A 72,089-nucleotide genomic window follows, 5' to 3' on the forward strand; every position below is an offset into this window, starting at 1 on the left:
TGTTCCCTAATTCTTAGATTACAAGACTAAAAGGGGCATATTCGGTTTCGATCATTCAACCATATAATGTAGTTTCGATTACTTGTGTCTATTTCGTCAAACATTTATAAAAGCGCATGTATTCTCAGTCCCAAAAATATATATTGCAAAGGCATTTAAAAAGGGAGCAAAAAAAACTCACGATACTGTATTTTGTAGTAAAAATACATATGACGGCATTGAACAAGTGTAGGGTTGGCCTCGGATTCACGAACCTTCCAAACGCTTTTATAAAAAGATTTGTCAGGAACCGGACTCGAACCCTCGACCTCTCGAATACCCGAACAAAATTTTAACCATCCCTCTGTCTCGCTTCTTCTGTCAAAACTCAAACCCGTAAATATTTAAACCTTCTTTTCTGTTTTTCCTAGTTCCTTCTTCTTCTTCATTATCACTAATCGACTATGGATTCTTAATTATTCAAAATCACGATTTATATAACACAGAATAATAATAACTTATCAATATCCAAAGTTTGTATTATTAGAAAACAAAAAAAAAAATAAATTAACAGACCTGCTGTTCGACGGTTTGAAGGAAGAAAAAAAAATGATTTTGATATTAACAACGTTTTAGACAGAAATTATAGAACGAAATAGGTTTCAATTCACCCTTTGAAACTATTGGACTCGTTAATTTAACTTAATTCATCCCAGAAAATTCGAATTTAATTGATGAACACAGGTTTGACTTTTAAAAACTAAAACTTTGACTCAACAATTTGTACTCGATATTATGAATTGAGTTTTGAAACTTTGCAGAAAGTTTCACTAGAGGATTCCTAACGTAATTTCACTTTTAGATTTTGAAAAACGACTCGAATTCAAGGTATGGTGTTTTGAGTTCATAACAGAGGTATCGAACAGAAATAAAAAAAAATATCTATTTACTATTTGAGTTTTGTTTAGAATAATTGCATTTGTTATTGAGGATGGAAGTCGATGACATTGTTAACAATGTGTGATTGATAGTTTGATTTATAGCGAGAATTTTGGGTGTCGACTAATACTCGCACAGATGAAAGAACAGGAAATAAGAAAGAAAAAAAAAAGCAGATTCCATTCTCTAACAGAATTTGTTTGTTACTAAGACTTTTGGGATCGATCGTACCAATTTGTAGACAGAAACAAAAGTGAATTTTGGATCGATGGGGATGTGTAATCGGATTCCCTGTTTATATATATAATTTGTATAATTAAATAAATAAGTATATTAATAATAATATTAATACGAATAATAATTATATAAATAATAGTAATAATAATAATATTAATAATTCTAAGATAATAAATAATAATTATGCTAATGACCATAAAATGATAATTTTTATTGAGTTTATTAATAATTATATAGTAATGATAATAAAAATGATAATAATAATATTAATGATACTAATAATAATATTAGTAATATCAATACTATTAATAATAATAATATTACATCTTATGCATATCTAATCTCATATATATATATATATATATATATATATATATATATATATATATATATATATATATATATATATATATATATATTTGTATCTATATATAATGTAATAACATTCATAATACTGATATTAATATAAATATTAATATAATGAAAATAATAATAACAATATTATAATACTATATTTTAACTTGTAATTACATATATTATTACTACAATTTATTAATCATGTAATATTTAATGATTATATATAACAACATATATTGAATATTTAATATCTGTACATGTTATATATATAATATACATAAAATCAATAATTATGTATATCAATCATGTATATATGTGTATATATATATACATTTCCATTAACGATTAAAGGTTCGTGAATCGTCGGAAATAGTCTAAGGTTAAAACAGTTCAAAATTTTTGAGACTTCACATTATAGACTTTGCTTATCGTGTCGAAATCATATAAAGATTAAGTTTAAATTTGATCGAAAATTTTCGGGTCGTCACAAGAACCACTTCACCCGATCCGCACCCATCCTACACATACATATGCACATAGGATATTAACACTCACCTTGTCGTCTCGATGAATGCAACCGAACAAATCCGCAATACGTCAACGGAAAGTACCTATTCCATTATCACAATACAAACAACACGCTTAGAGTGGATTTACAAACCAACTCAAATCGACACTTAGTGCAATTTTGACCAATTGCACTTCCAAGCACAAACCGCGCCCAAACTAACCAATAATCACTAACACAAGTGAAAATGGTCCTAATACGCCAATTAAACCCAAACACAAGTGTTAAACACTTATTATTCTTAAAATCACCCATAAACCCTAATTTTAACTCATTTCAAAATTAGTCTTTCAAATACACTAAAATGGGTTCCAACACTTCCATAATCACTAAATCTAGTGATTAAACCCAAATACAAGTCCTAATCATGGCCAAGTCGGTTTCCAACCCAAAACCCACCACCAACAACAATAAACCCGATTACTAGCATCAATGAACTCACTTCGAGAGTTTAAATGGGTTTCTCTACAATTTAAGTTCAAACCCTAACTTTGAATATCAAATCAAACATTGAAATTCGGAGTTAGAACTTATCACAACAACCAAAACATAGCTAGGAACGAGGTGAACAACTTTAACACTCGAGCTTTTGATTAATTCAAGCTTCTTCTTCTCCAAAACCCTAATTCTCTCTCTAGAACTCTCCCTCTCTCTCTAAGATAGTTGAGAGTGTTTGTGGATGTGAAAGTGATCCAAAGTTGGATCCAAACCAGCTGATATGACTTCAGATCCGACCCCAAGTGAAAAGACCAAAAATCCCCTCATTTAACTCTAATTAGAAAAAGACAGAAATCTGTCGCAGGCCACGTGCGCGGCGCGCTCCCTTAAGTATGCGCGGCGCGCACACACGTCTGGGCAGATTCTGAGCTTTTAATTTTACACCACGCCCCACCCACTATACGTACATCATTCTTAAGCTATGTGGGTCTTACAAATTTTTTAGCTTTAGGATTATATTAGATATCTAATTCATTATAAAAGGTAATATGCTATGAATGTTGATATAAATCTATCTTTAAGTCTATATATTTAAATATATTTATCAAAATGGGTAGATTAGTTTTAAAACTTTTTTACTATGAAAATATAAATTTACCTATAAGTCTATAGATTTATTAGTATCGGCAGATTATATTTTTAACTTATTTACTTTTACTATGATGATAAATGCAAGAGGTAATTCATACTTAATGAGCTAGGACTCAATATTTATAGAAACATAACAAATTTAACTTATGTCAGAGATAATACTATTATTTCATTCTTTACATTTTCGTTATGTTAACAGCTCAATAATGAAAGATGATCAACCACAATAGTCACCTATATAAATTCTTTAGCTTTAGAATTATATTAGATATTAGATATCTACTTCATTATAAAAGGTAATATGCCATGAATATTGATATAAATCTATCTTTAAGTCTATATATTTAAATATATTTATCAAAATGGGTAGATTAGTTTTAAAACTTTTTTATTATGATAATATAAATTTATCTATAAGTCTATAAATTTATTAGTATCGATAGATTATATATATATATATATATATATATATATATATATATATATATATATATATATATATATATATATATATATATATATATATTTTGCTATGATGATGAATGCAAGAGGTAATTCATGTTTAATGAGCTAGGACTCAATATTTATAAGAATATATATATATATATATATAAGATAATTAATCTAACTTTTTAACAACCTTTTACATTCAATCAATTACTTTATATTATGTAAGTAACTTTTAATTTAATATAATTAAAACAATTAATTTAAGAATACATTCATTTCTATGTCTTAATCTACATAATTCATTAAAAAAATGTAGTTTTTTTTTTTTTGTGGGTGGGTGGGTGTGTCGTACCCAACGTGAAACTATACTTTTGTAGATTATAAATTTGTAAGGTATATATATATATATATATATATATATATATATATATATATATATATATATATATATATATATATATATATATATATATATAATGGTAGGATCAAGAGGGAAGTAACCAATCGGGGGGAAGCGGGGGGAAGCAAAAACTTTTTTTTTCGTTTTTTGAAAAAACTTTATTCACGAACATTATAGATGAGATGAAAATATGAACATTTAGTAGAGACACTTTGTGATAAATGTTTTTATTTTGGCGGGAAAACGCTCGAAGAAGTAATATATAACAATTATCTTGTTTTTCGAGCGTATATTGAGGTTTTTGCTATTGGGGTTTAGATATTAGGGTTTATAAGGTTTAGATATTAGGGTTTAGAAATTTAGGGTTTAGGGTTTAGATTTAGGGTTTAGATTTAGGATTTAGATTGAGTTTTTAACGCGAACGGTTTAGAGTTTAGGGTTTAGGGTTTGGTGTTTTGGGTTTATGGAATAAACCCTAAACCCTAAACTCTAAATCGGGCTAAATTTTACTTCACAAAACATGAAGAAAAAAACGTTCATATTCTTCACGAACAATATTATCTTGAATATTATCTTTGTCGATCGTTTTCCCGCCTAAATAAAAACATTCATCACGAAGTGTCTCTTCTAAATGTTCATATTTTCGTGTGATCTTGATGCCGGAAAAAAAAAATTCCAAAAAAAACGAAAAAAAAAATATTTTGCTTCCCCCCGCTTCCCCCCGATTGGTTACTTCCCCATTGATCCTGCCCCTATATATATATATATATATATATATATATATATATATATATATATATATATATATATATATATATATATATATATATATATATATATATATATATATATATATATATATATATATATATATATATATATAAATGGAGAGAAGATCCAGAGCTAAACACTCCTTTTGTGGATACGGGATAGGTAAATTGTTATTTTTATAACAATAAAATTAGAGTTTAGATTTAAAAAAAAAAATCTGAGGTTAGTATTCATTGTGTAGATTCAGGAAAAAAAATAAGCGAATTTTTTTTTTATAGTACGTTAATAATCGTATCACTTAAAGATGCTTTTTATTCATTGAACCATATCACTAAAACATTATTGTTTATTAATAATAATTGATTAATTATTAATAAACAATTATAAGAAGGATTTTTCGAGCTTTTTTCTTTTTCTTTTCCTTTCCTAATCATGTATCCCCTACCCACATCCCCTTACACCCCACCACCCCACACCAATCGTCAAACCTACCGCCGTAAACCTGCAATTCTTAGCACCAGTCGCCGTTCACCTGTAGCCATTAACCATCCACAAATTTGGATCGAAATCGACCGTAAAAACCGGAAAACACCTTTAAAACCAAACGGTCAACAAGATCCTCCCACAGTGGCCCCGAACTTGTCGTTTAATTTACCAACATCACCTTTCACCCCGGCCACCAATGGCCGCCGTTTTATCCATCGTTTTGGTAACCCAAACATTCATAAGCAAAAATGGGTGCCATCCACAGCGAACAACCCTAACCCTAATCACCCTAATAAAACTTCAAACCCTAATACCACAAAACCTAATCAGGCTCCTAATTCTTCAAACCCTAAATGTGCTGCTACTTTCCCTAACAGCATCCCGTTAAAACAGCGTCCCATACCTCGAGAAAATGAATCGCATAACCATAACACTGATCCGGGGTTGGCCTCTATTACTTCAATCATGGTATTTGGCTTCCCTGATTCCTGGAGCAAGCTAGATCTTCGTTACTTTATTAGCAGGTATGGTACGATTCATGATATCTTTATACCTTTCACGAAAAGGCTTAGGAACGGCAATAAATTCGCCTTTGTTAAATTTATCGATGTTACCGACCTAAATTTTCTGCTTAAAAGATTGAACACTATTAATCTCGGTAACGGATGGCTTAAAGCTTACAAGGCCCACGACCGTAAAAAACCTGATCCTGTTGTGTTATCGAAACAACCTGCTGCTGCTAAGCCTGCTTCGTCCATCCCTACTCACCACACCATTCCGAATAATGGTTTCACGGATGGACGCACGTTTAATAAAGTTGTTGGTAATATGGATGGATATACTAGTGATGTCAAGAAAGAATTGACTAGCATCGGGTGGTTCAATCGTTAGGATTGTAATGGTAAATACAGGTGTATCTCGGTTACAGACAAACATAACGACACTGATCTCCTAAGTAAAGCTATTATTGGTACCATTCTTAAACTTGAATATCTTGAGCACATCCTTTTTTTATGTGAAATGGAGAACTTAGACAATGTTCAAGTAAAATACTTAGGAGGGATGGATGTCATGTTCATTTTTGAGTCCGAGGATCAAGCCTCCGCTATCCTTAATGCGAAACACCACTGCATTCACAAATGGATGACAGATATCCGTAAATGGGATGAACATCACTCTTACCAAGGTCGTATTACATGGCTAAATATCACGGGTATCCCTGTCCAGTTTTGGAATGAAAACACTTTCAGTGCCATTGCAAGATGGTGGGGTGAACCTCTCGAATTCTCAAACTGCTCATTAAAAGGCAACCAAAACCTTGTGGTGGCAAAAGTGTTAGTTAAGTTACGAGATGCACACTTGGTGCACGACATTGTGCGTGTCACTTTCGATTACTCCATCTTTTTTGCCTATGTAATAGAAGAAACCAACGGGATTTTTGAAGTTAACGTTAACCCAAAACTTGAGGAAAGTGATGGTAGTGAGGGGATTTCGGAGTCAGAGCTACCGGGTAATGATGGTAATGTTAGTATGGACGACGAAAACAAGAGTGAGTTCTCCGATGATTTATTTGGTTATAACCTGATGCTTGATAATAATTCCAAGTGTTTGGTACCAGAAAGCTCATTTGCAGAACCCAATCATGATAACACAGGTGACTCTTCCACTGTTAATAAGACTGTACCATGCGAAAATGAGTCTAGCTGTGTAAATGCTATTGAAGTTGACCAAAATGTTTGTGATACTGGACCGGTCCATATAGATAACAATGTGGGTGGTCTGGCCCAACAGGGGGCTTTGAATGCCAAGGTTAGGAACAGCGTTGATGGGGGTAGTAATTTTGTAATTGAGCAAATAGTGTTTCCAGATAATAATTGCGCTGCCAAAGTTCCAAATGGACCTGATGAACTTGATAAGGCCCAACATAATGCTCCTAAAGGGCCCTCTCTTCAAGACGGGCCTCCTCCCATACCATTCTTCACATCGGACATACCCTATGTTCCTTACGTCCCTGATGATAATAAAAATGACACGTCCATTCCTATGCCTACCGAAAATATTGATACCACTCAAGGCAATTTTGACGGGCAATTTGACGTTGATTGCCCTCCAGGTTTTTTACCAACTCCGAGATATGCGCACGAAATACACAATTGGCACCTGGCACACCGAGACAAAGATGGTAATAAAGAGTCCCTGGGGTTAATAATAATAATACAGCTGATAATGGGGTTCTAAAAATTTCTGATGCTTCAGGTGACCATAGCAAACCTACCTCTATCAATGAACAATCGTTATCTACTTGTAGCTCGGGATTGAAAGAATTCGGCTCAGATATTGGGCTTGAGTGGATCGGGCCTCCAGAAGGGAAGTAACTCTTATTCTCATTCGTTTTCTTTTAAAAAAATTGTTTAAAATGAAGATAATTTCGTTAAATGTACGTGGGCTCGGGAAATTAGAAAAAGAAAATTTTAATTGGGTTAAAAGTTTAATTCGTTTTCATAATCCGGACATTTTTACTATTCAAGAATCCAAAAGGAAACGTGTCACCGATTTTATGATTGAGTTGCTATGGGGTAATAAAGATTTTGAATACATCTTTAAACCTTCGGTGGGACAATCGGGTGGGTTAATTTTAATTTGGGATCCTTCTAGATTTTGTGTCTCTGGGGCAGTTGAAAAAGACTTCTTTTTGGGTATACGTGGGTGTTGGGTGGGCAAAACGGGAGTTTCTGTTATTCTAAACGTATATGGACCGCATAATGACCATTTGAAACATAATTTTTGGGAAAGTCTTGAAAATATTATGCAGGTGGATATTGATGATTGGGTTATTTGTGGTGATTTTAACGAAGTAAGGCGTAGATCAGAACGGCAAAATTGTGAATTCATTGAAAGTAGAGCTAAGATGTTCAACGATTTCATTAATAAGGCAAACCTCATTGAAATTCCATTAGGCGGGAGAAAGTTTACTAGAATCAGCGATGACGGTTTGAAATACAGTAAACTTGATAGGTTCTTGGTCTCAGAAACATGTTATGCATCTTGGGAAGGTATATCCGCTTGTACTCTAGATAGAGACTACTCAGACCATTGCCCTATTGTTTTGAAAGATTCGAATAATAATTTTGGGCCGAAACCGACTAGAGTATTTAATAATTGGTTTGAGGACGGAAAAAGTATTGATTTGATAAAAGATGTGTGGAATGTCACCATTCGTACTCCTAGGGTTGATTGTATATTTCGTGACAAGCTAAAGAATGTCAAAACAGTGCTGAAAGAAAAGTGTAATCCCAAATACAACGCTCTAAATGCCGAAATTGACTTACTCCACAAAGAAATCTCCGATTGGGAAAATATCATTGGTACTCGTGATCTTACGGACGCTGAAATCACCTCTTGGCTAGACTCGAAAAAAAAGTGGTTCCAAAAAAGATAAGGAGAAAGCCGATATTTTGAAACAAAAAGCTAGGATCAAATGGGTAACGGATGGGGATGAAAATAGTAAGTTCTTTCATTCGTGCATTAAAAGAAGACAAAACAAAAACAACATAAGGGGTGTTAATTTGAATGGTTTATGGATCGAGAACCCGGATGAGATTAAATTGGCGGCCTTTACTTACTTCAAAAATCATTTTACCGAAACCAACTCTCGTACCTTCAAAATTCGTGGCCCCTTAGATAACCGGCTTGGTGAGAACGAGGCATCTGGCATTGAGACCCCGTTCACACTTTCCGAAATTCATGATGCTATACTAGATTGTGGGGGCGAAAAGGCCCCGGGTCCGGTGTAGTGACCCGAACTTTTCCATGTTTATATATATTAATTGAGATTGATATTTACATGATTAAATGTTTCCAACATGTTAAGCAATCAAACTTGTTAAGACTTGATTAATTGAAATATGTTTCATATAGACAATTGACCCCCCAAGTTGACCGGTGATTCACGAACGTTAAAACTTGTAAAAACTATATGATGACATATATATGGATATATATATATAGTTAAAATGATACTATGATAAGTAAACATATCATTAAGTATATTAACAATGAACTACATATGTAAAAACAAGACTACTAACTTAATGATTTTTAAACGAGACATATATGTAACGATTATCATTGTAAAGACATTTAATGTATATATATCATATTAAGAGATATTCATACATGATAATATCATGATAATATAATAATTTAAAATCTCATTTGATATTATAAACATTGGGTTAACAACATTTAACAAGATCGTTAACCTAAAGGTTTCAAAACAACACTTACATGTAACGACTAACGATGACTTAACGACTCAGTTAAAATGTATATACATGTAGTGTTTTAATATGTATTTATACACTTTTAAAAGACTTCAATACACTTATCAAAATACTTCTACTTAACAAAAATGCTTACAATTACATCCTCGTTCAGTTTCATCAACAATTCTACTCGTATGCACCCGTATTCGTACTCGTACAATACACAGCTTTTAGATGTATGTACTATTGGTATATACACTCCAATGATCAGCTCTTAGCAGCCCATTTGAGTCACCTAAAACATGTGGGAACCATCATTTGGCAACTAGCATGAAATATCTCATAAAATTACAAAAATATGAGTAATCATTCATGACTTATTTACATGAAAACAAAATTACATATCCTTTATATCTAATCCATACACCAACGACCAAAAACACCTACAAACACTTTCATTCTTCAATTTTCTTCATCTAATTGATCTCTCTCAAGTTCTATCTTCAAGTTCTAAGTGTTCTTCATATATTTTACAAGTTCTAGTTACATAAAATTAAGAATACTTTCAAGTTTGCTAGCTCACTTCCAATCTTGTAAGGTGATCATCCAACCTCAAGAAATCTTTGTTTATTACAGTAGGTTATCATTCTAATACAAGGTAATAATCATATTCAAACTTTGGTTCAATTTCTATAACTATAACAATCTTATTTCAAGTGATGATCTTACTTGAACTTGTTTTCGTGTCATGATTCTGCTTCAAGAACTTCGAGCCATCCAAGGATCCGTTGAAGCTAGATTCATTTTTATCTTTTCCAGTAGGTTTATCCAAGGAACTTAAGGTAGTAATGATGTTCATAACATCATTCGATTCATAAATATAAAGCTATCTTATTCGAAGGTTTAAACTTGTAATCACTAGAACATAGTTTAGTTAATTCTAAACTTGTTCGCAAACAAAAGTTAATCCTTCTAACTTGACTTTTAAAATCAACTAAACACATGTTCTATATCTATATTATATGCTAACTTAATGATTTAAAACCTGGAAACACGAAAAACACCGTAAAACCGGATTTACGCCGTCGTAGTAACACCGCGGGCTGTTTTGGGTTAGTTAATTAAAAACTATGATAAACTTTGATTTAAAAGTTGTTATTCTGAGAAAATGATTTTTATTATGAACATGAAACTATATCCAAAAATTATGGTTAAACTCAAAGTGGAAGTATGTTTTCTAAAATGGTCATCTAGATGTCGTTCTTTCGACTGAAATGACTACCTTTACAAAAACGACTTGTAACTTATTTTTCCGACTATAAACCTATACTTTTTCTGTTTAGATTCATAAAATAGAGTTCAATATGAAACCATAGCAATTTGATTCACTCAAAACGGATTTAAAATGAAGAAGTTATGGGTAAAACAAAATTGGATAATTTTTCTCATTTTAGCTACGTGAAAATTGGTAACAAATCTATTCCAACCATAACTTAATCAACTTGTATTGTATATTATGTAATCTTGAGATACCATAGACACGTATACAATGTTTCGACCTATCATGTCGACACATCTATATATATTTCGGAACAACCATAGACACTCTATATGTGAATGTTGGAGTTAGCTATACAGGGTTGAGGTTGATTCCAAAATATATATAGTTTGAGTTGTGATCAATACTGAGATACGTATACACTGGGTCGTGGATTGATTCAAGATAATATTTATTGATTTATTTCTGTACATCTAACTGTGGACAACTAGTTGTAGGTTACTAACGAGGACAGCTGACTTAATAAACTTAAAACATCAAAATATATTAAATGTGTTGTAAATATATTTTGAACATACTTTGATATATATGTATATATTGTTATAGGTTCGTGAATCAACCAGTGGCCAAGTCTTACTTCCCGACGAAGTAAAAATCTGTGAAAGTGAGTTATAGTCCCACTTTTAAAATCTAATATTTTTGGGATGAGAATACATGCAGGTTTTATAAATGATTTACAAAATAGACACAAGTACGTGAAACTACATTCTATGGTTGAATTATCGAAATCGAATATGCCCCTTTTTATTAAGTCTGGTAATCTAAGAATTAGGGAACACACACCCTAATTGACGCGAATCCTAAAGATAGATCTATTGGGCCTAACAAACCCCATCCAAAGTACCGGATGCTTTAGTACTTCGAAATTTATATCATATCCGAAGGGTGTCCCGGAATGATGGGGATATTCTTATATATGCATCTTGTTAATGTCGGTTACCAGGTGTTCACCATATGAATGATTTTTATCTCTATGTATGGGATGTGTATTGATATATGAAATCTTGTGGTCTATTATTACGATTTGATATATATAGGTTAAACCTATAACTCACCAACATTTTTGTTGACGTTTAAAGCATGTTTATTCTCAGGTGAATATTAAGAGCTTCCGCTGTTGCATACTAAAATAAGGACAAGATTTGGAGTCCATGTTTGTATGATATTGTGTAAAAACTGCATTCAAGAAACTGATTTCGATGTAACATATTTGTATTGTAAACCATTATGTAATGGTCGTGTGTAAACAGGATATTTTAGATTATCATTATTTGATAATCTACGTAAAGCTTTTTAAACCTTTATTTATGAAATAAAGGTTATGGTTTGTTTTAAAAATGAATGCAGTCTTTGAAAAACGTCTCATATAGAGGTCAAAACCTCGCAACGAAATCAATTAATATGGAACGTTTTTAATCAATAAGAACGGGACATTTCAGTTGGTATCCGAGCCTTGGTCTTAGAGAACCAGAATTTTGCATTAGTGTGTCTTATCGAGTTTGTTAGGATGCATTAGTGAGTCTGGACTTCGACCGTGTTTACTTGAAAAATGATTGCTTAACAAATTTTGTTGGAAACTATATATTTTTAACATGTGAATATTATGAGATATATTAATCTCTTAACGCGTTTGATATTATGTGATAGATGTCTACCTCTAGAACAAGTCCCATTGACTCACCTAATAATAATGAAGAGTCAAATGTAAATTGGAATGATTCGTGGACTGATTCACAAGTTCCCGAAGAGGAACCGGAAGAAGAGTCGGAACCGGAAGAAGAATCGGAACCGGATGAAGAAATAGAACCGGTGGGGGAAATAATAAAACGGTTAAGTAAAAGAAAATCCTCAACCAACCAACCAAGGTTAATTATGGTCAATGGTGTTTCCGCCAAGGAAGCAAAATATTGGGAGGATTACCAATTCTCCGATGAATCGGATTCTGACTAGAATTCCGATGATGTTATAGAAATTACCCCAACTGAATTTAAAAAGACAAAAGAAAATAATAAGGGAAAGGGCATAAAAATAGAGAAATCTAATTCCAACCCCGATGAACTTTATATGTATCGTCAACCCCCGAAGTCCTTAAGTTGTAACAATGACCCGGGAACCTCTAAACCACCAGGTTTTTCTAAACCGTTGTGGAAAACGACAGTTAGTATTAGGGGAACATCATATATCCCTAGAAACTTGGCAAAACGAACCAAAACCGAAGAAGAAGAAACGAGCGAGTCGGAATAAGATAGTTGTATTCGTGTGGTGTAATATATGTAATATAGTGTGCTTATGCTTTATGATATATGTAAAAATTGCTTGTATTAATAAGTATTTTTTTATGAATCTAACTCTTGTCTATTTTACAGTTTAAAAACACAAAATGGATAGACAACCCAATATTTTAAGAGACCTACCCGGAGACATGATTGATGAAATCTTGTCTAGAGTCGGTCAGAATTCCTCGGCACAACTATTTAAGGCGAGATCAGTTTGTAAGACATTCGAAGAACGTTCCAAGAATGTCTTGGTTTATAAGAGACTTTCGTTTGAAAGATGGGGGATATCACATTAGGAAACCCATAAGTTACGATGTGTTTACTTTGACGCATATATTGCGGGGAACCCAAATGCTATTTTACGCAACGGGTTAAGAAATTATTTTGACTCAATATATCCGAATATTGGACTTCGTGATTTAGAAAAAGCAGCTAACATGCAACATAAAGAAGCATGTTATGCTTACGGATTAGTAATGTTCGCTTCTCACCAAAGTGAGAACAAGAACATCGGGCTACAACTATTAAACAAAACGTTTCCACAAGTGACGGAGTCGGTAATTGGGGTAAGAAATGAGGTTTTTAGATTGTTACGGGACTGTTGGACATTACGTAACCCTCGTCCCTTTGACGACGTTACAACACGTTGTCTTATCAACGGCCATAACGGTTATGTTCCACAAGACCAAGGATGGAAAGTAGTCCTAGTAAAACCAGAATGCATGACTTGTTTCTGGACGTATGAATTACGTGTCTTTATTGCCTTTGCTGAACGACTTGTGTACTAGCTAGAATTATCTTCACAACTATCTTGTATCAAAGTTATTGTGTGCTATATTTCATGCTTTATGTAAAATAAGCGGTATTGTAAGTTTGTAAAATATTGTATAAAAGTTTGAACGCGAAATATTATTATAATCAGTTTTTCATATAGAATTGTAGTAGTTGAATTGTATATTAGCTACTAAGTATGAACTTAACGGGTAGGTACTACCCGAATTTAAACTTATAAAACGCTAATATGAAGAAAAAGCTTTTATAAATGAGTTCATATTATGCTACGAAATACTATTAACTACTCTTAATATTCTGTATGATTAACTTGTTCCATTTGACTATTTTGAAAGAAATGGCACCGACTACTCGACACACCGTGAATATGAATGAAGAGGAATTCCGTACTTTTCTAGCTTCAAACATAGCCGCAGTACAGGCTGCGCTACATACTAACAATAACCTTGGATCTAGCAGTACAGGAAATCGTGTAGGATGCACCTACAAAGAATTCACTGCCTGCAAACCTTTGGAATTTGATGGAACCGAAGGACCGATCGGATTGAAACGGTGGACCGAGAAGGTCGAATCGGTGTTTGCCATAAGTAAGTGTACTGAAGAGGACAAAGTGAAGTATGCTACGCATACCTTCACAGGTTCTGCGTTAACATGGTGGAATACCTATCTAGAGCAAGTGGGACAAGATGATGCGTACGCACTACCGTGGTCAGCATTCAAGCACTTGATGAACGAGAAGTACCGTCCCAGAACCGAGGTCAATAAGCTCAAGACAGAACTTAGAGGGTTACGAACCCAAGGATTTGATATTACCACGTACGAAAGACGATTCACAGAATTGTGCCTATTGTGTCCGGGAGCATTCGAAGATGAGGAAGAGAAGATCGACGCGTTTGTGAAAGGATTACCGGAAAGAATCCAAGAAGATATAAGTTCACACGAGCCCACCTCTATACAACAGGCATGTAGAATGGCTCACAAACTAGTGAAACAGATTGAAGAAAGAATTAAAGAACAGACTGCTGAAGAGGCCAATGTGAAGCAAGTCAAAAGAAAGTGGGAGGAAAACGGTGATAAGAATCACCAATACAACAACAACAGCAATTACAACAATAATCGCAACAATTATCCCAACAATCACAACATCAATCACAACTACAACAAACGGCCCAACAACAACAACGACAACAACAACAACAGCAACTACAACAATCATCCCAACAACAATAATAACCGCAACAACAACAACAATCAGAAGCAGCTATGCCAAAGGTGTGAAAAGTATCACTCGGGGTTCTGCACCAAATTTTGCAACAAGTGTAAAAGAAATGGTCATAGCGCGGCGAAGTGTGAGGTCTACGGACCAGGGGTTAATAGAACGAAAGGAACAAATGGTGTCGGAACGAGTAATGGCGGAGCAAGTAGTGTCAGAGCAAGTTATGCCAATGTAGTTTGTTATAAATGTGGAAAACCGGGCCACATTATTAGAAATTGCCCGAATCAGGAGAACACGAATGGACAAGGCCGCGGAAAAGTTTTCAATATTAATGCGGCAGAGGCACAGGAAGACCCGGAGCTTGTTACGGGTACGTTTCTTATTGACAATAAATCTGCTTACGTTTTATTTGATTCGGGTGCGGATAGAAGCTATATGAGTAGAGATTTTTGTGCTAAATTAAGTTGCCCATTGACGCCTTTGGATAGTAAATTTTTACTCGAATTAGCAAATGGTAAATTAATTTCAGCGGATAATATATGTCGGAATCGAGAAATTAAACTGGTTAGCGAAACATTTAAGATTGATTTGATACCAGTAGAGTTAGGGAGTTTTAATGTGATAATCGGTATGGACTGGTTGAAAGAAGTGAAAGCAGAGATCGTCTGTTACAAAAATGCAATTCGCATTATACGAGAAAAAGGAAAACCCTTAATGGTGTACGGAGAAAAGGGCAACACGAAGCTACATCTTATTAGTAATTTGAAGGCACAAAAACTAATAAGAAAAGGTTGCTATGCTATTCTAGCACACGTCGAGAAAGTACAAACTGAAGAAAAGAGCATCAATGATGTTCCCATTGCAAAAGAATTTCCCGATGTATTTTCGAAAGAATTACCGGGATTACCCCCACATCGATCCGTTGAATTTCAAATAGATCTTGTACCAGGAGCTGCACCAATAGCTCGTGCTCCTTACAGACTCGCACCTAGCGAGATGAAAGAACTGCAAAGCCAATTATAAGAACTTTTAGAGCGTGGTTTCATTCGACCAAGCACATCACCGTGGGGAGCTCCTGTTTTGTTTGTCAAGAAGAAAGATGGTACATTCAGGTTGTGTATCGACTACCGAGAGTTGAACAAACTTACCATCAAGAACCGCTACTCACTACCGAGAATCGACGACTTATTTGATCAACTACAAGGCTCGTCTGTTTATTCAAAGATTGACTTACGTTCCGGGTATCATCAAATGCGGGTGAAAGAAGATGATATTCCAAAGACTGCTTTCAGAACACGTTACGGTCATTACGAGTTTATGGTCATGCCGTTTGGTTTAACTAATGCACCAGCTGTGTTCATGGACCTTATGAACCGAGTGTGTGGACCATACCTTGACAAGTTTGTCATTGTTTTCATTGATGACATACTTATTTACTCAAAGAATGACCAAGAACACGGTGAACATTTGAGAAAGGTGTTAGAAGTATTGAGGAAGGAAGAATTGTACGATAAGTTTTCAAAGTGTGCATTTTGGTTGGAAGAAGTTCAATTCCTCGGTCACATAGTGAACAAAGAAGGTATTAAGGTGGATCCGGCAAAGATAGAAACTGTTGAAAAGTGGGAAACCCCGAAAACTCCGAAACACATACGCCAGTTTTTAGGACTAGCTGGTTACTACAGAAGGTTCATCCAAGACTTTTCCAGAATAGCAAAACCCTTGACTGCATTAACGCATAAAGGGAAGAAATTTGAATGGAAGGATGAACAAGAGAAAGCGTTTCAGTTATTGAAGAAAAAGCTAACTACGGCACCTATATTGTCATTGCCTGAAGGGAATGATGATTTTGTGATTTATTGTGACGCATCAAAGCAAGGTCTCGGTTGTGTATTAATGCAACGAACGAAGGTGATTGCTTATGCCTCTAGACAATTGAAGATTCACGAGCAAAATTATATGACGCATGATTTGGAATTAGGCGCGGTTGTTTTTGCATTAAAGACTTGGAGGCACTACTTATATGGGGTCAAAAGTATTATATATACCGACCACAAAAGTCTTCAACACATATTTAATCAGAAACAACTGAATATGAGGCAACGTAGGTGGATTGAATTGTTGAATGATTACGACTTTGAGATTCGTTACCACCCGGGGAAGGCAAATGTGGTAGCCGATGCCTTGAGCAGGAAGGACAGAGAACCCATTCGAGTAAAATCTATGAATATAATGATTCATAATAACCTTACTACTCAAATAAAGGAGGCGCAACAAGGAGTTTTAAAAAAGGGAAATTTAAAGGATGAAATACCCAAAGGATCGGAGAAGCATCTTAATATTCGGGAAGACGGAACCCGGTATAGGGCTGAAAGGATTTGGGTACCAAAATTTGGAGATATGAGAGAAATGGTACTTAGAGAAGCTCATAAAACCAGATACTCAATACATCCTGGAACGGGAAAGATGTACAAGGATATCAAGAAATATTTTTGGTGGCCGGGTATGAAAGCCGATGTTGCTAAATACGTAGGAGAATGTTTGACGTGTTCTAAGGTCAAAGCCGAGCATCAGAAACCATCAGGTCTACTTCAACAACCCGAAATCCCAGAATGGAAATGGGAAAACATTACTATGGATTTCATCACTAAATTGCCAAGGACTGCAAGTGGTTTTGATACTATTTGGGTAATAGTTGATCGTCTCACCAAATCAGCACACTTCCTGCCAATAAGAGAAGATGACAAGATGGAGAAGTTAACACGACTGTATTTGAAGGAAGTCGTCTCCAGACATGGAATACCAATCTCTATTATCTCTGATAGGGATGGCAGATTTATTTCAAGATTCTGGCAGACAATACAGCAAGCATTAGGAACTCGTCTAGACATGAGTACTGCCTATCATCCACAAACTGATGGGCAGAGCGAAAGGACGATACAAACGCTTGAATACATGCTACGAGCATGTGTTATTGATTTCGGAAACAGTTGGGATCGACATCTACCGTTAGCAGAATTTTCCTACAACAACAGCTACCATTCAAGCATTGAGATGGCGCCGTTTGAAGCACTTTATGGTAGAAAGTGCAGGTCTCCGATTTGTTGGAGTGAAGTTGGGGATAGATAGATTACGGGTCCGGAGATTATACAAGAAACTACCGAGAAGATCATCCAAATTCAACAACGGTTGAAAACCGCCCAAAGTCGACAAAAGAGCTACGCTGACATTAAAAGAAAAGATATAGAATTTGAAATTGGAGAGATGGTCATGCTTAAAGTTGCACCTTGGAAAGGCGTTGTTCAATTTGGTAAACGAGGGAAATTAAATCCAAGGTATATTGGACCATTCAAGATTATTGATCGTGTCGGACCAGTAGCTTACCGACTTGAGTTACCTCAACAACTCGCGGCTGTACATAACACTTTCCACGTCTCGAATTTGAAGAAATTTTTTGCTAAAGAAGATCTCACTATTCCGTTAGATGAAATCCAAATCAACGAAAAACTTCAATTCATCGAAGAACCCGTCAAAATAATGGATCGTGAGGTTAAAAGACTTAAGCAAAACAAGATACCAATTGTTAAGGTTCGATGGAATGCTCGTAGAGGACCCGAGTTCACCTGGGAGTGTGAAGATCAGATGAAGAAGAAATACCCACATCTATTTCCAAAAGATTCGTCAACACCTTCAACAGCTTAAAATTTCGGGACGAAATTTATTTAACAGGTAGGTACTGTAGTGACCCGAACTTTTACATGTTTATATATATTAATTGAGATTGATATTTACATGATTAAATGTTTCCAACATGTTAAGCAATCAAACTTGTTAAGACTTGATTAATTGAAATATGTTTCATATAGACAATTGACCCCCCAAGTTGACCGGTGATTCACGAAAGTTAAAACTTGTAAAAACTATATGATGACATATATATGGATATATATATAGTTAAAATGATACTATGATAAGTAAACATATCATTAAGTATATTAACAATGAACTACATATGTAAAAACAAGACTACTAACTTAATGATTTTTAAACGAGACATATATGTAACGATTATCATTGTAAAGACATTTAATGTATATATATATCATATTAAGAGATATTCATACATGATAATATCATGATAATATACTAATTTAAAATCTCATTTGATATTATAAACATTGGGTTAACAACATTTAACAAGATCGTTAACCTAAAGGTTTCAAAACAACACTTACATGTAACGACTAACGATGACTTAACGACTCAGTTAAAATGTATATACATGTAGTGTTTTAATATGTATTTATACACTTTTGAAAGACTTCAATACACTTATCAAAATACTTCTACTTGACAAAAATGCTTACAATTACATCCTCGTTCAGTTTCATCAACAATTCTACTTGTATGCACCCGTATTCGTACTCGTACAATACACAGCTTTTAGATGTATGTACTATTGGTATATACACTCCAATGATCAGCTCTTAGCAGCCCATGTGAGTCACCTAACACATGTGGGAACCATCATTTGGCAACTAGCATGAAATATCTCATAAAATTACAAAAATATGAGTAATCATTCATGACTTATTTACATGAAAACAAAATTACATATCCTTTATATCTAATCCATACACCAACGACCAAAAACACCTACAAACACTTTCATTCTTCAATTTTCTTCATCTAATTGATCTCTCTCAAGTTCTATCTTCAAGTTCTAAGTGTTCTTCATATATTTTACAAGTTCTAGTTACATAAAATCAAGAATACTTTCAAGTTTGCTAGCTCACTTCCAATCTTGTAAGGTGATCATCCAACCTCAAGAAATCTTTGTTTCTAATAGTAGGTTATCATTCTAATACAAGGTAATAATCATATTCAAACTTTGGTTCAATTTCTATAACTATAACAATCTTATTTCAAGTGATGATCTTACTTGAACTTGTTTTCGTGTCATGATTCTGCTTCAAGAACTTCGAGCCATCCAAGGATCCGTTGAAGCTAGATCCATTTTTCTCTTTTCCAGTAGGTTTATCCAAGGAACTTAAGGTAGTAATGATGTTCATAACATCATTCGATTCATACATATAAAGCTATCTTATTCGAAGGTTTAAACTTGTAATCACTAGAACATAGTTTAGTTAATTCTAAACTTGTTCGCAAACAAAAGTTAATCCTTCTAACTTGACTTTTAAAATCAACTAAACACATGTTCTATATCTATATGATATGCTAACTTAATGATTTAAAACCTGGAAACACGAAAAACACCGTAAAACCGGATTTACGCCGTCGTAGTAACACCGCGGGCTGTTTTGGGTTAGTTAATTAAAAACTATGATAAACTTTGATTTAAAAGTTGTTATTCTGAGAAAATGATTTTTATTATGAACATGAAACTATATCCAAAAATTATGGTTAAACTCAAAGTGGAAGTATGTTTTCTAAAATGGTCATCTAGACGTCGTTCTTTCGACTGAAATGACTACCTTTACAAAAACGACTTGTAACTTATTTTTCCGACTATAAACCTATACTTTTTCTGTTTAGATTCATAAAATAGAGTTCAATATGAAACCATAGCAATTTTATTCACTCAAAACGGATTTAAAATGAAGAAGTTATGGGTAAAACAAGATTGGATAATTTTTCTCATTTTAGCTACGTGAAAATTGGTAACAAATCTATTCCAACCATAACTTAATCAACTTGTATTGTATATTATGTAATCTTGAGATACCATAGACACGTATACAATGTTTCGACCTATCATGTCGACACATCTATATATATTTCGGAACAACCATAGACACTCTATATGTGAATGTTGGAGTTAGCTATACAGGGTTGAGGTTGATTCCAAAATATATATAGTTTGAGTTGTGATCAATACTGAGATACGTATACACTGGGTCGTGGATTGATTCAAGATAATATTTATTGATTTATTTCTGTACATCTAACTGTGGACAACTAGTTGTAGGTTACTAACGAGGACAGCTGACTTAATAAACTTAAAACATCAAAATATATTAAAAGTGTTGTAAATATATTTTGAACATACTTTGATATATATGTATATATTGTTATAGGTTCGTGAATCAACCAGTGGCCAAGTCTTACTTCCCGACGAAGTAAAAATCTGTGAAAGTGAGTTATAGTCCCACTTTTAAAATCTAATATTTTTGGGATGAGAATACATGCAGGTTTTATAAATGATTTACAAAATAGACACAAGTACGTGAAACTACATTCTATGGTTGAATTATCGAAATCGAATATGCCCCTTTTTATTAAGTCTGGTAATCTAAGAATTAGGGAACACACACCCTAATTGACGCGAATCCTAAAGATAGATCTATTGGGCCTAACAAACCCCATCCAAAGTACCGGATGCTTTAGTACTTCGAAATTTATATCATATCCGAAGGGTGTCCCGGAATGATGGGGATATTCTTATATATGCATCTTGTTAATGTCGGTTACCAGGTGTTCACCATATGAATGATTTTTATCTCTATGTATGGGATGTGTATTGAAATATGAAATCTTGTGGTCTATTGTTACGATTTGATATATATAGGTTAAACCTATAACTCACCAACATTTTTGTTGACGTTTAAAGCATGTTTATTCTCAGGTGAATATTAAGAGCTTCCGCTGTTGCATACTAAAATAAGGACAAGATTTGGAGTCCATGTTTGTATGATATTGTGTAAAAACTGCATTCAAGAAACTGATTTCGATGTAACATATTTGTATTGTAAACCATTATGTAATGGTCGTGTGTAAACAGGATATTTTAGATTATCATTATTTGATAATCTACGTAAAGCTTTTTAAACCTTTATTTATGAAATAAAGGTTATGGTTTGTTTTAAAAATGAATGCAGTCTTTGAAAAACGTCTCATATAGAGGTCAAAACCTCGCAACGAAATCAATTAATATGGAACGTTTTTAATCAATAAGAACGGGACATTTCATCCGGACGGGTTTAACATGAAATTTTTCTCAAAACATTGGGACGTTGTCAAAGATGACCTTCTCGTGGTTTTTACTCGTTTTTGGGAGGTTGGCGAGATCTCTAAAGGATGCAACTCTTCTTTTGTCGCTCTAATTCCAAAAAACAATGATCCTCAAGGTTTTGGTGATTGTCGCCCAATTAGTTTAATCGGGAGCCTTTATAAAATTATCTCTAAAGTTTTGACAAAAGGTTACAAAAAGTTATTTCATCGGTCATTGGGTTTGAACAAAGTGCATACATTAAAAATCGATACATTCTTGATGGGGTGTTAATAGCGAATGAAGTTCTACACGATATCAAAGTAACCAAAAGAAAAGGGTTCCTCTTTAAAGTCGACTTTGAAAAGGCATTTGATAGCATCAATTGGAATTTCCTTATGGAAATCATGGAGTTAATGGGTTTTGGTCATACATGGAGACTTTGGATTTTCGCATGTCTTTCTTCCGCCTCCATATCCATTTTGGTCAACGGCTCGCCGACTAAAGAATTTTCCCTTCAGAAAGGCGTGAGGCAAGGTGATCCCCTTTCACCTTACCTTTTTATCATGGTCGCTGAAGGTTTGAACCACCTCACTAAACTAGCCGTTACTCATAATCGGTTTACGGGAATTCCAATTGGTCGGGGCGATGTTCGTGTCACACACTTGCAATATGCCGATGACACTTTATTTTTCGGGGAATGGAATAGACGTAACGTACAAAATCTCACAAAAATTCTTAAGTGTTTTGAATCAACATCGGGGTTAAAGATAAACTTTCATAAAAGTTGTGTGTATGGACTTGGGGTCTCAAAAGTAGAAACGGAAAATATGGCGGCATGGCTTGGGTGTGTAGCAGGTACACTTCCTATCACCTATCTTGGGCTCCCACTTGGATCGTCAATGAAACTTTCGAAATCGTGGGATCCGGTGTTCGAAAAATTTGAAAAAATATTGGCGGATTGGATAGCTAGATCCCTCTCTTATGGCGGTAGAGTTACACTAATTAAATCGGTACTTTCTAGTCTACCTCTTTATTTCTTTTCGCTTTATTTATCCCCGTCGTGTGTTATTAAAAAACTTGAGGGTTTGAGGCGTCGATTTTTTTGGGGCGGGTCCTCCGAGGTCTCAAAAATAGCATGGATTAAATGGGATACTTGTCTTATGCCTCGCGAAGTTGGTGGTTTAGATATCGTCCCGCTTGTTTTAAAAAATCGTGCCCTTCTTGCAAAATGGTGGTGGCGTTTTAAACATGAAAATGATTCTCTTTGGGTTTCTATTATTAAAAACATTTACGGGGAGGACGGGGGTTTTAGTTCATCGTTTTCTATCCCCGCCTCATGGGTCTCTTCCACTTGGGCGGGTATCCTTAAGATGGGTAAAAACATCTTTAATACCGGCTCTGCATTTTCTAATTCCTTCAAAAAAAGGATTGTTGATGGGTCTAAAACAAGTTTTTGGGAGGAACTCTGGATTGGGGACATTACTCTTAAAAAAAAATTCAATAGACTTTATAGACTCGAATCTAATAATGAGGCTACTATTCTTGACCGGGCTCGTTGGGTGGATGGGGTATTTCATGCGACCTGGTGTTGGTCCCGCCATATCTCGGGGAGATTGGCTGGGGACCTCACCGCCCTTACTAACCTTCTATCGAGTTTCGTCCCATGTAGCACAGGTCGAGAGGAATGGTCATGGTCATGGGGCAACGATGGCTCGTTTTCGGTCCAAAAGCTTACGGATATTTTAGTTAGGAGCAAGCTACCTACAGTCAATGGAGGCGTTGGGTCGATTCGCAACAATATGGTCCCCCTCAAGGTCGAATTATTTATTTGGCGTACTCGACAAAAGATTACCTACTAGAGTCGAACTTGATAAGAGAGGAATGGATTTGGGTACTGTTCGATGTCCGGTTTGCGATAATGGTTTGGAATCGGTGGAACACGCGATGATCTTATGCTCGTTCGCTTTGGAAATTTGGAATCGGGTTTGTGATTGGTGGAAACTCGGACCTTTCACAAACTTGAGCATCAATGAATGTTTTCTTGGGAATGGATTTAATTTCAGCTCTGATTTGGGTAAGAAGTTGTGGCAAGCCACGGAATGGGTTACGGGTTACCTGATTTGGAAAAGTAGAAACGCTTCTACCTTTTCCAAGGCAAAACCGACATGTGCCATGATCTTTAAGGACATCCAACTCAAATGCTTTGAATGGATCTCACATAGAGTCAAAGGTTTTAACATCGATTGGGATGTTTGGCTAGCAAATCCTCGAGTTTATGATTCACTTGCGATATCTACTACAAGAACAGGGATTGGTTAATTTGTTCTCCATGCAGGTTTTTTGCCCCACTCCTGGAGTAGTCGTTTTGGTCGAGAGAATTTGGTGCGGCTCGAGGTGCTTTGTCGTTGAATTGCCAACACTGTGCTCCGTCCCTGCTCCAGCTTGTTTAGTTAATTCTTCTCAAGTCCAATCTCGGTCTTAATGATAATGAACGGACTAAGGCGTTTTCCTGCAACGTGTGGAGTATTTCCATCTCGTTTTCTAATTTCCGTTTTGTTGTTTTTATGATTCTCTTTCGCTCTTATTATGTACCTATGACAATATTGTATCGTTTTGTGTTAATATATAATATATATACCTTCTGCCGTTAAAAAAAAAAATAAAAAATAAAAAATAAAAAGGATTTTTCGAATGGATGTTGTTAAGGTGTATAAAAACTATTGTAAGTCGGGGTTGTATAGTTAATTCAAAATGACAATTATGAAATTGTATAAGAATTTGATGCCCCTTGACATCATCACTTGGGCTGTTGTCAGAAAAATTTTAATAATATTATTTTTTAACGACAATCTTTGTGAATATTTTCAACGTGCGTAAAATGTTGAAAATACAATAAATATATTACAAAGCAAAAATATATGTGAAAATTCTAAAATGACAAAAAAACACTAGAATTTTATTAGAGAAATTCACAATATGAAGGACCGTTAGAATCACACTCAATTTTCTCCACTCTAGAATTAATACAGTGTCTCATATTTATAACCGAACTCAATGTACAATGATTTTACAGCTATATTAACAAGAGTTTTCATGTTCATGGTTTTCGTTAAGATTAGATTAACCCTTTACCTAAAAAAAAATTAGATTAACAAATTAATAAAAAATAATAAATCATGCGATGTTATTACGGAGTAGTTTATTACCGTCTAGCAACGTTTCTTGAAGCGTAAAAAGAGTCAAAAAGTTAGTCGGTAACTAACAAAATAAATCATGCAAAACTTGAAGGGCTAATTGTGTACAAATAAAAAATCATTAAAAATCGATAATTTGGGTTTTTTCTCAAAGAGGTTCCGCGTGACCGTACATAGTTGCCGTTACATACAACTTTCGAGTTCAATCTCTCAATGATCAAGTAAACCCTAGTTCCACACTATTTAGGGTTTATGTTATTTTAGCTATTACGATTGCGATTACGATGGGAACGAGTTGTCGGATCGGAAACAAGTTCTCCGAATTTGATTTCGATGAACAAAATTCGGATTATGAAGAGAAATCTAAATGGATACCTCCTCGATCGTACAAGAAGAAATCACGTTTCGCTGATTCCTCTGTCGATAATTATACGTTTTTGCACGCTTGTAAGTATAATCATACATCTTATTTTGCTCGCAGTAATTACATTTTTTTAATTGTATTTTGTCTGTGTATTGATTTTGCTGAAGGATATCTATTTGGATTCTGGTTATCGCTGACTATTTTTTATATAATTAATGATGATATATAATTTATATGATTTTATTTATATTTGTAAGAATCGAAATATGAATCATGTGTTGATGTAAGTATTTCTTTTGGTTTGATCATGATAACCTAATTTTTTTTATTGAATAATACATAGAAATGATGCAGGTTGTACTATTTATGATCTGCGGCCTTGTGAATTAGTTTACGGTGGAAATGAGTTTAGTAACATAAGTTCACATTAAATTATGAATTAAGTTAGAAGATGGCCGTTGCGCATCGTGTATTCTTTCATCGTAATATTTAGGTTCGCTGTCATAATAGGACTAGAAGTGATGTTCGTGATAAGCAATGATCAATACTGAAACGTCGTTTCAATTTATTGCGTGATACATGTTATCTCAGTCAATGTGTTTACCAACTTCTGTTCTATTCCAATGTTATGATTGCAAGTACCTAATTCTTTATTCACATAGTTACAGGAGAAAAGGAGTCTAAGGGAAAGAAACCTAAAACGGTGATTGTTCTTGAAGTTGATGAAGCAGTTAAAGAAAGAATCTCTCGTTCGGATGCTACTTTACAGTCCAGTTCCTCACCTTGCGAATTAAATCTATCGCTATCTCTGCCCAGGTGTGCTGATGTCAGCACATCGTATCCTGTAGAGAAAGATTTATGCTGTACCGTTGAGAAGGATTCAAGCCGTACATTACAGCTTAACATGGATGATGTATATAGCAATTGAATCTCATTAATTGATCTTTATTAATAGTTGGTTAAGGGATTGAAACATGAATTTATCATTTTAGTTACATTTTTGTTACAGGTGGTTTCTATCTCAGATGACGAAAATGATATTTCATCGACAATGTCATCTAACGATCTTGCAGACACTGAAGGTTTTATACTTCTGCATTTATTTTATGAGTAAAATGTATGTTACATGGAGAAGAATATGTTTCTAAATACAAGCAATTGTTACCTATACAGGTGCATATGGAGAACGAACTCTTGAGCACGATGATAATTCACATGACATGGTAATTACTTATACAATCCTTTCTATAATTGATGTAGGACGTAATTGGAAGATCTGATAAAAAAAGCTTATGCCATAAACAGTAAAATATCATATCTGCTATTTATTACGTAGTACTATTACCACTACTCTTAACTATTATTAATACGCAGTACTGCTGTTAGTATTAATTTCTTATTTTTTGGATAACTACCATATGTGCATTATAATTTTAAGGATATATCCAGAAGTTAAACTTGAAATAATGAATGTATTGCATAGTAACTAGATACATAGGCCAGTCAAACTCTGTATCAATTACTTATAAAATTATTTTCGTTTAGTTACCTTAAAAAACGTTAAAAAACTCTGATTAGCACACTTTTTGTCAGCTACAGGTTATGATCATCATTCACTCTACCTTTTGGAAGTCCTAAACTCCAGTTTTTTTCATTTTGGATATTAGTTTATGAGAGCAGAGCAATTTTACATTACAAGATTTATTAGATCATGTGTTTTTTTTTTTTTTTAACTTCTGTATTATGGAAATAATAGTTTTAGGCTCCTTTTTGCTGGAATTTGCAGGGATCCTGTGTTGTTCTCTACCCAAATTATGTTACATATGGACAAAACCGTTACCGGAAAGCACAATTGACTTTTTACAACAGTATCATTACGCTCAGTGTTACAGAAGAAGGGGCGAAAGGTTCTCTTAATTTTGAATGGAAGACTGTGGATCTAATCAGTATAGAGTCACGGTGGTTGGATCCCGTAAGTTACATTAAGTTTCAATATATGATATCACTTAAATGTGGTTTGTGTATGGCGAATTTTTGAGGATTTTCATTATTTTGTTCCACCTTTTCAGTCCGTAACAGCTGAGGGCTGTCTTCGTATTAAGCCGGAGAATCCAAATGTAGCTACCAGTGAACAGAAGTCAGGTATTTACTCTTTCATAATTAAAATGTGCATGTAGTCATAAGATGTGCTTATGTTAGATCTTATGACTAACAAATTAGCCCACTTATTGGTAAAAAAAAGTAAATTTGGTCATTATCGTGTATTGCTTTTTTTCTTCATGCTGTAAGGTGTGCGACGTGCTGTAAAAAATCAATTGGTAAGCCGAGTTTGTGTACTGTACGTATTAACCCTCATAAATTTTCTTCATGCCTTCTAGAAGCCAGCTGAATATTTATTTTTACCATTTAGTGTTTCACATCCAACTGGTAGTTATGGCGACACCTTATATTCTTTATAAATATCTTATTTTGCATGAATTTAGAAGTTAAGATTCTTCAAATATTCTCATAATTTATGTTCATATTACTTGGTACGTTGCGATTTGTAATTACTGCAATTTGCGAGCTCAAGGATAGGTGATTTTTTTATGTGACTTACCAATTAGGTGTAGTTTTTATATAATGCATATGCTGTTGAGCATATAATTTTACTTGTGTATCATGAAATGCACATATGTGTTATCTTCTCAGTTAGAACATTTCTAGGCTTTTGACCTACCATTACTTAGTTTTACATATATGATTAAATAAGTAGTAAGTTGAAATGTGATTCACAAAGCAATTTTGCAGGCCTTTTCGAGGTGACATTTACTGTCTCTGATCCTCATTGGACTAATACGGAAGATCGTATCAAAGTTCTGGATGAGCAATATAAGGAAAAATGGGATGTTGATCTTGAGTAAGTTCTATAACTCTCCTATATGCTACTGGTATTATACTCTTTTATCGACCTTTTGTTCTTGTTTTGTTCTTTTGGAGCTATTAAAGGATAAATATATTTCACAACCTAGGATTTTGTTTAGACTGTGTGCTTGAAATAGGCATTAGTTACCTTTGTTTAGTAGTGTGGGTAACGTGTTTTTGGTAATTTTGGTTGGACATCATTAATGTATGACTTGATCCATCTATATGTATATATGTTTTGATGTTTTTTTGTAACGGTTTCACAGTTCATATGATTCGTTTCAAGATATTATGTATCTGGAAGGGGATTCTGGATCTATATCTATTTCTAAGAGCGACTTTCAGCTGTTGGAGCCAGAGAAGTTTATTAATGATACTATTGTTGATTTCTATATCGAGTTGAGTTTTTTAGCTTTAATTTAATTTTATTAACTATATTAAAATTAAATATTAACTACAAGATTTAGAATTTGAATTACTAAGTTTGAGTCACTTGCAGATACCTGAAGAAGATCAAACCTGCTGATGCGAGAGTTCATTTTTTCAACAGTTTTTTCTTTAGAAAGCTAGAAGATCTTGATGAAAATCGATCGCAATCTTTTGACGCCAATGCAGCATTTCAACGTGTTCGCAAGTGGACAAAGAAAGTGAATGTATTTCAAACGGATTACATTTTTATTCCCGTAAACTTCAGGTAAGATTTTATTCTGCAACCTGTTATAGCAGTCATCATTATACTTTCTTATATTGTTTTATGTTGTGTGACAGGTTGCATTGGAGTCTGATTGTAATTTGTCATCCTGGTGAAATAACTAATTTCAAAGGTAATTTTTTTATATGATACTAAATTCTTGCTATACGGAAAATGTGGGCCGTTCTATTAATATGACTAGCATTTGCACAGACGAGGAATTGGCAAATTCACTCAAAGTACCATGCATTTTGCATATGGACTCTATCAGAGGAAGCCACAGAGGTGTTGAAACTCGTATTAAACAGTAAGCTTCTTAGAATCTTGTCTTCATGAGAGATTTTTTAAGGTAAAACATGGAATAAATAAATTCGATAGTCGTCTACAAGAAGTTTATTATTCTTTAATAACAGTCTTAGTGTATTTTTGTCGTAGATTCGCTAATTGTCTACGTATCTAACCTTTAGTTGTCTTAATATATATATTTATTTATTTAGTCCTTTGTCTGTTTACTAACAACCATTGTCCTGCAGTTATCTTTTTGAAGAATGGAAAGAGAGGAATAGTGACGCATCCGAAGACATTTCTACAAAGTTCATGAGTTTGCGGTATCTTCGTCTCGAGGTATATTAGTGTATACGTATTGAAAATCTATTAAGTTATACCTGTATATTGAAACTCACTAACTTTGATGTAATATAAGATATTTGCTTATTAGTTGTAACTGTTACTCTTCTTTCTGGATGTGAAATCATTTAGGTGCCGCAACAGCAGAACTGTTATGATTGTGCGCTATTCATGCTTCATTACATGGAACGTTTTGTTAAACAACTTCCCATCAACTTTAACCCCGAGACCAATTTTGTAAGTCATCTAAAGATCTACTTTATTCTTACTTCATCCTTATTCAGTTATCTACTAGTTAATTACTTTACGAACCAGGAGATATTGCATGTGAAGGAATTTATTTAAATCACCCATTCAAGTTTAAAATTTAAATTATATAATATAATGAATAAGGATATATTTGAAGCCTGGTTCCCATTTCTGACCGGATCAAACCTAACCAAAAACTAGTTCTTGATAAATGTACTAGAACTGGAATGAATATAGATGTGCTGGCTTTTTTTTTCTTCGGTGTTGTTAGCCCTGATGACCAATTTTGGACGCGCTTGCATCAACTTAACACATATAAACGTCATCTTCCTTGTATTAATCATCTAAAATACTTGTAAAATCTTTAATGGGCTACATTTCAGATCAGTAAAGACTGGTTTCTTCCTATAGAAGCTTCATTGAAACGTGCTCGCATCAAAAGATTGATCTTTGAACTTGCCAAAAGTAGCACTGAATTACCCAGACACAATGACAAGTCAGCTTATGAGCTCAAGGATGTAGATGAAGATGAGGAAGAAGCTGATATAGAGATTCTTAACTGCAACAACACAAAGGAAAGCTGTTTTGAAAACGTGTGTGAATCACCACCATTAATGGTATCACCTTTGAGAAGTGAACCGTATGACTCACCAATAATGGTAACACCTCTGAGAAGTGAACCATACTTTGATTGTGACATGGACATCGATGTAGCAACGGCATCGGTACACGAGATTCAATCTGATTGTGAGAATGACCGGGAACATGGACAGCTGGTTGTGTATGATCCTTCTATCAATATCTTGTAACCACCGAAGGTATTACTTATCTTGGTAATCAATACGTTTGTGACTAATATCTTTTGGGTTTTTGCTAACGACAACCTTTAGGCGGCTGTCGTTAATGTGCATAAAAAGGTTGTACATGGTGGTTACATATTAACTTTTGTAATGGCGGTTACATATCTTTTTGATACTCAACTTCATGTGTATAAAAATTTTAAATATCAAGCCTCCATTTTTACCCACGTTTAAGATTACAATGAACCTATGTATTCTTTTGTCAGGTATCAGAAGAAGTATTACACCGAAACTTATATGTTTGTTCATTCATCTAAAAGAACATTGAAAAACTCATGTTTTTGTTTGCTTGTTTACCTTCATCAAGAGACTTACAATCGTATGAATCGTTGACAGCATTATTAAAAGTATTCTGAAGAGCTACTTGTATATACATACATAAATCAACCCTAAGGGGTGGTTGAGTGGTTGGGTGCTTGAGAATCTTCAAAGGAGACTCGGGTTCAATCCCCACCAACCTCACATTGGGGCCTTACCTTTGGGTCTTGCCTTTCAAATAAAAATTATATATATATACATACATAAATCAGATCGTTGACACCAAGTATACTTTTCACAGTAGCTTCACATCACTAGATAAACCATCTCGAGGATTGTATTGTGATGAAGATCAAGTGATGTGGCCTGGATAGTGGATAGTAGACATTATAAATCAAATTTGTTGGGTTACTAGTGAAAATTGTCCAAAAAATTAAGTGGACAATTTTCAATCAAGTATACCTACTTTTTTTAACCATGAAATATTTGTATCACTAACGTTTGGAAATTGTAAGACAAAAGTGACTACTTCATGAGATATTATTAGCTGAAGTGTCGTAATTTTATTAAATGATCATTTTTTCATTTGGGATTGTAAAGCATGAAACATGCTTTTTTTTGCCAAAGAAGTTTCTTTTTAGTCACATTCTTCCCTTTTATGCTCATTTGTAGAGGTCCGGACCCCACAAATGGAGAGGGAGTCGACTGAACATCTCAGGCGGGACTTCCCTTGCATCCGACTTCCAATTCTTGTTCACCCCGAAAGATAGTGTTCATTGAATTTGCTTGATTTACCAGTTTTCAACAGAAAAGGAGTACAAATGTAACATCTTATATTTTGTTGGTTTTTATATAGCCTTCTACTTGTTCAAATTGACAAGTGGCAACCTTTCAGCAACGGTCTCACTCTTGCCGTTCTGCAACGGAAAATATGACACCTTCCCAACATCCTCTTTAGCATCCAAGTTGCTCAAAATGTTTTCCAACATTTCCGTTAACTCACCATCGTTTGAATATTCATCGATCTGTTTGCGTGTCATTTACATTTGAGATAGGAACTTCTCATGATGTAATAATAGCTTCTCAAAATGATCATGTAAACCTCAGTTTTGAACCTCAAACTTCTTCACTAGATTCTCCAAACTCATTTTCTTGTCTCCAAATTGTTCTTTCAGATTCTAGGTTTCCAATTGTTGACTTGCAACAATGCTTCTACTTCTTATACTCTTTGAGTTGATTGCAGCAAGGATTCATCTCTGACTATAACTATCAAACCAAGTGTATTGTAGTCCAGTTAAGTTTGTCGTCTCCTAGAGAAAGGGCGTGGGTTCTAACCCCATCTCAGTTTCCGAATTCTTACAGAGAGAAATGAAATGAAGAGAAGAGGAAAGAAAAGAAGAGAATTAAATCTTTCAAATTTTAAATTTTGAAGGAATTATTGGAGAGAAAATTTGTCACAATGATCATAGGACTTCCTTCTCTTTCTTAAAAAAAAAAAAGAAAAAAGAAAAAAAAAACCCTCAGGAACACCAAATAATTTTTACACTCGGCCGGGTTCTTGTACGGTCGGGTACAACTCAAGAAATATGAGGACTAGGTCTGTATAAATGACAAGATAGTAAAAGTTGCTAGTCGGGGACTACTCAGCAGGGTTCTTGAAGATTTCCAGCCTACAATCTAGAAGCCCACCTTCTAGATATTCAAAGTAGGCAACCTTGACAACTCATATGGAGGTAGCAAAGTTGATGACGATGACGGCCGCCAACCTTCTCCGTTCACACCATTCCACCGCCATAGAATTTTTACTATAAATAGAGGTGCAAACCTCAGTTGTAAATCATCCAAAAATCACTCAGAGAAGTGTAATCACAACCTTGAGAGTGTGTGTGAGTTTTGAGAGTTTTTTTTGTAAGAGTTTTGTAATACTCTGTAAATCTATTCTTGTGAGTAATAGAGTTGTTTTTCTCTCAAATTTGTATCTCCCAACGTCCAGGCGATCCTCTCTTCCTAACAAGTGGTATCAAGAGCCAGGTTAGAGACGTTGGTTGAGTTTTTGGGTTTTCGGAAGTTTTCTCAAAATTCAATTTTGAGTGAACCATTGGATTCGTCTCGTCGAACCGAGTCCAACACAAAAAACGGCGACTTAAACGGAGTTATAACGAGCCCAGAAAACGCGGTCAAAGTTTGGTCAACTCGCCGGAATCTCGCCGGAGAAGACGACCGGTGCCGGAATTTTTGCCGGAGAAGACGATTACTGTAGCAATTCGCTGTAGTAGCTGGTGGCACTGTAGCAAGTCACTGTAGCAGTACTGTAGCAGTACTGTAGCAGTACTGTAGCGGTACTGTAGCAATTCTGAAATTTTACATTTTGGTCCCTGAAATTTTCAGAATTTCATTCTTGGTCCCTGAAGTTTATAAAAATTATAATTTTGCCCCGTAAGTGGAATTTAAGCCGCGAAGTGTCTATTCCACCATTTTCAACCGTTCCGGACGTAACGGTGATCTCTGTTTTCTACAATTCAACCCCGTTTGTGTTGAAAAATTATTTGTAAGGTGATAATGTCCACAGAAGAGTCAACATCATCTTTCGGAGCTATGATTATGCTCACAGCCACAAACTACACGCTGTGGAAACCTCGAATGGAAGATCTCCTCAGCTGTAAGGATTTGTTCGATCCTATTGAATTGAAGGGTATAAACCCTGATTCTGCCAAAGAGAAAGAGTGGAAGAAATCAAACCGAAAAACTATTGGTCAGATCCGTCAATGGATTGATCATAGTGTCTTCCACCATGTTGCACAAGAGACAGACGCATATGTCCTCTGGAAAAAGTTAGAGGACATGTACCAGGCCAAGACTGCTCGGAATAAAGCCCTGCTGATGAGGCGTTTAGTCAACATGAAGCTCAAAAGTGGAACTTCAGTTGCCGAGCATACCAGTGAGTTCCAGAGCTTGGTCAACCAGTTATCGTCTGTAGAGATGCCGCTTGGCGATGAAGTTCAGGCGCTACTGCTACTTAGTTCCCTTCCCGATAGTTGGGAAACGCTGGTAGTAACACTCAGCAACTCAGCCCCGAATGGCAAACTTACCGTGTCAATGGTCAAGGATGCCCTATTCAATGAAGAGGCAAGGAGAAAAGACATGGGCACAGATCAGACCCATGCCTTTGTCACAGAGAATCGGGGGAGACAGCGAATGAGTAGCAAAAATAAATGGAGAGGCAGAAGTAAGAGCAGGGGCAGGTCAGCTGATGGCAGAAAACCAACATATAAATGTCATCATTGTGGATTAGAGGGACATATGAAGAAGAACTGCTATAGATTGAAAGAGGAACAAGGTCAAAGCAGTTCACAGCCGAAGAATAAGGGTGGAGAAACATTAGTGACTATCTCTGGTGATGTAGCTTATTGTTCAACCCATGATGAGACATGCCTTCACGTCTCACGAGAAGAAACAGAATGGGTGGTAGATACTGCAGCTTCCTACCACGTGACTCCATACAAGGAATACTTCACAACATACAAAGCTGGTGACTTTGGAATTGTGAAGATGGGAAATTCCAGTTCCGCTGAGATTGTCGGAATTGGAGATGTCAGGATAAAGACAAGTTCCGGGAGCACAATCACTCTGAAGGATGTCCGCCATGTGCCAGATCTTCGGCTGAATTTATTTTCTGGGATAGCTCTCGACAAACAGGGCTATGATAGTCATTTCAGTAAAGGCACATGGAAATTGTCAAGAGGCGCTATGATAGTCGCTCGAGGACACATTTGTGGCACACTGTACATGACTCATGTGAAGATCTGCACAGACAGTATTAATGTTGCAGAAAAGGAGGCTTCACAAAATTTATGGCACCAGAGACTCGGTCACATGAGTGAGAAAGGGTTTTCTACCCTAATAAAGAAGAAGCTTATCAATGTAGACAAGGATGCTGCGCTAGATCCTTGCAATCATTGTCTGTTTGGTAAGCAGCATAGAGTCTCGTTTAATTCCTCTTCAACGAAAAAATCAGAGTTACTCAGTCTGGTACACTCTGATGTTTGCGGTCCCTTGGAGGTTGAATCAAGTGGCGGCAATCGATACTTTCTGACATTTATCGATGATACTTCTCGAAAGGTGTGGGTATATTTCTTACGGACGAAGGACCAGGTGTTCGATTACTTCAAACAGTTCCATGTCATGGTAGAACGTGAGACAGGAAAGAAGTTAAAGTGTCTTCGATCCGACAACGGCGGTGAATACTCTTCCAGGAAGTTCGATGCCTATTGCAGATCATATGGCATCCGACATGAGAAGACGGTCCCACGTACCCCTCAACATAATGGTATAGCAGAAAGAATGAACCGAACAATCATGGAACGTGTTCGGAGCATGCTCAGTATGGCTAAGCTGCCAAAGCCATTCTGGGGAGAAGCAGTCAGAGCCGCTTGTTATTTGATCAACCGATCTCCATCAGTACCACTGAATTTTGAAGTTCCGGAGAAACTTTGGTCTGGAAAGGATCCATCATACTCTCACTTAAGAGTATTTGGATGTTTGGCGTACGCACATGTATCCAAGGAGCTCAGGCAGAAGCTGGATGCAAGGACCACTCCATGCATATTCATAGGCTATGGAGATGAAGAATTTGGATACAGATTATGGGATCCAAAGGAGAAAAAGGTGATCAGAAGTAGGGACGTGGTGTTCCATGAAAGCCAGACAATAGAAGATATTGAAAAGCCCACAATATCTCAGAAGTCAAATGTTGCTGCTCAGGTGCCAGAGGCAACAACGGAATCATTCATGAGAAATGAATTTTCAGTGCAAGAAGAAATGCCAGAAGTAGAAGATAATGAGGAAAATGACGGTGCTGAGCAGGGGGAGCCACAACCCCATCTGCCAGACGTTCCAGCACCATCACAAGGTCAAGATGATGGTGGATCTCCTCAGAATGTTCCAGAAGTTCGTAGATCTGAACGAGGTCGGATTCCATCGAGTAGATATCCAGAATCCGAATACCTTCTACTTACTGAAGATGGAGAACCAGAGAGTTTTCATGAAGCAGTAACTCATAAGGATAAAGAAAAATGGTTGCTCGCAATGCAGGATGAGATGGATTCTCTGCAGAAAAATCAAACTTATGAGATTGTAGAACTTCCACGCGGGAAGAAGGCACTGAAAAATAAATGGGTGTTCAAGCTGAAAAAGGATGGTAGTGGAAAAGTGGTGAAATACAAAGCACGACTTGTAGTCAAAGGATTCCAACAGAAGAAAGGGATTGATTTTGACGAGATATTTTCACCAGTAGTCAAGATGACTTCAATTAGAGTCATACTTGGATTGGTCGCAAGTATGAACTTGGAGCTTGAACAGATGGATGTAAAGACAGCTTTTCTTCATGGAGATTTACAAGAAGAAATTTACATGGAGCAGCCAGAAGGTTTTGAGGTTTCAGGAGATAACCTCGTATGTAAGTTGAAGAAAAGTTTGTACGGTTTGAAGCAGGCACCTAGGCAGTGGTACAAGAAGTTTTACTCGTGCATGGTGAGTCAAGGGTACAAGAAAACTGCAGCAGATGAGTGTGTCTACATTCAGAAGTTTTCTGAAGGAGATTTCGTTGCTTTTCTACTTTATGTAGACGATATTTTGATCGTAGGGAAAGACGCAACGAAGATCAACCAGCTGAAGAAGGAATTCTCTAAGTCTTTTGACATGAAAGACTTAGGACAGGCTCAACAGATTTTGGGAATGCAGATAACCCGAGACAGGAAAAATAAAAGGTTATGGCTATCTCAGGAGAAGTATATTGAACGAGTGCTTTTACGTTTCAATATGAACAATGCCAAACCTGTTAGCATTCCATTAGCTAACCATTTCAAGTTAAGCAAGAGTTCTTGTCCCTCATCCAAGGAAGAGATCGGGGAGATGTCGTCAGTACCATATTCTTCAGCAGTTGGAAGTTTGATGTATGCGATGGTGTGTACAAGGCCCGATATTGCTCATGCAGTGGGAACGGTGAGTCGTTTTCTCTCGAACCCCGGGAAAGAACATTGGGAGGCGGTAAAATGGATTCTCAGATATCTTAAAGGTACAAAGAATCTATGTCTTTGTTACGGGGGAGCTGATCCAATCTTGGAAGGCTATACAGATGCGGATATGGCCGGAGATCCTGATAGTAGGAAATCTACTTCAGGATTCATTTACACTTTTGCAGGAGGAGCTGTTTCATGGCAGTCAAGACTACAAAAGTGTGTTGCATTATCCACAACTGAAGCAGAGTATATTGCTGCCGCATAAGCTGGAAAAGAAATGTTGTGGTTAAAGCGTTATCTCCAAGAATTTGGAATCAAGCAAAAGGAGTACAAGGTACATTGTGACAGTCAGAGTGCTCTAGATTTGAGCAAGAACTCCATGTACCATTCCCGTACAAAACATATTGATATTCGCTATCATTGGATACGCGAGGTAATTGATCGACAACTGTTGAGACTAGTGAAGATCCATACAAAGGAGAATCCTGCGGATATGTTAACAAAGGTGGTGACTAGAGAGAAGTTGGAGTTATGCAGAGACATAACTGGAATGTTTGTGGATTCGGCTGGAGGGGGAGAATTGAAGATTTCCAGCCTACAATCTAGAAGCCCACCTTCTAGATATTCAAAGTAGGCAACCTTGACAACTCATATGGAGGTAGCAAAGTTGATGACGATGACGGCCGCCAACCTTCTCCGTTCACACCATTCCACCGCCATAGAATTTTTACTATAAATAGAGGTGCAAACCTCAGTTGTAAATCATCCAAAAATCACTCAGAGAAGTGTAATCACAACCTTGAGAGTGTGTGTGAGTTTTGAGAGTTTTTTTTGTAAGAGTTTTGTAATACTCTGTAAATCTATTCTTGTGAGTAATAGAGTTGTTTTTCTCTCAAATTTGTATCTCCCAACGTCCAGGCGATCCTCTCTTCCTAACAGTTCTTGTACGTACTGACTCAGCAAAGCTGTAGACTAGTCGGACGTTGACCAACTTTGACTGTATTTCACCGATTTTGACCAATTTAATCTGACTTTTTGAGCTAATAAATTCCAGTTTGACCGACTAAATTGGACTTTTACAACTTTGACCGAATAAAATCGGCCGTCGGAAACTAGTGACTAGTCGGACTAATTCAAGATCCTAACTAGTCGGACTAGCCCTTATGAACTCAACATAACCGCGAACACAACAAACATACAATGTACAAACACCTAGTGTTTATTAAAATATTGTTTTGTAAACATGCTATACAAAAGTAACCTGATTACAAGATATAATCAAACTTATGTAGCAGGTTGTGATCCATCATTCTACTTATGGGGTTGATTTGAGTACAATTTCAACATTGTCATGAACGCCTTGTAGCAGTAGCTCTCCGTCATATGTTAAGACTTTTCGTTTCTTGGCCGCCCTTAGTGTCCCAACTAGTGCTTCAAAAATGTTTGCACACCTGTCGTCATTAAACAGCACGCCGAATGTCACCTACATGATCCAACATCCAGAAATGAGTTCAATAACAAGATATAAAGACTCTATCTCGATGTTAACTGAAGCAAATGTCAAACCTATTTGGACTTGGGTTGCGTTTGATATAACATAATGACCAAGTGTTGAATGGTAATTTAAATATTAACAATTCAAAGATTTTGACTAAATTTGATTCTGAATAACAAAAACTTGTTTGATTATTATTCTATACACTATGAATGAGTAGAATTAACGTATTGACTTTGTACATGAATGAATAAAAATATAATTGTTTATTTTTTTTTTTGGACATCAGTTTGGGATCACCCATGGGGACTTAACCACCCACGCGTTCATCTCCCGTAGTTGCATAACCCGCCCCCAACTACTGCCCTGGAGGAAACCCGGACCAATCCGAGGGCATGGCCGGTAAAACCCCCTCCCCGCTGCCCCCGCACTAAGCGAAAGGCGACATGGGTGGATACTTCACGTCAGGGATAACATTCAGTGCAATGTTGCAGCCCAGCGGAGTCGAACTCCTGACCTCTCGCTAAGAGAGGCAGACCACTACCAGCTTACCTACAACTCAATGTTAATATAATTGTTTGATAATTGTTTTGGGTATAGATTAATTAAGGGTATATTGAAGATTAATTGAGGTGTTGAATGGTTAATTGAGTATTTAACTCTGAATGATTCAACGAAAAAATTTTAATCGTTCATCATCATTTGTCATTTAAAAGTTACAAACAAACGCATTGAATATTTAAGAGTTCGGTACCCAGTGCTAATCATCTCATTCTGCCGTAATCAAACACAACCTTAATGACACAACATAAATATTTGACAACTAATTGTTTTATTTAACAAGAACTTAAATCTTGTTTGCACAATCAACATTTCTAATTTAGCATCTATAATAAGCTTTAAGATCCTACGTATATTGTATTGTTAACATAAACATGTACAAATCCAGATATCTTACTATAAACATTTTTTGTTTTTGCATGTACCCTATCATCGCCTAAAATTGTAAAATATATTGAATTGTAATGTACAGATATATTACATTTATGTAAATCAGGATGCAAGTCAAGAAAACAGAAATGAGATATCGATCAAACATTATATTTTGAATGTGTATTATATTTTGAATGTGTGGGGATAAACATTACCTTGTAGGATCCATCATTTTGTTTGCGGCCAAGTCGTTTGATTTCTTGTTTTAGTTGTTCAATCTCTTCGTCTACGTTCATGTTTTTTGTTAACGTTTGTCGAGTTTTCAGGTAATCTATGTTCAATGCATACACCCCTCAATTTATATGTTCCTATATTTTAAATTTTTAATCTTCTGTTAAACAGAAATATTGTAATAAATTTGTTAATGGTTGTTGTTAATATGTGTTGATGTTGATTGTTCTTTTTTTATTTTGAAAGTCAAATGTACATACTCAACACGATTTTTTACACGAATATATATATATATATATAGGGGCAGGATCAATGGGGAAGTAACCAATCGGGGAGAAGCAAAAAAAAAAATTCGTTTTTTTTGGAAATTTTTTTTTCCGGCATCAAGATCACACGAAAATATGAACATTTAGAAGAGACACTTCGTGATGAATGTCATTATTTAGGCGGAAAAACGATCGACAAAAATAACATTCAAGATAATATTGTTCGTAAAGAATATGAACGTTTTTTTTTTTTTTTTTTTCATTTTTTGTGAAGTAAAATTTATCCCGATTTAGAGTTTAGGGTTTAGGGTTTGGTGTTTTGGGTTTATTCCATAAACCCAAAACACCAAACCCTAAACCCTGAACTCTAAACCGTTCGTGTTAAAAACTCAATCTAAACCCTAAATCTAAACCATAAACCCTAAATTTCTAAACCCTAATATCTAAACCCCAATAGCTAAAACCTCAACATACGCTCGAAAAACGCGATAATTGTTATATATTACTTCTTCGAGCGTTTTCCCGCGAAAATAAAAACATTTATCACAAAGTGTCTCTACTAAATGTTCATATTTTCATCTCATCTATAATGTTCGTGAACAAAGTTTTTTCAAAAAACGAAAAAAAAAAAAAAGGTTTTTGCTTCCCCCGCTTCCCCCCGATTGGTTACTTCCCTCTTGATCCTACCCCTATATATATATATATATATATATATATATATATATATATATATATATATATATATATATATATATATATATATATATATTGTCCATCCGAATACTTAAAACCATAAACTCAAAGTCAGATGGATATCTCGATACCGCTAAATCATTCACCTGTTAATTGTTGTTGATTAATTAATAAGGATTCAAAAATAATTTGGATATATTACATACCGTGTAATAAATTTCTTAAATAGAAGACATTTCTTCATTTAACTATCACTACTTATATTTGGTTGATATGAGTAAGTTTTTTTACTAAAGAAACAAAACAAAATTGGAATACAATTTTTTCAAATAACAAGCGGTTGGTCTGGTGAAAATGACTCGTCTTCTCATATGTTGTCCTGGTAGACGTCTTGCATTTGGGTCTCACTCGAGGAGGGTTTATCACACGTGATGCCCGATGAACAACCAATACAACATCAAAACGATCAATGTACACCAATTAATAGGTAAAATGACTAATATAGATACTAATTTGACGTTAAATACAGATCTTTAAGCAAGATCAAAGAAGGAAGAGTAAACTCAATGAATCAAAGTTTAATCAATATTATTAAATAAACGTCGAGATTCATGATTGGTTTAAACAGCGAAACATTGTTGGCCACGGGATGATCGAGCATGATCTCCCCCCGCCTCTGGATCAGCGAAAAAACGACTCATCAGGTTAGGGTTTACACACATAACTCTTAAACTCTAATGAAACATATGAACTGTATATATAGGTCTGCACTAGACATTCACACGAATATGTCTCATTCACACAAATGTTTCTTTGACTGATTAGTTTCATGTATTTACTATTTTCTATGTGTAAATTTAATGATAAATGTTCCCAATTTATTCGTCCAACGAGAGCCACATAAAATATACATCGGTCACAATTTATTGAAATAAAGTTAACACATATAAATGATTGTTTTTTACTTTTATTTAAAGGAAATTAGATAATTAGATATTAGATAATAGATAATTATGTGAGTTATAACAAAAGTTTGTTTTGCTACAATATGTGGGAGCTTGCTTCGTCTCCAAAACTCTTTTTTAGAATAGTCTACAAACGCAAATATAATGAATATAAAACTAATATTATGAAACATTAATAAGTTATTTGAGTTTAATAAAATATATAAAAAATGATTTTTCTAAATATAGATTTTAAAGGTTACTTTTAAAAAATTTAGACATTCATGAAATATTTGTACTTTAATGATAATTACATACTACTCCTAACTTTTTTTTTAACACTCAAAAATAACTTTAAAAAAATAAAACGATCCCTAGCAAGGCGCTAAAGGATGATTACAAATGAATAGCAAGCCACAAGTTCCAATTTAAAATTAAGTGACTTCTATTTTTAATCCAACGAAAAGAATACATTCTAATAACATCAAATAAACTACTTCTAGAACAAAAAGAATCTTGAAAAACAACATCGTTCCTGTAACTCCATAATGCCCACAAAGTAGTAATCGTAACTGCAACGATCCGGTTCTTTGAAGTGCTCGATAACCTGATGCCTTCTAACCAAACCACAAACGAGTCCCGTGAAGCTAAAACTGGCATACCACAACCGAGCCAAATTCGAATTTTGTGCCAAATATCACGAGCCACAATACAATCAAAAAATAAATGGTCTCTCGTTTCAACACCATTATTACAAACGGGACCAACAATAGAATCAACATCTATTCCTTTCGCGGAAAGGTTCCAACGAACAGGAATACGATCTAAACGAAAGCGCCACAAAAAAATATTTATTTTACGCGGGACAAATTTAAACCAAGTCGTACTTACATGGGATGATGGAAGATGACGACTATCAATAATATGTCTCGCATTCTTAACAGTGTAAATCCCCTCCTTATGTGACCAACAAACCCAAGAATCTGACTTATCAACAATCATGGGAGTGCCTATCAATTCGATCAGAGAAGAAAAAAGGTGGGCGCTTCTGCTACCTGTGAAATCTCGAGACAAATTAAAATGCCAAGACCCATTAACAACTTTGGAAACAATAGTTCCGTTCGGGTCGGAATCAAGGTGGAACAATCTATTAAAACGAGTAGCTAGAGGAACGTTACTAATTCATAAATCGTGCCAAAAGCGAATAGATTCTCCATTCCCGAATGCCATCTTAATCATATCCGAAGGCAGCAGCTCGTCTCGAATACACACATTGCAGCATGAAACAATATTGTTCCACGTGCTGCTGAAACCCGTCGTCTTTTCAAAGACATCACCATGAATGGACTTCATAATTTTTACCCACATATCATTCGGTTTCGTAAGATATCTCCATCTCCATTTAAAAATTATAGCTAGATTAAATGCTTTGAGACTCCCGATATTAAGGCCACCTTTGTCAAATGAGGCAATAACTTGATCCCATTTAACCCAAGATAGTTTTTTAATCGAATTACTACCACCCCAAAAAAATCTAGCCCGGATCGATTCTAAGCATTTAAGAACAGTTTCGGGACATTTAAAAAGAGACATAAAATATATCCCGAGACTACCCATGACCGACTTGATCAAAGTGAGTCTACCACCTGCTGAAATAAGACTAGCTTTCCAATTAGACAATTTAGAGTGAAACCTATCAAGTAAAGAATCCCAATTGGAAATGTGTTTCATATTTGCTCCTATAGGAACACCATGATAAGTGGTCGGAAAAACACCTACCCGAGTGCCCAACGCGTTTGCAAGACAATTAACCTCTTGATCAGAAACACCAATGCCGAACAAATGAGACTTTTACACATTTAGTTTAAGTCCCGAAACGCGGTAAAAAATTTCCAAAACAAGCAGGATACGTTTAAGTTCAATATTATTCCACTCGAAAAAAATAACGACATCATCCGAATAAATAAAGTGAGAAAGGTGGATCTTATCTGCCCCAATATGAATCCCTCGAATATAATTAAGCTCCATAGCACGTTGAAATGCGAGGTGTAAACCCTTCATAACGATGATGAACAAGAAAGGGCTTAAGGGATCACCATGTCTTAATCCTCTCTTTATCGAAAATTCTCGAGTAGGACTGCCATTTACCAAAACCGACGTTCTAGCAGAAAAAAGACAACCTTTGATCCATGAACACCATTCATCACCAAAACCGAGAGACGAGAGCATAAATAACAAATACTCCCAGTTAATTGAATCGTATGCTTTTTCAAAATCGACTTTAAACATCAACATCTTCTTATTCTTAGGGGGTGTTTGGATTTGCGTTTTGAAAATCGATTATGCGTTTTGGATAATCATAATCAAATAATTAGCTGTTGTAAAACGTGATGTAGATGAGTAGTGTTTGGATTAGATTTTGCATTTTGATATCGCACAGTGGCGTAGCCACATGGAACTTTATGGGGTCAAATGACACCATTCAAATGTTACCAATTAGTCAATTTACCTTTAAACTTTGAGCGTAAATATTTATAAAAAAGTAATTGACCCCATTCTTTTCCTTAAAAGATTTTACGTAAATGAAAATGAGAGACAAATTACTTCGAAAATTGAAGGCCCATTAACCTGTCCAGTAGAAGATATTTATGTAATTTAATTTGTTAAATGTTATTATTAAGACTAGTTATAGTTATACATAAGTACAATTTAAAAAAAAAAAAAACATTCAAACATTGATTAATTTATATACTCAGTTTTATAATTTAATGCTTATATGAAATTTTGTGATATCTAATTCTACTCCTTTAATAAAAACATTTTGTATATAAACATTTTTTCTTGAGATGTTCCTCAGATATACAATATTGAATTTTTACCATAATCAAAATGATAAATTTAGAAAGTTTGTTCTCTTTATTAGTTTAAAAACAAGACTTATTTTTGAAACCACGTAAACACGATGCTTGTTGACACCATTGATTGAGAATCCTGGCTTCGCCACTGATATCGCAATAATTAGATAATAATCGGTTTTTAAGTGTTTGGAAAAATAAGATTATCCAACACCTAATTTATAAAATGACTAAAATAAACATGATATTGTTAAGATCAATTTAACATGTAAAAAATTATGTTTCTTCACGTGTACCTTTTATGTAACATATACTCTGTAATGTTTATTAACGTAATTGTTTGTGCCATGCAACAATAATATTAATGTATTAGAGTAATTAATAATAATTGATGACGTAGGGTTTTGGCCCAATTAGGGTCTACGCAATTAATTTGGGCCCCAAGTCAAGTAACCCTAATTCCCATCTATAAATATGGGGCAAAACCTACATCAAGTTCACAATCTCCCAATCGCATACATCTCATACGGTCATTCGATCACACCGCAACTCCTCCACCACCGCAATTCCGCAACGCATACGGCAGTTCTCGCCGGATCTTCTCCACGATAGTCTTCACGATCGCAACACTAGGGTTTTTACCTACGGGTCTTGTAGGGTTTTTTCTCCCTTTGCCGTCGATAGGGTCCGACTATCGACCGGCGGGCAATTCGTTGGCCACCCTCCCGAGATCATCATCTCGGGTACGGGTTATTCACGGTAACCGGACCGGAGATCAAAGACGTTGACGCCTAAAAAAACACTTTCGCATTGCTGTTCGTGTGTAGGTTTTCCCTTGGAAAAAATATGCATGAACAATTGGCGCCCACCGTGGGGCACGATGCATTATGTCTCGTGTTTCTACCGTCTATCGTTCGGTTTGAGAAGGTTTGTCTTTTCTTATTGAGCTTTTAATTCGTTATATGCGGTTTAAGTACATGAATATTTAGCGCAGATGTTCGCTCGCTTGCGCAACTGTCCACACGCTTTTGTCCAGGTTACGCACGCTTTGCGCACAGTTGTTCGCGACTTTAGACGCAATATTCATGCGGTTTTACGCATGCTAATTCATGCGGTTTCCCCACGCATTCTGCATGCGGTTTTTTGCGCATATGTTCGCGGGTTTACGCACAGTTGTTTGCGCAGGCTCCTGTGAACTTATTTTCCGCAGCATAATGAGAAGTTCGATACGATACTTGACAAAAATATCATACCGAACTTGGGGGACTTGATGACGTAGGGTTTTGGCCCAATTAGGGTCTACGCAATTAACTTGGGCCCCAAGTCAAGTAACCCTAATTCCCATCTATAAATATGGGGCAAAACCTACATCAAGTTCACAATCTCCCAATCGCATACATCTCATACGGTCATTCGATCACACCGCAACTCCTCCACCACCGCAATTCCGCAACGCATACGGCAGTTCTCGCCGGATCTTCTCCACGATAGTCTTCACGATCGCAACACTAGGGTTTTTACCTACGGGTCTTGTAGGGTTTTTTCTCCCTTTGCCGTCGATAGGGTCCGACTATCGACCGGCGGGCAATTCGTTGGCCACCCTCCCGAGATCATCATCTCGGGTACGGGTTATTCACGGTAACCGGACCGGAGATCAACGACGTTGACGCCTAAAAAAACACTTTCGCATTGCTGTTCGTGTGTAGGTTTTTCCTTGAAAAAAATATGCATGAACAATAATATACGGAGTAATATAGTAACAACTGAAAGAAAAAAAGTTTATCTCATGTACTGATAATGCATATGCTCATTGCATTACGCTCCAATGTACTTCATTCTTATTTTTAATGAAACTTCTGCTTGCCTTCCAAAAAAAAATAACCGAAAGAAAAAAAAACGACGATATATTATATAACCATTGCCATGTAAGATCATAATCGCATTGAAAAAGTAAGTTCAAAATTAAAATATCTTATTTTACTAAATCAAGTGAATACTAGTGGCATATAAATTCTCAGTCACTTATAGTCACCGAGACCGAGGGTGACTATGGTAATTTTAAACATGCATACCAATAAATCTAAAACTGCGTTTTCCTGCAGTGACCCTTGCCTCACTGTTTCAAAACTGCGTTTTTAAGAGAACAAATCGCAAATAATCAACTTTGAAAATTGTTTTGCCAAACACTATAAACTAATTATTTGCATTTGCAAAACGCAGTAATCAAAAAATTATCTTCAAATCGCATTCCCAAACACCCTCTTACTCTTGTACCGAGCTATAATCTCACTCAACATTAGAGGTCCGTCAAGAATTTGACGACCCGTAATGAAAGCCGATTGAACGGGGCTTATGATTCTATCGATAACATTTTGCAATCTATTGGTCAAAATTTTGGTGACCACTTTATAAAAACAGCAGACTTAAGAGATAGGACGAAAATCACTTATAAGCATCGGATTGGCCGTCTTTGGAATTAAAGAAAAAATGCTTGCACCCCGAGGCATGATACATGAAGAGAAAAAACACCTTATATCTCTAAAAAAATCGCCTTTAAATAAGTCCCAAAAATATTTCAAGAAACGAAACGAAATACCATCCGGGCTGGGAGCTCATACTACTCCCAATTAACTCAATGTATAAAATATTTAAACATAAATTTAGTTGTTAATTATAGCCCTCATGAGTCATGACGTTGTACCTCTTCTTTATCGATAAGATTCTCATTATTTGAAGTCTCAGGCGAAAGAGATAAGGGCGATGGACCGAACATGTTCTATCCTCGACCTCCATGCATCATTAGTAATCTCAATTCGCTTTCTGGTCTTTATAGCTTGTACAAATGATCTAAGAATCGATGAGTGTAAGTACGGGATACTCGTGAGTCATTCATGACTATGGTTAAACAAATCTATAAAATATACCTTTGTTTAACAAGTACTAACATAAAACGTTACACAGGGGATGCCAACGGTACAAGTCATTAAGCTTGTTCTCAACTTCTCATCCGTACACTCATAAAAAATCCCCATTCATTACAAAACTACAAATTAGGGCTCCAAAAATCTACCTTTTTTTTTTTTTCTCCTTTCTTATCTCCTTCAATAATTTCCATTAATTATTTAAAAATAGTTTAATTACTGTTTTTCGATTGATGAATCTGATGGTAGTATCGTGTTTCTAGGGTTTTAATTTACTCAATTGCAGAATGTCAGAAGCTGATATCAATAATCAACAACATCTTCATCATCATCATCATCATACTCCCATTCAATCTTCGATTTACGACACCGTTAATTTACAACCCACCAATTTACATCATCATCAACAACAGCAGCAACATGGAATTAATATAAATAATAACAATATTAATCAGCATCAGCATCATATGGTTGTACAGGAAGAAGAGGATGCTGATGATGTAGGTGATAATGAAGATAATGATGATGATGATGATGTTGCTGGTGGTGGTGGTGAAGAAGAATCAATTGATAACCATAGCCATAACCAGATCCGTTATCATCAACATCATCATGTTTTACCTAATAGTGGTGGTGGTTTACAAACAGGAATGGAAGAAATGAATGTTGTTCAGCAGCAGCATGCTTTGTATGTACCTGAAACTGATATTCAACCTCTTAATGGTAGTGGCTGTGCTGTTGGTGGTGCTGCTGCTGCTGCTGATCAGCTTACTTTGTCGTTTCAAGGCGAAGTATATGTCTTTGATGCTGTTTCACCTGAAAAGGTTTAAAATTTGATTATTTCATATTTTGTGTGTGTATGTATACAAGCAATAACCTAATACTAATATGTTTTATTATAAATATTAATGATTGCTTAGGTGCAAGCTGTGTTATTGTTATTGGGTGGGTATGAAGTACCTACTGGTGCTCCTACTATGGGGATTCCACCTCAAAACCAAAGAGTATGATTACAGGATATTGTTTTGTGCAAGTTTTGTAATTTAGGCATTTTTGTTTGTTCTAGCTTTATTTTGATTTTTGTGTTAAATGTGTAGAGTTTGACTGAATTTCCTACAAGGTCGAGTCAACCACAGAGGGCTGCTTCTTTGAGTCGGTTCAGGGAGAAGAGAAAAGAAAGATGCTTTGATAAGAAAATTCGTTATAGCGTACGGAAGGAAGTTGCTCTTAGGTATTAGAGTTTGAGTTCAATATGTTTTTTTATTAGAGTTCAGGGTCAACTAATAACACTATATAATCAGAAACTAAAACTGACAAATGGTTAGATAAGTTAAGTAACCATCAGTAACTATCTGTTTATACTCCCAGAATGCAGCGTAAAAAAGGCCAGTTTACATCATCCAAGGCTATCTCCGATGAAGCAGCTAAATCGGATTATAATGGTGGTTCTAGCCAAGATGAAGAAACAATGTGAGTGACTTCTTTGTCATGATTGTTTTCAAGCTTTACTTGTCTTTATTATTAGCCCGTTTCTTAAAGTAGTTGCTTTGAGCTTGATTATTGTCAATTGCTACTTTTTTTGTGAATCTGCAACTCAAACTCCTTTTGCTTATTTTTGTTACTTTTGGCAGATGTCTACACTGTGGAATCAGCTCAAAGTCCACTCCAATGATGCGTCGTGGTCCTTCTGGCCCAAGAACATTGTGCAATGCATGTGGACTCAAATGGGCCAACAAGGTTTGTAAGCTTCCATTTTATTCTGTGAGTTTGTGCTTTAAAATTGTATTGACATGCTATATTCACTTGGAAACATGCCATCTACTTTTGAAGAGTTGTATGTATGAGTTTTTATTGTATTTTCTGTTGGTTTATATCACATCACATCGTATGTGATGCATGTTTGGGATGTGGTTTCAACATATTGAATGAGTTTGATCATTGGTTCTTAGTGGGTGTTTGGATGTGCATTTTAAACATTAGCCTTTAGTAGCAAAACTGTTCTTCCTAGGAGTTAATATCTTAAATGATCAAGAAGGACGCTATTGTAAATAGAGAAGATCTCTTTAAATGGAGTATAATATGCCCAAACTATTGTAATAAAATGGTTAAGCATGTGATTTTGGCTTATTCCAGATGGAATGAAAATTGTTGCTTAACCCTTAAATAATGGTTCAAGACTTTCAAAAGGGAAAAATTAGACATTGTCCTCTGTAATTGTCATTGTTGTGCATAGCATTAAGGTTCTAAAAGGCCATAGTTGGGGTGTAGTCAGCCATGGATTATTTGGTTGAACTGTTAATTTCATCTCTCTTTTTTTCTTGTCTTTATGACGTGATGATTGACTTTTGGGTACCGACTTGTGTAGGGAGCTCTACGAGACCTTAACAAGGTATCAGCATCAGGGGCTCCCGACCCGACTGGAAAGACTATTGAGCAGCAGGTACACACTCATATTAATTTTATTAAGTCAACGTATTTCTTCTGTTTCGTCAATCGTGATGCAACTTGAGTTTCTTTGCAGAGTGATAGGGAAGTAAACGTTGCTGATGCTATAAATGGGAATGCTGTAATGGTCCCTAATAATAGAGGAGACAATTGAAAGGTGAAAAGTTTTTCTATAGACGTTGCAGCCAATTCAGATATTGAAGAAGTTGTCAATAAGAGAATGTGTTGCATTGATAAACTCAGAGTAGTTGGAAAGATTGTAGATATTTATTCACAACTTGAGGTACATGAGAATGTATTGTTCTTGTATTTTTTAGGTTTTTTATAGATTTGGGATGTAATTTATAAATTTGGCTATTTGTATCCTCAGAGCTCACTTCATTGAACATGTAATACATTTGACTCATTGTTTGGTCGTCACTTTTTACCTTTTTCAACATGTCTTCTACATATAGACAAATGACTATTGACCCGTTGACCGTTGACTTTGTGCTATAGGTAAGATAAGGTGATGAGGTTTTCCTTGTTCAGGTTAATCTGAGAGCGTGAGTATTTTTACTCTAGTCTAGTGTACGCAGCCTAACCAGATTAATCTGTGATCATTTCAAACCCTTCCCTGACCTCCAACCACTAGGCTCTTAATGATGGTTAGGTCTTATGGATGTCATCTGAGTGGTGGGTTGCAAGCTCACTTAACATGAGTAAGGTGGAGAGGTCTCTAGATTTTGCAAGGCCATACTTAATATGAGTAAGGTGGAGAGCTCTCTAGATTTTGCAAGGCCATGCTTAGATAATCCTAGGGATGAGCATTAGTACTCGAATTCCCAGTACCGTATTCGTACCGTACCGGTACCGTACCGAACCGGTACTGTACCGCTACAGTCGGTACGGTATTTGGTTCTCATATATTTTGTAAATTTGAATGTGGTACTTTCGGTACGATACCGGTATTTTCCCTATTCGGTACCCGGTACCGCGTTACATAAATTATACATATAGGCTATTCATAAATATAGTAAGGTCTGATGTAACTTTTTTTTAAACAGCAAGGTTTTATTACATTATAACAATCGATTATATACTACAGTAGTATGAGAATGAAAAATGAAAACATTGACCCATGTCCATGACAATTATAGTTACATTACAGTAGCATATAGATACTAATCCAGTAAACACGACATCTGATGTTGAGAGAGCAGGTAGGTATAAATAAATTATTTATAGCTAAATTAATTATTCATGTTATCTATAAATTATTTATATTGATAAATACACATAAAACTTACGATTACTCATGTTTAAGTAATGTTTAAGTTATTATATGTAGAGTTGCATGTGATAGTTTGAAAAACTACTCATTATTTACACCTTGTTAACGATTACGAAACATAATTGAAATGTTGATAGGGCTTAAGCTTTTTAAAACATGTATGAATTGAAACTTTTAGTAATTTTTATATTTAATTTGGTACCATATAGGTACAGTACCTATTTTTACCGTACTCGTACCGGAACTGTAACGGTACCGACCCGATAATAATGATACGGTATTCGGTACTCATTTTTGGATGAAAAAAGATAACGGTACCAACCGGTACGGTTCGGTATCGGTACAGTATCATGCTCATCCCTAGATAATCCCGAGGCAAACAGAAATTGTTTGTTGATATGCATTAGTAAGTAAATAGATCACAGCTAAAAGACACTGTGATGGTTTTTTTCAACATGGCACACATTTTTTTGGCAAGCAAATAGATTATCAGTGCGTACGGGTTGGAATTGAGCTTTATAAACTCCAACCCAACCCATTTATATTGCTCGGCGATATGCTTCGTTACTATTTGCAGTTGATATGTTCTTAATTTTTTTCTTCAATTTATTGATATCGAAATCATGAGTTGTATTCATTTGCATCCTTAATTTAAGTTGAGATTCAAGGATAAATCTCAGCCCTTGAATAAGATTTTCATCACATGTGATTGAATTTACAATCACGTGTGATTGAATTTGACATGCAGAATCACATGTGATTAACTTTTACTGAATTATACTGATGATGAACACTAGTGAGCGCGAGTCTTCATATGAACTTGAAGAGTGACTTTTCGAATCAAACACTTTCAAGCTATGATTCCTTCGTCATAGTTGTTCAAAATCAATCCATAAACACTCGTGAATCATTAACTGGAGCTACAGCATCACATAATTCATGGATTTAATGATTAACACAAACAGTTTACTTTCTTTCGAACCTTTGACCTTGAAATTCGAATTCGTTTCTTCGATTTAGGAACTGAGATTTTGAAGATAGTTTCACGATGAGATTGTGAACACTTCTACATTTTCACATTTCCTCAAATCGTTCCTGATTGATTCGGAGACCTAATCGCCTTCTCTTTGAAGAACGAAGAACACGAATCAAATAGCTTCAAATTCGTTGTTGTTGATTCAATTGATGATGAATGATGTTTAGGATTATGATGTAGATCATGTATTTCAGCTCAATTCATGTAAGGATATTAGGACCCAAAACAACGCAAGTGATTCAACAAGATCACTCACCGATAGTAATTCTACAAGATTACTAACCCACTTAATGAACGAAAGATTATAAATGCAAGAAATGTAAATCGACACAAGAGATAACGTGGTTATATGCAATCGTTGTGATTGCTTTAGTCCACGGACCAACTAGAGAATGTATTTACTGAATATTTGTGGTGTGTTTACAATGAGTTACAAGAGGGTCTATTTATAGAATGGTTTAAGGAGTAAGCTAAAAACAATTCCTTGAAGCTTCGTGTGAGTTTCCTGGAATCTTACCTCTAATTGTTTAAAGTTCTCCATATCTCCAACAGTCTCCCACTTGGAGACTTTGAACAAACCCAACCTTCGTCAACCCAAAATATCAACGATCTAACCAAGAACGTTAAACCACCATTATACAGCCAAACTCCATTTGGGACACGCACACTCAACACATACTTCGGATGAGCAGACTTTCGATACAAGGACTTCAACACTACTTGTTAGAATTGAAACATTAACTCTCTAATTCTCTAGTTGGGGTCTTCTCTCATCAATTCATTAGAAGACCAATTGAGGTAATGCAAAACCTCAATTTCTCTGTCGTAACAACCTTAGTAAACATATCAGCAGGATTCTTCGTACCAAGGATTTTCTCCAATAATAAAGTACCATCATTTATATGTTGTCGAATAAAATGATACCTTAACTTAATGTGTTTCGTACGACTATGAAACACCGGATTCTTCCCAAGATGTATTGCACTTTGATTAACACAATACAAGACACAATAGTTTTGTCTTTTACCCAACTCACCTAAGAAGTTTTTCAATCAAACAAGCTCTTTAGAAGCTTCTGCAATAGCCATATATTCGGCTTCGGTGGTTGATAAAGCAACATTCATTTGTAGTCGAGACATCCAACTTGTAACACCCCAGCTTAACATGACCACAATATTGTCCGCTTTGCCCGCAGGCGCACGGCTTTTTCTTGGCGACCACACACGAGAAGCACTTTCCCAGGAGGTCACCCATCCTGGTTGTGATGACCCGAAAAATTTCGACTAATTTAAACCAATTCTCTATATGATTTATTATTTTGGCACGTTAAACAAAGTCTGTTAGATTGAGTCTCAAAATTTTAGAACTGTTTCATATATACTGTAACGACCCGGCTTTTTCGACTTGCTTTTGTGCCTTGTGTTTTTGCGAAACTGCGTATTTGTGCGTACTGTGTTACTTTATACTCTGGAAACTTGATTTACGTGGTTTACTTCCATTTATATATTAAAACGTGCCTTAAAGTACGTAGGATACATAACTTGATCATTGGAAGCCTTTATAACCGTTAGTGTTATTTGACGTTTCGAATAAACCGCGAACTTGCGCGCACGTTTAACTTTTGTCATAATCGGAATATTATGACTGCGAAATATTAATTATTATTTTATAATAATAATTACCTGGGTTTTTAGATGCTTAATTACGCGTAGTAATTTAATTATGCACAATAGTTAGTCTTGTTGGACTTTCTACCTTGTTGGGCTCAAGCCCACCCTACTCTAGCTAGTGACCCAATTAATTAGCCCTTGTCCATGTCATCAATCCTTGTCAAATTCCTTACTTATAAATACTAGCCCTTGTCCATGTCATCAATCCTTGTCAAATTCCTTGCTTATAAATACTAGCCCTTGTCCATGTCATCAATCCTTGTCAAATTCCTTGCTTATAAATACTAGCCATTTACCTCTCATTCAAATCACTTGCTCATTTGGTTTTCACACACACTTGTTCTTTCTTTCTTCCCTTTCTAGTATTGCTTGTAAGTCTTCTTTTTCTTCTTCTTTTCCTTTCATTTTCGTGGCCATCATCATCATTTTATGGAGATCAAAGTTCCTTTTAGCTTTGATCTTGCTTATATCTTGTTGATTCAAGCATGAATCTTTCAAGAACATGGAAGATTCAAGCTTTCTAGCTTTGAATCTTCACCAACTTTGTAGATTCATCTTTCTTTTACTTTAATCTTGTTATTTTGTGATAAAGATTCAAACTTTTGTTTGTTATCTTCATATATCTTAAAATCCAAGCTTTATGCTTCAAGATCTTCAAGAACACTAAAGGTTCAAGCTTTCTAGCTTTGTGACCTTATAAATTGTGTGAAAGGGATCCAAGCTCTCTAGCTTAGGGTTCCATCACCTCTTTTGACTTGGATCATGTTCATACTTGTTTGATTGATGTAAAGTTTGTAACTTTGTTGTGTTAAGACTAAGGATATGATGTAACCTTGGTTCATCATTCATCTAAGACTCTTAAATGAGTTGTGTTACCACTTGGTCTTAACATATTGTGTATTGATGGTAGAATCTTGGTCAAAAGTGATGCTAAACCATCAACGAGTTGTACACTTGAAGCTACAAGCATCAAGGATGAGAACCGTGATGAGCATCAAGCACCAAGAACCTCACCGGAGCACTTGTCCACTAATTTTCGTATATGATCAGACCACCTGGGCTACTGGAAAGTTTATTTTCAGTTAGTTCGGTTCGAGTAGATGATTTTCCGTTTATGCCTCGTCTTAATCCGAGTTACGGTTTAGGATTTATGGCTCTCCGAGAGTCACTACACCCTATTAACGTTGTGCTGAAATTTCTGACCTACTCGCACTTAAACCGTCGTCACGGTCGAACGAAGACGAGTTAGGTTCTGAAAATTGGTCAGCGGTTAGGGGACTCACATACGGAGCCATAGCCACTGACTATTCATCTTTTCAATTTACGTAGAGGTCGTAGCAGCTGACCGAAGTCAGCCTATTGTTTCGATCTCTATTCTTGTCGAACTTACTTAGCTTTTATGATAATGAATGATGATGATGATGACACTTAAACTTATTTTATGCACTATTAGAATTTATAAAAACAACCTACTGACCTAGTAACCCTTGATTTAGGTTGACGACCTTTCGGACCGACTTACTACTTGCGTACTTTCATTACCGACTTTACCGCTTTTATCACTGTGAGTTATAGCATTCCCTTTTTACTTTAACTTATTTTGGGAACTGAGAATACATGCGGATTTTATGTTTTACATACTAGGCACGAGTACTTAAACTTATATATGTGTGGGTTATATAACGGCAGAAACATTCCCTTTAGCTCGGTAACGTTTAGTCATTGGTTTTTGAATCGGTGAACGCGAATCTTAGATATGGATCCATAGGGTTTGACATCCCCACTCGGGCTAGTCGCGCTAGCATTTAACGGGTGTTTAATACTTCGTGAACATACGCACTCGCCAAGTGTACTTTCAGGGGGTTATAAACGTTAAGTCTAGTTACCGGGTGCCCACGGCTATGCATATACTTTATCATACTGATTTGAATTACTGATTTGAAACGCTTGTTTGAAGCACTGAAATCTCGTGGCCTACATTACATTACTGAATACAAACAAACTATAGCTCACCAACATTCGTGTTGACTTTTTAAGCATGTATTTCTCAGGTGTTTAGACGTTGTTGCTTCTGCTGTTAGCCTTGCTGTTCTAGTCTCGGTGTATAGACTTGCTGTTACAGACTTGCTGTGTTAGACTTCCGCTGCATTACTTAGAGATGTCTCAAGCATGAAACTTTTACTTTGCATTCCCAACTTATGTTATTTTCAAAACAATAGCTTTGTAATGACCTTAGTATCATGTACTCATGTTAATGTTTCCTATTCATCTTTTGTAAAACGTTATCTGTTCATGAATGCAAAACTGGTTTTCAAACAGCATATAGTGTTTGACCTTGTAATGATCCTGTTGTTGATGTACCGTACACGATGATTTTGTACGGGGCATCACAGTTGGTATCAGAGCATTGGTTGTAGGGAATTAGGTTGCATTAGTGAGTCTAGGACCGACCCAAGTAGGATTCACTAATAGGACTAATCTACAACTTGCTAGTTTACTTGTTTCTGCGGAACCTGCTGCATTCTACTGTGTTATATTACTACATGTTACTACTTACTACTACTGCATGCCACTGCTTACTTTTACTACCGTATGAACTTACTGCATGCTACCGTTTCCTTTTACTTCTATGTAAACTCGCTGCATGCTTTTGCTTATTCTAGCTACTGCATGCTACTATCTGCTTTCAATTGCATGTTACTTCTGTTTAGTACTGTTAATATTGTCATGCTATATACTGCTGTAAACAAGCTAGGTTGTTGTAGTGCTTGATTACGTGCTTGCTTCATGCCTGCTATTCGCTGTACCGACTTGGAAAAACTTACCTTTCCTAGTTCAGATGTTCTTCTGAACCCATTTCCCACACGTCTAACCCTAAGGATTAGTATTGTAATCCACCTGTTACTACTGTTCCACCGTTCCAGAGATCGAAATGATTCTTCACGCAATCTAGGAGGAGTACCCCTCGGATTACACGCCCACTAAAGTCGATCCTCAGAGGAGGAGATATTGGAGGATTTGTAGGAGTAACCGCACCCCGAGCTCACTCTAAATAGCCACGTACGACGTGTGAACATTCGAAGGTTGTTCAGTTCCTGCAATATGGCTCGTATCTCGTACGCTTTCATGACCGTCACTTATATCTTTCGTTCTTCACCACTGCTCGACGATCTGACGACATTTCTGGATTTAGTACCCTAACACTCTTAGGCATTGGGGAAGTCAGGAGGACATCTCCTTTCACAAGGTCAGAGTGCCTTCTACTGATGCTCAACCATACCCAAAGACTTGGGAGTCACCTCAAGACATATCGTACTACTACTTGCTACACATACAACTCGAATCGAGACCCAGATTGAATTTCTAGAAAGGAACCTAACGATGTTACCTGAACCTGAACATTTTGAAGAAATTTCAGGACATTTAGGCATTGGTGCATGACCTACGGAACTTACGCACCCACACCGAGAAACCGTGAGATTAATTATGTAGATTTTGTTTTGAGATAGCATAGATAAAGCACCGTTGGATGAAATTGAGTAGAACTGAAAGTGATCACGTTACATTGACCATATGGAGTGATATTGGAATGAACGTACGATTTAGTACAATATAATGACGCCAGGCCAGCGTAATTATATTGAAGTGAATTATGCAGAAGTCCCAATGTTACTACATAAGGAATATGAAGCGATTCAAAGGAAATTTTGGTAGGAACCACTTGAGTATACGCATTATGGTCTGATAAAGGCAGGGATAACCACTTAGTCTAGATACTGTATGAGAAGGGCCTGGACTGCAGAATTGATAACCCGAAAATTTGTTATAGATATAGACACCCTGGATACTTAAGGAAAAAGTTCTCAAATAGGAAAAAAAAAACTTTGGACTCACATATGATAGAGCAATCGTTATCTCAGCTATGGAGACTCGCATGGATCCTGATTTTAGTTAGGGTACGTTTCTTCACAACGATTTATCGTCTCGGAATTGTTTAATACTAGAGTGATAGAAACCTTATATCTAAGAATCCTAGTGTGATGACTAATAAGCCATTAACAATCATGAGAGTTAAGTATTCTATAGGACAAGCTAATGGTAAGTTGGCAGAGATAGAGGAGTAATTTAAGATAGTACCTTAAAAATTAACAGGTGGGTCATTTGGAGATGACCTCATGCCAACAAAACTTGGAAGTTTTATAGTAGTAGTTGGAAAGGATTAGTTACCTGCGCACAAGCAGATGTTATTTGAGAAGGTTGATAAAAATTTTCACGGCAGTATAATAAGATTTGGTTGGAATGGACCTTAAAATTAACCTAATACTCATCGAGTTAGAAAGCTTTAAGGAAATAGTTGGAACGGACTGACTTTCAAGGACGAAAGCGAAAGTTATTTATAGTAAGAAGATTATTCGTATACCTCGCGAGAATGGTGAGCCAAAAGCCATCCGGATTACTTCAACAACCTGAGATCCCACAATGGAAATGGGAAGGGATGACGATGGATTTCATTCTGAAACTACCGAAAACAGTCGGCAGTTATGACACTATCGGGGTTATCGTTGATCGCCTCACCAAATCTGCTCACTTTCTAGCCATGAAAGAAACCGATACAATGGACAACGATACATAAAGGAAATTGTATCCCGTCACTTCAGCAATTCAAATACTATACTACCCAAGAATCGTATTTGATACTCATTCTTATGCGACACTGAATCCTAACTTATTCCGAGAGAATTCTTAATCAATGATAATCACACCATCACCTTTCTTACTTCGATATTAGTCATACCAGTTCGGAATTTCCAAAATCAATGGGTAGTTAATCCCCGTCCTCATACTCTCCCTTTCGTTTCTCACTTATAAGCAACAACTTTATACTTAAGCATTTTTGGTCGAAGGACTTATGCCCTACTAATAGTCATCAACCACATTAAAATTCAACAGTTTTCATTACCTCGTAACATTTTTGCTCAAATATCACCCGAGATTTTCAAAAGTCTTTTACTCGATTCTCATCAATCTTTTTTCAACTTGTAACCTCCGAAATATGAAAATTTTATTTGCCAAAATTTTACTTACACTATTTTACTGTGCGATCCTCTCAAAACTTAATAAAAATAAATTTATTTTATTTGCCATTCGTGCAAATTTTTGAAATCGTATACGTTATATAAAATAAAGTAAATAATTACTTCTTTTTGACAAATACATATGAAATTTTACTTTCACTTTTACAAATCAAATCTTTTATTCAAAGGATATTTTACCTTGAATGGTACGTGTTGTACATAACCCTAGTTTGCTAAGAACTTAATTTCTTTTCTTACATCGTCACCTTAAATGAATTCTATAAAATTTTCGTTGCTTGTCAATATAAAATTTTTCGTTGCTTATTCGTATCCAAGTCATCATGAAGACAGACAACTGTCGAAACTAAGAGATTCATGTGTGTGTATGTGATGAAGGCACTTACTACCACGTCATGCAGAGCCTTCGGGCATCCACAAACACTTAAACCATTCAAAATTACTGCGTTACCCCAGGGATCTTATTCTTCATATCTGTCGGAGCGATGCTCTATCTTACATAACTCAAAGTCCTGACCTATTCCAAGGAAATTCTCATCTAGCGATATTAACATCATTAGTATTCCGACTTTAATATTAGCCATAACCTGTGTGGCATTCTGCAAAGTCAAGAAGCGATTAACTTCTCATCCTCATGCTCTATCCTTCATACCTCACTTTTTAGCAACGGCTTCGGACGTAAACATTTTTGGGCCAAAGACTTAAGTTCGGATAATCATCAAAACTACATTTAATTCATTAGTTTTCATTACCTAGTAACATGTCAACCGATGATTCAAAGATTTTTCACTCGACCTTTTTCAACTCGTAACCTCTGAAATACGAAAAACTATGTTTATCAAAATTTTTACACGTTGATTTACACGTTGCTTATTTGTGCGGTCCTCACGAGATTTATGGACAAATGAAAGTACTAAAAACTTTTCTATCACTTACGCGATTTATAAAATCATATATGTATAAATTTACCCTTACTTATTTTGGGTTAGTACATACTAAGTTATACCTTCAAGATGATTAAAAATCGCTCCTTTATTGAGTTATTTTAAGTCAAATAATTTTGTGCAAATGGTACTCGTTATACATACTTCTAAATTTACCAAGAACTTCGTTCCATTTATGTTGTCGCATCAAATGTTTAAAGGTTTTTCAAAACTTCCTCGGTTGATTTTATTAAAGGTTTCCGTATTAGACTACACCATGTAGGGATCACACTTCTTCTCTCCCTCCGTTAGGGATGAAGTTTACTATTAAAATTCTTGTTAAAAACGCTTGAGCCACTTTGGGTGGCAGATTTATATAAAAAAAAATTTGTTAGGAAGTCTTTGTACTCGAAAAATGTTCCTTTTAAGGTTAAACATGGCAAAATCGCAGGCCGATAAATCAGTTTTCTGAGGTACACTCAATGGTCACCCCATTGTAGGAAGGGCACTAGGTGGGTTTCTATTCTCAATATTTCACGGCTAATCGCAACATCCTCGTAAAAATCATCTCTATGAATTAGTAGGTTGAGGTACAAGGAATCGTTTTGAGATTCTTTTCACTTAGAGTAAACCGTTCTTTACGACCAAGGGTCCACGTATCTTCTTGTCCGCGCATCTCCTTAAGTATAAGGATAAATTCAGAACAAACCGCTCGAAGAGTTCACCCTGGTTCAAAGATCACACCTTTCGTGCGATTCTCTTTCAGAAATGTAAAGTAACATACTTTAGGAATCTATGAATCTTGTTATCCTCTTGGAAGGGACTGCTTAAAACATCTGTAATACGAAAATGGTTACTCTACACATTCCTTTCTTCGCTGGTTGCAACTATATGTTGTTCTAGTTAATGTTAACCCTAACTTCAACATGTAACTGAAAGGATAAAGTTACATTATGGAACTGTTCTTTCATTCCATCTAAGGATAAGTTCACCTGCAGTATGGTAAACTGGGTGATATCCTTCATTGTTCATTCAGACCGTCCTGAAGGCACTATAGATAATTATGGCTTGCATTGCATATAAGTCCGATTATTCACTTTCAGCAAAAGTTTCAATTCATATAGTTAAATGAAACGTTCTTAAATATTGAGTTCTTTATGCCTATGGTCTCTTTCCGAAATCAAGGGGTTAGTAAAATCCGTGGCTAACACTATCCAAACATCAAATCGCATGGTTATAATCACCATGTTTTCCATCCTACCTGTCAGCTTTGTATTGCGACATAAGCGCTCAATGTTTTAGATGGGTTTAGTAACATTCATGATGTATTTCATGCATCCAGCTTACTAAAGATGCCTGTAAGGCTAAAAACATCATCTTTTCTTTTGTGGATATATTCAGACAACATACTCTTGTTAACCAGAAACGAAATCAATTTGTTGATCTCCTAAGAGACTTAATTAATAGCATATACCTATTCTTACTTTTATACGCCAGAGTACCTTTCAAGGTAAATAGCTCACTTTTTAGCCCACGAATCTTTCGGAACTTTGATACGCTACTTCTTATTTAAATACGGTACCATTTTTTTTTTGTCACTCCTCAAATTTCGGGACGAAATTTCCATTAACAGGTGGGTAATGTAACGACCCGGCTTTTTCGACTTGCTTTTGTGCCTTGTGTTTTTGCGAAACTGCGTATTTGTGCGTACTGTGTTACTTTATACTCTGGAAACTTGATTTACGTGGTTTACTTCCATTTATATATTAAAACGTGCCTTAAAGTACGTAGGATACATAACTTGATCATTGGAAGCCTTTATAACCGTTAGTGTTATTTGACGTTTCGAATAAACCGCGAACTTGCGCGCACGTTTAACTTTTGTCATAATCGGAATATTATGACTGCGAAATATTAATTATTATTTTATAATAATAATTACCTGGGTTTTTAGATGCTTAATTACGCGTAGTAATTTAATTATGCACAATAGTTAGTCTTGTTGGACTTTCTACCTTGTTGGGCTCAAGCCCACCCTACTCTAGCTAGTGACCCAATTAATTAGCCCTTGTCCATGTCATCAATCCTTGTCAAATTCCTTACTTATAAATACTAGCCCTTGTCCATGTCATCAATCCTTGTCAAATTCCTTGCTTATAAATACTAGCCCTTGTCCATGTCATCAATCCTTGTCAAATTCCTTGCTTATAAATACTAGCCATTTACCTCTCATTCAAATCACTTGCTCATTTGGTTTTCACACACACTTGTTCTTTCTTTCTTCCCTTTCTAGTATTGCTTGTAAGTCTTCTTTTTCTTCTTCTTTTCCTTTCATTTTCGTGGCCATCATCATCATTTTATGGAGATCAAAGTTCCTTTTAGCTTTGATCTTGCTTATATCTTGTTGATTCAAGCATGAATCTTTCAAGAACATGGAAGATTCAAGCTTTCTAGCTTTGAATCTTCACCAACTTTGTAGATTCATCTTTCTTTTACTTTAATCTTGTTATTTTGTGATAAAGATTCAAACTTTTGTTTGTTATCTTCATATATCTTAAAATCCAAGCTTTATGCTTCAAGATCTTCAAGAACACTAAAGGTTCAAGCTTTCTAGCTTTGTGACCTTATAAATTGTGTGAAAGGGATCCAAGCTCTCTAGCTTAGGGTTCCATCACCTCTTTTGACTTGGATCATGTTCATACTTGTTTGATTGATGTAAAGTTTGTAACTTTGTTGTGTTAAGACTAAGGATATGATGTAACCTTGGTTCATCATTCATCTAAGACTCTTAAATGAGTTGTGTTACCACTTGGTCTTAACATATTGTGTATTGATGGTAGAATCTTGGTCAAAAGTGATGCTAAACCATCAACGAGTTGTACACTTGAAGCTACAAGCATCAAGGATGAGAACCGTGATGAGCATCAAGCACCAAGAACCTCACCGGAGCACTTGTCCACTAATTTTCGTATATGATCAGACCACCTGGGCTACTGGAAAGTTTATTTTCAGTTAGTTCGGTTCGAGTAGATGATTTTCCGTTTATGCCTCGTCTTAATCCGAGTTACGGTTTAGGATTTATGGCTCTCCGAGAGTCACTACACCCTATTAACGTTGTGCTGAAATTTCTGACCTACTCGCACTTAAACCGTCGTCACGGTCGAACGAAGACGAGTTAGGTTCTGAAAATTGGTCAGCGGTTAGGGGACTCACATACGGAGCCATAGCCACTGACTATTCATCTTTTCAATTTACGTAGAGGTCGTAGCAGCTGACCGAAGTCAGCCTATTGTTTCGATCTCTATTCTTGTCGAACTTACTTAGCTTTTATGATAATGAATGATGATGATGATGACACTTAAACTTATTTTATGCACTATTAGAATTTATAAAAACAACCTACTGACCTAGTAACCCTTGATTTAGGTTGACGACCTTTCGGACCGACTTACTACTTGCGTACTTTCATTACCGACTTTACCGCTTTTATCACTGTGAGTTATAGCATTCCCTTTTTACTTTAACTTATTTTGGGAACTGAGAATACATGCGGATTTTATGTTTTACATACTAGGCACGAGTACTTAAACTTATATATGTGTGGGTTATATAACGGCAGAAACATTCCCTTTAGCTCGGTAACGTTTAGTCATTGGTTTTTGAATCGGTGAACGCGAATCTTAGATATGGATCCATAGGGTTTGACATCCCCACTCGGGCTAGTCGCGCTAGCATTTAACGGGTGTTTAATACTTCGTGAACATACGCACTCGCCAAGTGTACTTTCAGGGGGTTATAAACGTTAAGTCTAGTTACCGGGTGCCCACGGCTATACATATACTTTATCATACTGATTTGAATTACTGATTTGAAACGCTTGTTTGAAGCACTGAAATCTCGTGGCCTACATTACATTACTGAATACAAACAAACTATAGCTCACCAACATTCGTGTTGACTTTTTAAGCATGTATTTCTCAGGTGTTTAGACGTTGTTGCTTCTGCTGTTAGCCTTGCTGTTCTAGTCTCGGTGTATAGACTTGCTGTTACAGACTTGCTGTGTTAGACTTCCGCTGCATTACTTAGAGATGTCTCAAGCATGAAACTTTTACTTTGCATTCCCAACTTATGTTATTTTCAAAACAATAGCTTTGTAATGACCTTAGTATCATGTACTCATGTTAATGTTTCCTATTCATCTTTTGTAAAACGTTATCTGTTCATGAATGCAAAACTGGTTTTCAAACAGCATATAGTGTTTGACCTTGTAATGATCCTGTTGTTGATGTACCGTACACGATGATTTTGTACGGGGCATCACATATACAATTACCTTTGACTACTCTCAACGATTCATGAACAATTATATGTATGTATATATATATATATATATATATATATATATATATATATATATATATATATATATATATATGTACAAGTAAAAACGACTTTCCTATAGTAAAACCCTAGTTGCTACAGTAAAAATTACTTTGCTACAGTAAAACACTATTTGCTACCGTGAAACCGTATTTTGCTACAGTACTACAGTGAAAATGACTTTGCTACAGTAAACACTATTTGCTACAGTAAACACTATTTGCTACAGTAAACACTATTTGCTACAATAACACTATTTGATGTCGGCGAACTAGCAAACAAAAACGGAAAAAGGCGGCCATGCGATCGCATGGCAAAAACACTGAAAACTCATGCGATCGCATGAGCTACAGTAAATCGAAAAGTAATATAAGTACGCAGTTTGTTCGACGAACTCTTTCACATTAACTCTCAATATTTATATTTATATTATAATTATAATTTTAAATTTAAGTTTAATAATAATAAGGTATATACGAGGGTGTTTTTAATTCGGGTTTCAAACCGCTTTAAGCTAAGGAAATATTAGGTATTATTCGGGGTATTGTTCTTGAATCCAAGGCCAACCATACAGTCGTCTACCATCATTACGTCTACGCAATTTGCCTACAATATTGAATCGCAATATTGAACTGTGAGTTTATAGTCTCCCTTTTTAAATACTTTAAATATTTTTGGGCTGAGAATACATGCAATTTATTTTAAACGCGATAAGACACAAGTACATACAAAATTCTACACTGAGTTAAACCGAAAATCCCTTAGCTTTTGTAACTAGTAGCTGCCAGTACATAGGATATGGACTGGTGGGCGCGAATAATTGTATATGGATCCATTGGGCTTGACATCCCCGTCCGAGCTAGAGCGCTAGCCTTTTAACGGACGTATGTTATTTGAGTTTAAGACACGTTGGTTTGCGTGTATTAAAACGAATGGGGTAATTATCACTATAGCGTTAAGTTTAGTTACCAGGGTGCTCTGTTACGTAGAATCTATTGATAAACTTTTGATGAAATCTTGTGGTCTATCTTTATATATGTTTATGACTCGAGCAATTAAACAAATAACTCACCAACATTCGTGTTGACTTTTTAGCATGTTTTATTCTCAGGTCCTTAGAATGCTTCTGCTGTGATGTGCTTGTTGCCTGCATGGAGTCTCTCATGCTTTGTACAAAGTTTATTGCATTCAAAATAAAACTGCGTTGTGTAATAAATAATTGGACTGTGATGTCAACCTGTAAATTAAAGACTTATGTATTTCGGGGTTTTGCTTATACCTAAGCACTTGCCCACATGTTTATAACTTTCTATGTTTAGAAAGTCACTTATTTTAATGAATGCAATATTTTATCAAAACGTATCATATAGAGGTCAAAACCTCACTGTGGAATCAATGATTAACGTGCCGCGTCAATAGCGATTTTGACGGGTCGTTACAGTTGGTATCAGAGCTTGAGGTTATAGGGAACCAGAAATTACATTAGTGTGTTTAACTGGTAATTGTTAGGATGCATTAGTGAGTCTGGACTATGACCATATTTGTTTTTACTGATTTTTGCTTATCATTTGGTCAAAAACATTATATGTAATATATTTATATGCTAACGTAATTGTTGTTTCAATTATGTGATAGATGACTTCCTCTAATCCTATCATTTTGTACGACTCGGAATCGGACACTGAATCTATTCTATCCACAACTGAAAAGGGCGTTCCAATACCTATTAAAGAAGAAATTGTGTTAGCCGGGGAATCTCAACTCCCGGTTAACCCAGAGGAGGTTCCAGCTCCACCCAACTCTAGTTTTCCGGAGCCACAGTATCGTTGGCATGGACCCATGATCCCTGGAGTAAACGAGGATCGTCCATTTCTAAACAAATATGGACATTGGTCCAGATATACTGCCGACGGGCGGGTTGTGCCGATTACGCCTGGCAGATTTCGGTTCATGACCACCGGTACATATTCTTGCAGTTCGTCATCATATTCTCCTACACATGACTCAGACAGTTCGTCATCAGACGAGATCAGTAAGGAGGAGGATTTCACTAATGAAATAAAAGAGATCACTAAGGAGAAATTCCAACTTGCTATAGATAATAAAAACAACCACAATAATAAAATGTCCTTAATTATTAAAAAAGAACAGGACCATTCGATCTGTAACCACCCTTATTGTATTAAACCCACTGAGGCAACGGGTACCTCAAAACCCCAACCAAAAATAAAATACACTGCCAGAATGTCTGTCGGACCATGTGCACACAAACAATTGGCAGAGAGAACCAAATGGGAAGAAGTTTCTGATAGTTCTGAATAAACGACCTCGCAACCATAAATCTTCCATGCGCTATTTTATTGCTTATGTGTGCTACTCTATCTTGTTATGTAAAATAAGCATATGTAAAATATCAGTATTGTATGGTATTGTATTATTTTGGTTTATTAATAATAAATGCATGGAATGATTATTTGTATTATTACTACTTATTATTATTATTATTACATAATAATGTAGTAACTCGCTATAATTTTTCATAGTGGAATATTATTAGGATTTTAGTAGTTAATTCCTTGTACTAGCTATTATGTATGAACTTAACAGGTAGGTAATACCCTAGAAATAATTATAAAATACTAATAAGAAGAAAAGGCTTTTATAATAATCGGTTCATATTATTAATATGCTACGATTAACTATTGACAACTCATTTTACCTATAATATTCTATATGATTAAATTATATCTGTTGTGTTTATTGAAGAAACATGTCTCAAATGTCGGATGCTGAGTTTGAGCAACTAGTCGAGAAACGTGTGAATGAAAGAATTGCTGCAGCCGAGGCAGCAAAAGCAACAGCCGAAGCAGCAGCCAAAGCAGCAGCCGTAAACACAAACTCACGAAACGGATGCTCATACAAAACTTTTCAAGGATGCAAACCACAGACGTTTAGTGGAACCGATGGACCAGTCGGTTTAACCCGATGGTTTGAAAAGATGAAGTCCGTTTTCAAAATCAGCAATTGTGCGAACGGAGACAAGTCAAAGTATGCTTCGTGTACGTTGCAAGACGGTGCACTTACTTGGTGGAACAATTATGCTAAAGCAGAAGGAATAGATACGGCATATGATATCTCTTGGGAAGAACTGAAAAAGATGCTAATCGAGGAGTACTGTCCTCGAAACGAGATCAGAAAAATGGAATCTGAGTTACGTAATCTGAAGGTTATCGGCGCGAATCTCAATAACTATGAAAAGCGTTTCATGGAACTAGCCTTGTTGTGTCCCGAATTGGTGCCAAACGAGAAACGAAAGATAGAAATGTATATTGACGGTTTATCGATCAATATCAAAGGAAATGTTACATCGTCCAAACCAAATACGATGCAGGAAGCCATGACAATGGCACACCAACTCATGGACCAGATCACAGAGAGTTCGATTAAGGCACCAATTATCGAAGTCAAGACAACTGAAGGAAAGAGGAAATGGGAAGACTATAAGGGCAAAAGTACTCACCTGAAGAAACAAGAAACTTTTAAAGGTAAACAAGATGGGGCAACTGCAAGTCCAAACTATAAGGGACCTCATCCGTTCTGCAAAAGGTGTTACACACATCATGCAGGCTATTGCCAAGTGGTCTGTGATAAGTGCAACAAGAAAGGACATGTGGCGAAAGATTGTTATGCCACCGTTTCTGAAGTAAAGACAAAATTGACCGATGTCAAGAAATGTTATGGATGCGGGAAGTCTGGTCACTTTATAAATCAATGCCCTGATAAGGAGAAGAACAAAGAACCCGCACGTGGGAGGGCATTTAATGTTAGTGCCAGTAAAGCACGTGAGGATCCTAATCTTGTCACGGGTACGTTTACCGTTAATAATCAACTATCTTCTATTATGTTTGATACGGGTGCTGATAGAAGTTATATGTGTAAAGACTTTAGTTTTAAACTAAAATGTGCATCATTACCTCTAGACGATAAATATACTATTGAATTAGCTAATGGTAAACTGATAAAAGCCGATAAAATTTGCCATGGTTGCGAAATGAATCTCGCTGGTGAAACCTTCAAAATCGATTTGATACCCGTAGAACTAGGAAGTTTTGACGTAATCGTTGGCATGGACTGGATGTCCAAAACAAGAGCGGAAGTTGTTTGCGCTGAGAAAGCAATCCGCATCCCTCGTAAGGATGAAACGTCATTAATGATTTATGGGGAGAAGAGCAACTCAAAGCTGAACTTTATCAGCTGTATGAAGGCCCAGAAACTTATAAGAAAAGGTTGTTATGCTATTCTGGCACACGTAAAGAAGATCGATACTGAAGAAAGAAGCATTAATGACATGCCGGTTGTAAGAGAATATCCCGGAGTATTTCCAGAAGAATTACCGGGGCTACCTCCACACAGATGTGTAGAATTCCAGATTGATCTCATACCAGGAGCTGCACCTGTAGCCCGATCTCCATATAGACTTGCACCTTCAGAAATGCAAGAATTACAAGACCAGTTGCAAGAATTATCGGACCGTGGATTTATTCGTCCTAGTTTTTCACCTTGGGGTGCTCCTATTCTGTTCGTCAAGAAGAAGGATGGATCTATGAGAATGTGCATAGATTACCGAGAATTAAATAAATTAACGATCAAGAATCGGTACCCATTACCGAGGATTGATGATTTGTTTGATCAATTGCAAGGATCGAGTGTTTATTCTAAGATTGATCTACGCTCCGGATATCATCAGCTGAGAGTGAAGGAAGAAGATGTTCCTAAAACAGCGTTCAGAACCCGTTACAGTCACTATGAATTTTTAGTCATGCCTTTTGGATTGACTAATGCTCCAGCAGTATTCATGGATCTAATGAATCGCATCTGTAGACCGTATTTAGACAAATTTGTCATTGTTTTTATCGACGACATATTGATTTACTCGAAGAACAAGGAAGAACATGAGCAACACTTAAGACTGGTACTAGAGATACTCAAGAAAGAAGAATTGTACGCAAAATTTTCGAAGTGTGATTTCTGGTTACAAGAAGTACAATTTTTGGGCCATGTTGTCAGTAAACATGGAATTAAAGTTGACCCCGCCAAGATCGAAGCCATTAGTAAATGGGAAACACCGAAGACTCCAACACAAATCCGCCAATTCTTAGGTCTTGCTGGTTACTACCGAAGATTCATTCAAGATTTCTCTAGAATCGCCAAACCCTTAACTGCATTGACTCAAAAGGGAAAGAAGTATGATTGGTCCACGGAACAGGAATCCTCATCCCAGTTATTAAAGAAGAAGTTAACGTCTGCACCCATTTTGTCATTACCGGAAGGAAATGATGATTTCGTGATCTATTGTGATGCTTCGTGCCAAGGTTTAGGATGTGTATTAATGCAACGCACAAAAGTTATCGCATATGCCTCACGACAACTAAAAATTCATGAAAAGAACTATACGACGCACGATTTGGAACTTGGAGCAGTAGTTTTTGCACTCAAAATATGGAGACACTATCTATATGGCACCAAGTGTACAGTGTACACCGACCATAAGAGTCTTCAGCATATTTTTGATCAAAAACAACTCAATATGAGGCAACGTCGCTGGGTAGAGTTGTTAAACGATTACGATTGTGAAATTCGTTACCATCCCGGAAAAGCTAATGTTGTAGCTGATGCCCTAAGTCAAAAAGAAAGAGTAAAACCTCTTAGGGTCCGAGCTTTGAATATTACAATTCGTACTGATCTCACAAAGCAAATTCAAGCAGCACAGTTAGAAACTTTAAAAGAAGAAAACGAAAAAGGTGAAATGAGCAAAGGGTTAGAAAAACAACTTGAAGTAAAAGCCGATGGAACCCTGTATTTTGCTGGTAGGATATGGGTACCAAGACATGGTAACCTAAGGCAACTAGTACTAGATGAAGCACACAAAACGAGGTACTCAATTCACCCAGGAAATGGGAAAATGTACCACGATCTCAAGAAGTTCTATTGGTGGCCTAATATGAAGACAGAAATTGCTACTTATGTAAGCAAATGTTTGACGTGTGCAAAGGATAAAGCTGAGCACCAAAAGCCGTCAGGATTACTGCAACAACCAGAAATTCCGCAGTGGAAATGGGAAAGAATAACCATGGATTTCATTACGAAATTGCCAAGGACTGCAAGTAGTCATGATACTATTTGGGTGATAGTTGATCGTCTAACTAAATCAGCTCACTTCCTACCAATAAAGGAGACAGACAGTATGGAGAAATTAGCACGCCTATATTTGAAGGAAGTAGTTTCCAGGCATGGTGTACCCATCTCCATCATATCTGATCGCGACACCCGATTCACATCACGCTTTTGGCAATCATTACAAAAAGCATTGGGAACTCGATTAGATATGAGCACCGCTTATCACCCACAGACAGATGGTCAAAGTGAAAGAACAATACAAACATTGGAAGACATGTTACGGGCATGCGTGATTGACTTTGGAACCAGTTGGGATCGATACTTACCGTTGGTAGAATTTTCATACAATAACAGCTATCATACGAGCATCAACGCAGCACCATTTGAAGCACTTTACGGTAGAAAGTGCAGATCTCCTATCTGTTGGAGTGACGTAGGAGAAAGATAACTTACTGGACCAGAAATTATTCACGAAACCACCGAAAAGATCATTCAAATACAACAGCGATTGAAAACGGCCATGAGTCGCCAAAAGAGTTATGCTGATGTAAGAAGAAAACCGCTAGAATTTCAAGTGGGCGACAAAGTCATGTTGAAAGTGTCACCCTGGAAAGGCGTTGTACGATTCGGTAAACGAGGAAAGCTAAGTCCTAGGTACGTAGGACCCTTTGAAATCACCGAAAGAATTGGAGCAGTTGCTTATCGATTAAAGCTACCGCAAGAACTTAGTAGTGTTCACGACACATTTCACGTGTCAAATTTGAAGAAATGTTTAGCTGAAGAGGATGTCGTAATTCCTCTTGACGAAATACGAATTAATGATAAACTCCATTTTGTCGAAGAACCTGTTGAAATCATGGACCGTGAGGTCAAACAATTAAAACAAAGCAAAATACCGATAGTTAGAGTTCGTTGGAATGCAAGACGAGGACCCGAGTTTACTTGGGAACGTGAAGATCAAATGAAGCAAAAGTATCCACATTTGTTCACTGATATCGCTCATGAAACAGGTACTACTCAAAATTTGGGGACGAAATTTTCTTTAACGGGGAGGTACTGTGATGACCCGAAAAATTTCGACTAATTTAAACCAATTCTCTATACGATTTATTATTTTGGCACGTTAAACAAAGTCTGTTAGATTGAGTCTCAAAATTTTAGAACTGTTTCATATATACAATTACCTTTGACTACTCTCAACGATTCATGAACAATTATATGTATGTATATATATATATATATATATATATATATATATATATGTACAAGTAAAAACGACTTTCCTATAGTAAAACCCTAGTTGCTACAGTAAAAATTACTTTGCTACAGTAAAACACTATTTGCTACAGTAAAACACTATTTGCTACCGTGAAACCGTATTTTGCTACAGTGCTACAGTGAACACTATTTGCTACAG

At 35.9% G+C, this 72,089-nt stretch overlaps 5 protein-coding genes across 6 annotated transcripts; 4 read left to right on the forward strand and 1 right to left on the reverse strand.

Moving 5' to 3' along the window:
- The first annotated feature begins 7,692 nt into the window (after positions 1-7,692).
- Positions 7,693-8,715, forward strand: LOC139871130 (uncharacterized). Its single transcript, XM_071858866.1, has one exon. It carries the CDS (start codon positions 7,693-7,695, stop codon positions 8,713-8,715), a length of 1,023 nt encoding a protein of 340 aa, XP_071714967.1.
- A 15,339-nt stretch (positions 8,716-24,054) lies between these two features.
- Positions 24,055-24,492, forward strand: LOC139871131 (uncharacterized). The gene has a single exon (XM_071858868.1). The coding sequence runs from the start codon at positions 24,055-24,057 to the stop codon at positions 24,490-24,492; it is 438 nt and encodes a 145-aa protein (XP_071714969.1).
- Positions 24,493-25,535: 1,043 nt separating this feature from the next.
- On the forward strand, positions 25,536-31,182 carry LOC139869952 (probable ubiquitin-like-specific protease 2B). Of its 2 annotated transcripts, XM_071857798.1 has the most exons (14): positions 25,536-25,814; positions 26,394-26,644; positions 26,741-26,813; positions 26,905-26,954; positions 27,518-27,703; positions 27,801-27,873; positions 28,522-28,630; positions 28,902-29,033; positions 29,135-29,329; positions 29,404-29,459; positions 29,540-29,633; positions 29,860-29,950; positions 30,086-30,190; positions 30,586-31,182. In XM_071857798.1, the coding sequence occupies exons 1-14, from the start codon at positions 25,652-25,654 to the stop codon at positions 31,009-31,011; spliced, it is 2,004 nt and encodes a 667-aa protein (XP_071713899.1). In that variant the 5' UTR covers positions 25,536-25,651; the 3' UTR covers positions 31,012-31,182. The 2 variants fall into 2 exon arrangements, with proteins under 2 accessions (XP_071713899.1, XP_071713900.1); XM_071857799.1 differs by lacking the exon at positions 25,536-25,814 and having other exon boundaries at positions 26,594-26,644; positions 26,724-26,813.
- Positions 31,183-38,652: 7,470 nt separating this feature from the next.
- LOC139869953 (costars family protein At4g33640-like) lies at positions 38,653-40,061 on the reverse strand. The gene is made up of 2 exons (XM_071857800.1): positions 39,981-40,061; positions 38,653-38,820 (listed from the first exon to the last, which is right to left on the reverse strand). The coding sequence occupies exons 1-2, from the start codon at positions 40,059-40,061 to the stop codon at positions 38,653-38,655; spliced, it is 249 nt and encodes an 82-aa protein (XP_071713901.1).
- Positions 40,062-47,822: 7,761 nt separating this feature from the next.
- LOC139871132 (GATA transcription factor 28-like) lies at positions 47,823-50,274 on the forward strand. Its single transcript, XM_071858869.1, has 7 exons — positions 47,823-48,499; positions 48,596-48,679; positions 48,773-48,906; positions 49,044-49,145; positions 49,307-49,412; positions 50,041-50,115; positions 50,197-50,274. The coding sequence occupies exons 1-7, from the start codon at positions 47,963-47,965 to the stop codon at positions 50,272-50,274; spliced, it is 1,116 nt and encodes a 371-aa protein (XP_071714970.1). The 5' UTR covers positions 47,823-47,962.
- Positions 50,275-72,089: the final 21,815 nt, after the last annotated feature.

This window comes from Rutidosis leptorrhynchoides, chromosome 10 (assembly GCF_046630445.1).
Source record: "Rutidosis leptorrhynchoides isolate AG116_Rl617_1_P2 chromosome 10, CSIRO_AGI_Rlap_v1, whole genome shotgun sequence".
Classification (NCBI taxonomy): domain Eukaryota; kingdom Viridiplantae; phylum Streptophyta; class Magnoliopsida; order Asterales; family Asteraceae; genus Rutidosis; species Rutidosis leptorrhynchoides.

Bases quoted from the DNA above. Each gene is read 5' to 3' on its own strand.
- LOC139871132 (XM_071858869.1), top strand. From the start codon at position 47,963: ATGTCAGAAGCTGATATCAATAATCAACAACATCTTCATCATCATCAT. The intron at 48,500-48,595 runs GTTTAAAATTTG...ATGATTGCTTAG, and splicing joins ATGCTGTTTCACCTGAAAAG to GTGCAAGCTGTGTTATTGTT. The intron at 50,116-50,196 runs GTACACACTCAT...GTTTCTTTGCAG, and splicing joins GAAAGACTATTGAGCAGCAG to AGTGATAGGGAAGTAAACGT.
- LOC139869953 (XM_071857800.1), bottom strand. From the start codon at position 40,061: ATGAACGTAGACGAAGAGATTGAACAACTAAAACAAGAAATCAAACGA. The intron at 38,821-39,980 runs GTAATGTTTATC...TGGATCATGTAG, and splicing joins AAAATGATGGATCCTACAAG to GTGACATTCGGCGTGCTGTT.
- LOC139871130 (XM_071858866.1), top strand. From the start codon at position 7,693: ATGAAGATAATTTCGTTAAATGTACGTGGGCTCGGGAAATTAGAAAAA.
- LOC139869952 (XM_071857798.1), top strand. From the start codon at position 25,652: ATGGGAACGAGTTGTCGGATCGGAAACAAGTTCTCCGAATTTGATTTC. The intron at 26,955-27,517 runs GTAATTACTTAT...TGGAATTTGCAG, and splicing joins ATGATAATTCACATGACATG to GGATCCTGTGTTGTTCTCTA. The intron at 29,034-29,134 runs GTTGAGTTTTTT...AGTCACTTGCAG, and splicing joins ATTGTTGATTTCTATATCGA to ATACCTGAAGAAGATCAAAC.
- LOC139871131 (XM_071858868.1), top strand. From the start codon at position 24,055: ATGGATTTGGGTACTGTTCGATGTCCGGTTTGCGATAATGGTTTGGAA.